Genomic DNA, 72,089 nt, shown 5'->3' with positions numbered 1-72,089 from the left:
CCATTTGTGAAAGTGTTCAAAATGGAGACATAGATATTTGTAAAGTACATACGGACCTGAATGTAGCAGATCCGTTGACTAAACCTCTCCCTAGAGCAAAACATGATCAACACCAGGACGCAATGGGTGTTCGATTCATCACAATGTAACTAGATTATTGACTCTAGTGCAAGTGGGAGACTGTTGGAAATATGCCCTAGAGGCAATAATAAATGGTTATTATTATATTTCTTTGTTCATGATAATTGTCTATTATTCATGCTATAATTGTGTTATCCGGAAATCGTAATACATGTGTGAATATATAGACCACAAAGTGTCCCTAGTAAGCCTCTAGTTGACTAGCTCGTTGATCAACCGATAGTCATGGTTTCCTGACTATGGACATTGGATGTCATTGATAACGGGATCACATCATTAGGAGAATGATGTGATGGACAAGACCCAATCCTAAGCATAGCTAAAAGATCGTGTAGTTTCGTTTGCTAGAGCTTTTCCAATGTCAAGTATCTTTTCCTTAGACCATGAGATCGTGCAACCCCCGGATACCGTAGGAGTACTTTGGGTGTGCCAAACGTCACAACGTAACTGGGTGACTATAAAGGTGCACTACGGGTATCTCCGAAAGTGTCTGTTGGGTTGGCACGGATCGAGACTGGGATTTGTCACTCCGTGTGACGGAGAGGTATCTCTGGGCCCACTCGGTAATGCATCATCATAATGAGCTCTATGTGACTAAGGCGTTAGTCACGGGATCATGCATTGCGGTACGAGTAAAGAGACTTGACGGTAACGAGATTGAACAAGGTATTGGGATACCGACGATCGAATCTCGGGCAAGTAACATACCGATTGACAAAGGGAATTGTATACGGGATTGACTGAATCCTCGACATCGTGGTTCATCCGATGAGATCATCGTGGAACATGTGGGAGCCAACATGGGTATCCAGATCCCGCTGTTTGTTATTGACCGGAGAGGCGTCTCGGTCATGTCTACATGTCTCCCGAACCCGTAGGGTCTACACTCTTAAGGTTCGGTGACGCTAGGGTTGTAGAGATATGAGTATGCGGAAACCCGAAAGTTGTTCGGAGTCCCGGATGAGATCCCGGACGTCACAAGGAGTTCCGGAATGGTCCGGAGGTGAATAATTATATATAGGAAGTCCAGTTTCGGCCACCGGGAAAGTTTCGGGTGTTATCGGTATTGTACCGGGACCACCGGAATGTCCCGGGGGTCCACCGGGTGGGGCCACCTGTCCCGGAGGGCCCCATGGGCTGAAGTGGGAAGGGAACCAGCCCATAGTGGGGGGGCGCCCCACTTGCCTTGGGGGGCAAGGCACCCCCTTGGCCGGCGCCCCCCCATCAGATGGATCTTGGCCGACGCCCCCCCCCCTCCCAGGGGGCCTATATAATGGGGGGAGGGAGGGCAGCAACATTACAGCCTTGGGCGCCTCCCTCCTCCCCTGCTACACCTCTCTCTCTCGTAGAAGCTCGGCGAAGCCCTGCCGACATCCCGCTGCATCCACCATCACGCCGTCGTGCTGCTGGATCTCCATCAACCTCTCCTTCCCCCTTGCTGGATCAAGAAGGAGGAGACGTCGCTGCACCGTACGTGTGTTGAACGCGGAGGTGCCGTCCGTTCGGCACTCGGTCATCGGTGATTTGAATCACGGCGAGTACGACTCCGTCATCCACGTTCATTGGAACGCTTCCGCTCGCGATCTACAAGGGTATGTAAATGCACTCCCTTCCCCTCGTTGCTAGTATACTCCATAGATGCATCTTGGTGAGCGTAGGAAAATTTTAAAATTATGCTACGATTTCCAACATAAGAGGCAATGGATATCGTTTCGTCCCGAAAGGTTGGACGGTCCCTACCGAAAACCATCATGCTTGTTGTGAGAAGCTCCGGTTTGAGAGAAGCATATACCCAAACCTGCCCCAAATGGGACAAAATTTGTACCACGGCATGTTGATTCCGCTCCATGATAGCATGCCAAGTTTCATGAATTTCATACGAGTTTTGGATTTACTAGAATTAAAAAACCAGACATATCAATCTTTTGCCGGCAATCAACGGTGCCCTGGTGTTTGAAATTCATTCTCATTTCTTGCATGGGACCTAAGTATGCACCCAAGGACATAGATTTGATTTTTCAACCAATTTATATGCACTGGAGCATGTGCATGTAGTTCAAATTTGAATTATTCACATAAATGCATTGAAAACTCAGTTAATGCATAAAAATGTCCAAACAAACCCAGAAAAATCACAAAAATTCACACAACACTCCTGTTGTTCTATGTTGACATGGGAAAAAATTTGAAAGCAATAAGAGGCAATGGATATCGTTTCGTCCCCAAAGGTGGGACGGTCCCTACCAAAAACCATCATGCTTGTTGTGAGAAGCTCCGGTTTGAGAGAAGCATATACCCAAAGCTGCCCCAAATGGGACAAAATTTCTACCACGGCATGTTGATGCCGCTCCATGATAGCATGCCAAGTTTCATAAATTTCAGACGAGTTTTGGATTTACTAGAATTTAAAAACCAGGCATCTCAATGTTTTGCCGGCAATCAACGGTGCCCTGGTGTTTGAAATTCATTCCCATTTCTTGCATGGGACCTAAGCATGCACCCACGGACACAGATTTGATTTTTCAACCAATTTATATGCACTGGAGCATGTGCATGTTGTTCAAATTTGAATTATGCACATAAATGCCTTGAAAACTCAGTTAATGCATAAAAATGTCCAAACGAACCCCGAAAAATCACAAAAAATCACACAACACTCCTGTTGTTCTATGTTGACACGAGAACAAATTTGAAAGCAATAAGAGGCACTGGATATCATTTCGTCCCCAAAGGTGGGACGGTCCCTACCGAAAACCATCATGCTTGTTGCGAGAAGCTCCGGTTTGAGAGAAGCATATACCCAAACCTGCCCCAAATGGGACAAAATTTGTACCACGGCATGTTGATGCCGCTCCATGATAGCATGCCAAGTTTCATGAATTTCAGATGAGTTTTGGATTTACTAGAATTTAAAAACCAGGCATCTCAATGTTTTGCCGGCAATCAACCGTGCCCTGGTGTTTGAAATTCATTCCCATTTCTTGCATGGGACCTAAGCATGCACCCAAGGACACAGATTTGATTTTTCAACCAATTTATATGCACTGGAGCATGTGCATGTAGTTCAAATTGGAATTATGCACATAAATGCATTGAAAACTCAGTTAATGCATAAAAATGTCCAAACGAACCGAGAAAAATCAAAACAATTCACACAACACTCCTGTTGTTCTATGTTGACATGAGAAAAAAATTGAAAGCAATAAGAGGCAATGGATATCGTTTCGTCCCCAAAGTTGGGACGGTCCCTACCGAAAACCATCATGCTTCTTGTGAGAAGCTCCGGTTTGAGAGAAGCATATACCCAAACCTGCCCCAAATGGGACAAAATTTGTACCACGGCATGTTGATGCCGCTCCATGATAGCATGCCAAGTTTCATGAATTTCAGATGAGTTTTGGATTTACTAGAATTTAAAAACCAGGCATCTCAATGTTTTGCCGGCAATCTACCGTGCCCTGGTGTTTGAAATTAATTCCCATTTCTTGCATGGGACCTAAGCATGCACCCAAGGACACAGATTTGGTTTTTCAACCAATTTATATGCACTGGAGCATGTGCATGTAGTTCAAATTGGAATTATGCACATAAATGCATTGAAAACTCAGTTAATGCATAAAAATGTCCAAACAAACCTAGAAAAAGCACAAAAATTCACACAACACTCCTGTTGTTCTATGTTGACATGAGAAAAAATTTGAAAGCAATAAGAGGCAATGGATATTGTTTCGTCCCCAAAGGTGGGACGTTCCCTACCGAAAACCATCCTGCTTGTTTTGAGAAGCTCCAGTTTGTGAGAGGCATATACCCAAACCTGCCCCAAATGGGGCAAAATTTGTACCACGGCATGTTGATTCCGCTCCATGATAGCATGCCAAGTTTCATGAATTTCAGACGAGTTTTGGATTTACTAGAATTTAAAAACCAGGCATCTCAATGTTTTGCCGGCAATCAATGGTGCCCTGGTGTTTGAAATTCATTCCCATTTCTTGCATGGGACCTAAGCATGCACCCAAGGACATAGATTTGATTTTTCAACCAATTTATATGCACTGGAGCATGTGCATGTAGTTCAAATTTGAATTATGCACATAAATGCATTGAAAACTCAATTAATGCATAAAAATGTCCAAACGAACCCCAAAAATCACAAAAATTCACACAACACTCCTGTTGTTCTATGTTGACACGAACAAATTTGAAAGCAATAAGAGGCAATGGATATCGTTTCGTCCCCAAAGGTGGGACGGTCCCTACCGAAAACCATCATGCTTGTTGTGAGAAGCTCCGGTTTGAGAGAAGCATATACCCAAACCTGCCCCAAATGGGACAAAATTTGTACCACGGCATGTTGATGCCGCTCCATGATAGCATGCCAAGTTTCATGAATTTCAGACGAGTTTTGGATTTACTAGAATTTAAAAACCAGGCATCTCAATGTTTTGCCGGCAATCAACCGTGCCCTGGTGTTTGAAATTCATTCCCATTTCTTGCATGGGACCTAAGCATGCACCCAAGGACACAGATTTGATTTTTCAACCAATTTATATGCACTGGAGCATGTGCATGTAGTTCAAATTGGAATTATGCACATAGATGCATTGAAAACTCAGTTAATGCATAAAAATGTCCAAACGAACCCAGAAAAATCACAAACATTCACACAAAACTCCTGTTGTTCTATGTTGATATGAGAAAAAATTTGAAAGCAATAAGAGGCAATGGATATCGTTTCGTCCCCAAAGGTGGGACGTTCCCTACCGAAAACCATCATGCTTGTTGTGAGAAGCTCCGGTTTGTGAGAAGCATATACGCAAACCTGCCCCAAATGGGACAAAATTTGTACCACGGCATGTTGATGCCGCTCCATGATAGCATGCCAAGTTTCATGAATTTCACACGAGTTTTGGATTTACTAGAATTTAGAAACCAGGCATCTCAATGTTTTGCCGGCAATCAACGGTGCCCTGGTGTTTGAAATTCATTCCCATTTCTTGCATGGGACCTAAGCATGCACCCAAGGACAGTGATTTGATTTTTCAACCAATTTATATGCACTGGAGCATGTGCATGTAGTTCAAATTGGAATTATGCACATAAATGCATTGAAAACTCAGTTAATGCATAAAAATGTCCAAACAAACCCAGAAAAATCACAAAAATTCACACAACACTCCTGTTGTTCTATGTTGACATGAGAAAAATTTTGAAAGCAATAAGAGGCAATGGATATCGTTTCGTCCCCAAAGGTGGGACGTTCCCTACCGAAAACCATCCTGCTTGTTTTGAGAAGCTCCGGTTTGTGAGAGGCATATACCCAAACCTGCCCCAAATGGGGCAAAATTTCTACCACGGCATGTTGATTCCGCTCCATGATAGCATGCCAAGTTTCATGAATTTCAGACGAGTTTTGGATTTACTAGAATTTAAAAACCAGGCATCTCAATGTTTTGCCGGCAATCAACGGTGCCCTGGTGTTTGAAATTCATTCCCATTTCTTGCATGGGACCTAAGCATGCACCCAAGGACAGTGATTTGATTTTTCAACCAATTTATATGCACTGGAGCATGTGCATGTAGTTCAAATTTGAATTATGCACATAAATGCATTGAAAACTCAATTACTGCATAAAAATGTCCAAACGAACCCCGAAAAATCACAAAAATTCACACAACACTCCCGTTGTTCTATGTTGACACGAGAACAAATTTGAAAGCAAAAAGAGGCAATGGATATCGTTTCGTCCCCAAAGGTGGGACGATCCCTATAGAAAACCATCATGCTTGTTGTGAGAAGCTCCGGTTTTAGAGAAGCATATACCCAAACCTGCCCCAAATGGGACAAAATTTGTACCACGGCATGTTGATGCCGCTCCATGATAGCATGCCAAGTTTCATGAATTTCAGACGAGTTTTGGATTTACTAGAATTTAAAAACCAGGCATCTCAATGTTTTGCCGGCAATCAACCGTGCGCTGGTGTTTGAAATTCATTCCCATTTCTTGCATGGGACCTAAGTATGCACCCAAGGACACAGATTTGATTTTTCAACCAATTTATATGCACTGGAGCATGTGCATGTAGTTCAAATTGGAATTATGCACATAAATGCATTGAAAACTCAGTTAATGCATAAAAATGTCCAAACGAACCCAGAAAAATCAAAAAAATTCACACAACACTCCTGTTGTTCTATGTTGACATGAGAAAAAATTTGAAGGCAATAAGAGGCAATGGATATCGTTTCGTCCCCAAAGGTGGGACGGTCCCTACTGAAAACCATCATGCTTGTTGTGAGAAGCTCCGGTTTCAGAGAAGCATATACCCAAATTTGCCCCAAATGGGACAAAATTTGTACCACGGCATGTTGATGGCGCTCCATGATAGCATGCCAAGTTTCATGAATTTCAGACGAGTTTTGGATTTACTAGAATTTAAAAACCAGGCATCTCAATGTTTTCCCGGAATCAACGGTGCCCTGGTGTTTGAAATTCATTCCCATTTCTTGCATGGGACCTAAGCATCCACCCAAGGACACTGATTTGATTTTTCAACCAATTTATATGCACTGGAGCATGTGCATATAGTTCAAATTTGAATTATGCACATAAATGCATTGAAAACTTAGTTAATGCATAAAAATGTCCAAACGAACCCCGAAAAATCACAAAAATTCACACAACACTCCCGTTGTTCTATGTTGACACGAGAACAAATTTGAAAGCAATAAGAGGCGATGGATATCGTTTCGTCCCCAAAGGTGGGACGGTCCCTACCGAAAACCATCATGCTTCTTGTGAGAAGCTCCGGTTTGAGAGAAGCATATACCCAAACCTGCCCCAAATGGGACAAAATTTGTACCACGGCATGTTGCTGCCGCTCCTTGATAGCATGCCAAGTTTCATGAATTTCAGACGAGTTTTGGATTACTAGAATTGAAAAACCAGGCATCTCAATGTTTTGCCGGCAATCAACGGTGCCCTGGTGTTTGAAATTCATTCCCATTTCTTGCATGGGACCTAAGCATGCACCCAAGGACACAGATTTGATTTTTCAACCAATTTATATGCACTGGAGCATGTGCATGTAGTTCAAATTGGAATTATGCACATAAATGCATTGAAAACTCAGTTAATGCATAAAAATGTCCAAACAAACCCAGAAAAATCACAAAAATTCACACAACACTCCTGTTGTTCTATGTTGACACGAGAACAAATTTGAAAGCAATAAGAGGCAATGGATATCGTTTCGTCCCCAAAGGTGGGACGTTCCCTACCGAAAACCATCTTGCTTGTTTTGAGAAGCTCCGGTTTGTGAGTGACATATACCCAAACCTGCCCCAAATGGGGCAAAATTTGTACCACGGCATGTTGATTCCGCTCCATGATAGCATGCCAAGTTTCATGAATTTCAGACGAGTTTTGGATTTACTATAATTTAAAAACCAGGCATCTCAATGTTTTGCCGGCAATCAACGGTGCCCTGGTGTTTGAAATTCATTCCCATTTCTTGCATGGGACCTAAGCATGCACCCAAGGACACTGATTTGATTTTTCAACCAATTTATATGCACTGGAGCATGTGAATGTAGTTCAAATTGGAATTATGCACATAAATGCATTGAAAACTCAGTTAATGCATAAAAATGTCCAAACGAACCCAGAAAAATCACAAACATTCACACAACACTCCTGTTGTTCTATGTTGACATGAGAAAAAATTAGAAAGCAATAAGAGGCAATGGTTATCGTTTCGTCCCCAAAGGTGGGACGTTCCCTACCGAAAACCATCATGCTTGTTGTGAGAAGCTCCGGTTTGTGAGAAGCATATACCCAAACCTGCCCCAAATGGGGCAAAATTCGTACCACGGCATGTTGATTCTGCTCCATGATAGCATGCCAAGTTTCATGAATTTCAGACGAGTTTTGGATTTACTAGAATTAAAAAACCAGGCATCTCAATGTTTTGCCGGCAATCAACGGTGCCCTGGTGTTTGAAATTCATTCTCATTTCTTGCATGGGACCTAAGTATGCACCCAAGGACACAGATTTGATTTTTCAACCAATTTATATGCACTGGAGCATGTGCATGTAGTTCAAATTTGAATTATGCACGTAAATGCATTGAAAACTCAGTTAATGCAGTCCAAACGAACCCAGAAAAATCACAAAAATTGACACAACACTCCTGTTGTTCTATGTTGACATGAGAAAAAATTTGAAAGCAATAAGAGGCAATGGATATCGTTTCGTCCCCAAAGGTGGACGTTCCCTACCGAAAACCATCCTGCTTGTTGTGAGAAGCTCCGGTTTGTGAGAGGCATATACCCAAACCCACCCCAAATGGGGCAAAATTTGTACCACGGCATGTTGATTCCGCTCCATGATAGCATGCCAAGTTTCATGAATTTCAGACGAGTTTTGGATTTACTAGAATTTAAAAACCAGGCATCTCAATGTTTTGCCGGCAATCAACGGTTCCCTGGTGTTTGAAATTCATTCCCATTTCTTGCATGGGACGTAAGCATGCACCCAAGGACACAGATTTGATTTTTCAACCAATTTATATGCACTGGAGCATGTGCATGTAGTTCAAATTTGAATTATGCACATAAATGCATTGAAAACTCAGTTAATGCATAAAAATGTCCAAAGGAACCCCGAAAAATCAAAAAAAATCACACAACACTCCTGTTGTTCTATGTTGACACGAGAACAAATTTGAAAGCAATAAGAGGCAATGGATATCGTTTCGTCCCAAAAGGTGGGACGGTCCCTACCGAAAACCATCATGCTTGTTGTGAGAAGCTCCGGTTTGAGAGAAGCATATACCCAAACCTGCCCCAAATGGGACAAAATTTGTACCACGGCATGTTGATGCCGCTCCATGATAGCATGCCAAGTTTCATGAATTTCAGACGAGTTTTGGATTTACTAGAATTTAAAAACCAGGCATCTCAATGTTTTGCTGGCAATCAACGGTGCCCTCGTGTTTGAAATTCATTCCCATTTCTTGCCTGGGACCTAAGCATGCACCCAAGGACACAGATTTGATTTTTCAACCAATTTATATGCACTGGAGCATGTGCATGTAGTTCAAATTGGAATTATGCACATAAATGCATTGAAAACTCAGTTAATGCATAAAAATGTCCAAACCAACCAAGAAAAATCACAAAAATTCACACAACACTCCTGTTGTTCTATGTTGACACGAGAACAAATTTGAAAGCAATAAGAGGCAATGGATATCGTTTCGTCCCCAAAGGTGGGACGTTCCCTACCGAAAACCATCTTGCTTGTTTTGAGAAGCTCCGGTTTGTGAGTGGCATATACCCAAACCTGCCCCAAATGGGGCAAAATTTGTACCACGGCATGTTAATTCCGCTCCATGATAGCATGCCAAGTTTCATGAATTTCAGACGAGTTTTGGATTTACTATAATTTAAAAACCAGGCATCTCAATGTTTTGCCGGCAATCAACGGTGCCCTGGTGTTTGAAATTCATTCCCATTTCTTGCATGGGACCTAAGCATGCACCCAAGGACACTGATTTGATTTTTCAACCAATTTAAATGCACTCGAGCATGTGCATGTAGTTCAAATTGGAATTAAGCACATAAATGCATTGAAAACTCAGTTAATGCATAAAAATGTCCAAACGAACCCAGAAAAATCACAAACATTCACACAACACTCCTGTTGTTCTATGTTGACATGAGAAAAAATTTGAAAGCAATAAGAGGCAATGGATATCGTTTCGTCCCCAAAGGTGGGACGTTCCCTACCGAAAACCATCATGCTTGTTGTGAGAAGCTCCGGTTTGTGAGAAGCATATACCCAAACCTGCCCCAAATGGGGCAAAATTCGTACCACGGCATGTTGATTCTGCTCCATGATAGCATGCCAAGTTTCATGAATTTCAGACGATTTTTGGATTTACTAGAATTAAAAAACCAGGCATCTCAATCTTTTGCCGGCAATCAACGGTGCCCTGGTGTTTGAAATTCATTCTCATTTCTTGGATGGGACCTAAGTATGCACCCAAGGACACAGATTTGATTTTTCAACCAATTTATATGCACTGGAGCATGTGCATGTAGTTCAAATTTGAATTATGCACATAAATGCATTGAAAACTCAGTTAATGCAGTCCAAACGAACCCAGAAAAATCACAAAAATTCACACAACACTCCTGTTGTTCTATGTTGACATGAGAAAAAATTTGAAAGCAATAAGAGGCAATGGATATCGTTTCGTCGCCAAAGGTGGACGTTCCCTACCGAAAACCATCCTGCTTGTTGTGAGAAGCTCCGGTTTGTGAGAGGCATATACCCAAACCCACCCCAAATGGGGCAAAATTTGTACCACGGCATGTTGATTCCGCTCCATGATAGCATGCCAAGTTTCATGAATTTCAGACGAGTTTTGGATTTACTAGAATTTAAAAACCAGGCATCTCAATGTTTTGCCGGCAATCAACGGTTCCCTGGTGTTTGAAATTCATTCCCATTTCTTGCATGGGACGTAAGCATGCACCCAAGGACACAGATTTGATTTTTCAACCAATTTATATGCACTGGAGCATGTGCATGTAGTTCAAATTTGAATTATGCACATAAATGCATTGAAAACTCAGTTAATGCATAAAAATGTCCAAAGGAACCCCGAAAAATCAAAAAAATTCACACAACACTCCTGTTGTTCTATGTTGACACGAGAACAAATTTGAAAGCAATAATAGGCAATGGATATCGTTTCGTCCCAAAAGGTGGGACGGTCCCCACCGAAAACCATCATGCTTGTTGTGAGAAGCTCCGGTTTGAGAGAAGCATATACCCAAACCTGCCCCAAATGGGACAAAATTTGTACCACGGCATGTTGATGCCGCTCCATGATAGCATGCCAAGTTTCATGAATTTCAGACGAGTTTTGGATTTACTAGAATTTAAAAACCAGGCATCTCAATGTTTTGCTGGCAATCAACGGTGCCCTCGTGTTTGAAATTCATTCCCATTTCTTGCCTGGGACCTAAGCATGCACCCAAGGACACAGATTTGATTTTTCAACCAATTTATATGCACTGGAGCATGTGCATGTAGTTCAAATTTGAATTATGCACATAAATGCATTGAAAACTCAGTTAATGCATAAAAATGTCCAAACGAACCCCGAAAAATCACAAAAATTCACACAACACTCCTGTTGTTCTATGTTGACACGAGAACAAATTTGAAAGCAATAAGAGGCAATGGATATCGTTTCGTCCCCAAAGGTGGGACGGTCCCTACCGAAAACCAGCATGCTTGTTGTGAGAAGCTCCGGTTTGAGAGAAGCATATACCCAAAGCTGCCCCAAATGGGACAAAATTTGTACCACGGCACGTTGATGCCGCTCCATGATAGCATGCCAAGTTTCATGAATTTCAGACGAGTTTTGGATTTACTAGAATTTAAAAACCAGGCATCTCAATGTTTTGCCGGCAGTCAACGGTGCCCTGGTGTTTGAAATTCATTCCAATTTCTTGCATGGGACCTAAGCATGCACCCAAGGACACAGATTTGATTTTTCAACCAATTTATATACATAGGAGCATGTGCATGTAGTTCAAATTGGAATTATGCACATAAATCCATTGAAAACTTAGTTAATGCATAAATATGTCCAAACGAACCCAGAAAAATCACAAAACTTCACACAACACTCATGTTGTTCTATGTTGACATGAGAAAATTTTTGAAAGCAATAAGAGGCAATGGATATCGTTTCGTCCCCAAAGGTGGGACGTTCCCTACCGAAAACCATCATGCTTGTTGTGAGAAGCTCCGGTTTGTGAGAAGCATAAACCCAAACCTGCCCCAAATGGGGCAAAAATTGTACCACGACATGTTGATTCCGCTACATGATAGCATGCCAAGTTTCATGAATTTCAGACGAGTTTTGGATTTGCTAGAATTTAAAAACCAGGCATCTCAATGTTTTGCCGGCAATCAACGGTGCCCTGGTGTTTGAAATTCATTCCCATTTCTTGCATGGGACCTAAGCATGCACCCAAGGACAGAGGTTTGATTTTTCAACAAATTTATATGCACTGGAGCATGTGCATGTAGTTCAAATTTGAATTATGCACATAAATGCATTGAAAACTCAGTTATTGCATAAAAATGTCCAAAGGAACCCCGAAAAAGCAAAAAAAATCACACAACACTCCTGTTGTTCTATGTTGACACGAGAACAAATTTGAAAGCAATAAGAGGCAATGGATATCGTTTCGTCCCCAAAGGTGGGACGTTCCCTACCGAAAACCATCTTGCTTGTTTTGAGAAGCTCCGGTTTGTGAGTGACATATACCCAAACCTGCCCCAAATGGGGCAAAATTTGTACCACGGCATGTTGATTCCGCTCCATGATAGCATGCCAAGTTTCATGAATTTCAGACGAGTTTTGGATTTACTATAATTTAAAAACCAGGCATCTCAATGTTTTGCCGGCAATCAACGGTGCCCTGGTGTTTGAAATTCATTCCCATTTCTTGCATGGGACCTAAGCATGCACCCAAGGACACTGATTTGATTTTTCAACCAATTTATATGCACTGGAGCATGTGAATGTAGTTCAAATTGGAATTATGCACATAAATGCATTGAAAACTCAGTTAATGCATAAAAATGTCCAAACGAACCCAGAAAAATCACAAACATTCACACAACACTCCTGTTGTTCTATGTTGACATGAGAAAAAATTTGAAAGCAATAAGAGGCAATGGATATCGTTTCGTCCCCAAAGGTGGGACGTTCCCTACCGAAAACCATCATGCTTGTTGTGAGAAGCTCCGGTTTGTGAGAAGCATATACCCAAACCTGCCCCAAATGGGGCAAAATTCGTACCACGGCATGTTGATTCTGCTCCATGATAGCATGCCAAGTTTCATGAATTTCAGACGAGTTTTGGATTTACTAGAATTAAAAAACCAGGCATCTCAATGTTTTGCCGGCAATCAACGGTGCCCTGGTGTTTGAAATTCATTCTCATTTCTTGCATGGGACCTAAGTATGCACCCAAGGACACAGATTTGATTTTTCAACCAATTTATATGCACTGGAGCATGTGCATGTAGTTCAAATTTGAATTATGCACGTAAATGCATTGAAAACTCAGTTAATGCAGTCCAAACGAACCCAGAAAAATCACAAAAATTGACACAACCCTCCTGTTGTTCTATGTTGACATGAGAAAAAATTTGAAAGCAATAAGAGGCAATGGATATCGTTTCGTCCCCAAAGGTGGACGTTCCCTACCGAAAACCATCCTGCTTGTTGTGAGAAGCTCCGGTTTGTGAGAGGCATATACCCAAACCCACCCCAAATGGGGCAAAATTTGTACCACGGCATGTTGATTCCGCTCCATGATAGCATGCCAAGTTTCATGAATTTCAGACGAGTTTTGGATTTACTAGAATTTAAAAACCAGGCATCTCAATGTTTTGCCGGCAATCAACGGTTCCCTGGTGTTTGAAATTCATTCCCATTTCTTGCATGGGACGTAAGCATGCACCCAAGGACACAGATTTGATTTTTCAACCAATTTATATGCACTGGAGCATGTGCATGTAGTTCAAATTTGAATTATGCACATAAATGCATTGAAAACTCAGTTAATGCATAAAAATGTCCAAAGGAACCCCGAAAAATCAAAAAAAATCACACAACACTCCTGTTGTTCTATGTTGACACGAGAACAAATTCGAAAGCAATAAGAGGCAATGGATATCGTTTCGTCCAAAAGGTGGGACGGTCCCCACCGAAAACCATCATGCTTGTTGTGAGAAGCTCCGGTTTGAGAGAAGCATATACCCAAACCTGCCCCAAATGGGACAAAATTTGTACCACGGCATGTTGATGCCGCTCCATGATAGCATGCCAAGTTTCATGAATTTCAGACGAGTTTTGGATTTACTAGAATTTAAAAACCAGGCATCTCAATGTTTTGCTGGCAATCAACGGTGCCCTCGTGTTTGAAATTCATTCCCATTTCTTGCCTGGGACCTAAGCATGCACCCAAGGACACAGATTTGATTTTTCAACCAATTTATATGCACTGGAGCATGTGCATGTAGTTCAAATTTGAATTTTGCACATAAATGCATTGAAAACTCAGTTAATGCATAAAAATGTCCAAACGAACCCCGAAAAATCACAAAAATTCACACAACACTCCTGTTGTTCTATGTTGACACGAGAACAAATTTGAAAGCAATAAGAGGCAATGGATATCGTTTCGTCCCCAAAGGTGGGACGGTCCCTACCGAAAACCAGCATGCTTGTTGTGAGAAGCTCCGGTTTGAGAGAAGCATATACCCAAAGCTGCCCCAAATGGGACAAAATTTGTACCACGGCACGTTGATGCCGCTCCATGATAGCATGCCAAGTTTCATGAATTTCAGACGAGTTTTGGATTTACTAGAATTTAAAAACCAGGCATCTCAATGTTTTGCCGGCAGTCAACGGTGCCCTGGTGTTTGAAATTCATTCCAATTTCTTGCATGGGACCTAAGCATGCACCCAAGGACACAGATTTGATTTTTCAACCAATTTATATACATAGGAGCATGTGCATGTAGTTCAAATTGGAATTATGCACATAAATCCATTGAAAACTTAGTTAATGCATAAATATGTCCAAACGAACCCAGAAAAATCACAAAACTTCACACAACACTCATGTTGTTCTATGTTGACATGAGAAAATTTTTGAAAGCAATAAGAGGCAATGGATATCGTTTCGTCCCCAAAGGTGGGACGTTCCCTACCGAAAACCATCATGCTTGTTGTGAGAAGCTCCGGTTTGTGAGAAGCATAAACCCAAACCTGCCCCAAATGGGGCAAAAATTGTACCACGACATGTTGATTCCGCTACATGATAGCATGCCAAGTTTCATGAATTTCAGACGAGTTTTGGATTTGCTAGAATTTAAAAACCAGGCATCTCAATGTTTTGCCGGCAATCAACGGTGCCCTGGTGTTTGAAATTCATTCCCATTTCTTGCATGGGACCTAAGCATGCACCCAAGGACAGAGGTTTGATTTTTCAACAAATTTATATGCACTGGAGCATGTGCATGTAGTTCAAATTTGAATTATGCACATAAATGCATTGAAAACTCAGTTATTGCATAAAAATGTCCAAAGGAACCCCGAAAAAGCAAAAAAAATCACACAACACTCCTGTTGTTCTATGTTGACACGAGAACAAATTTGAAAGCAATAAGAGGCAATGGATATCGTTTCGTCCCCAAAGGTGGGACGTTCCCTACCGAAAACCATCTTGCTTGTTTTGAGAAGCTCCGGTTTGTGAGTGACATATACCCAAACCTGCCCCAAATGGGGCAAAATTTGTACCACGGCATGTTGATTCCGCTCCATGATAGCATGCCAAGTTTCATGAATTTCAGACGAGTTTTGGATTTACTATAATTTAAAAACCAGGCATCTCAATGTTTTGCCGGCAATCAACGGTGCCCTGGTGTTTGAAATTCATTCCCATTTCTTGCATGGGACCTAAGCATGCACCCAAGGACACTGATTTGATTTTTCAACCAATTTATATGCACTGGAGCATGTGAATGTAGTTCAAATTGGAATTATGCACATAAATGCATTGAAAACTCAGTTAATGCATAAAAATGTCCAAACGAACCCAGAAAAATCACAAACATTCACACAACACTCCTGTTGTTCTATGTTGACATGAGAAAAAATTTGAAAGCAATAAGAGGCAATGGATATCGTTTCGTCCCCAAAGGTGGGACGTTCCCTACCGAAAACCATCATGCTTGTTGTGAGAAGCTCCGGTTTGTGAGAAGCATATACCCAAACCTGCCCCAAATGGGGCAAAATTCGTACCACGGCATGTTGATTCTGCTCCATGATAGCATGCCAAGTTTCATGAATTTCAGACGAGTTTTGGATTTACTAGAATTAAAAAACCAGGCATCTCAATGTTTTGCCGGCAATCAACGGTGCCCTGGTGTTTGAAATTCATTCTCATTTCTTGCATGGGACCTAAGTATGCACCCAAGGACACAGATTTGATTTTTCAACCAATTTATATGCACTGGAGCATGTGCATGTAGTTCAAATTTGAATTATGCACGTAAATGCATTGAAAACTCAGTTAATGCAGTCCAAACGAACCCAGAAAAATCACAAAAATTGACACAACCCTCCTGTTGTTCTATGTTGACATGAGAAAAAATTTGAAAGCAATAAGAGGCAATGGATATCGTTTCGTCCCCAAAGGTGGACGTTCCCTACCGAAAACCATCCTGCTTGTTGTGAGAAGCTCCGGTTTGTGAGAGGCATATACCCAAACCCACCCCAAATGGGGCAAAATTTGTACCACGGCATGTTGATTCCGCTCCATGATAGCATGCCAAGTTTCATGAATTTCAGACGAGTTTTGGATTTACTAGAATTTAAAAACCAGGCATCTCAATGTTTTGCCGGCAATCAACGGTTCCCTGGTGTTTGAAATTCATTCCCATTTCTTGCATGGGACGTAAGCATGCACCCAAGGACACAGATTTGATTTTTCAACCAATTTATATGCACTGGAGCATGTGCATGTAGTTCAAATTTGAATTATGCACATAAATGCATTGAAAACTCAGTTAATGCATAAAAATGTCCAAAGGAACCCCGAAAAATCAAAAAAAATCACACAACACTCCTGTTGTTCTATGTTGACACGAGAACAAATTTGAAAGCAATAAGAGGCAATGGATATCGTTTCGTCCCAAAAGGTGGGACGGTCCCTACCGAAAACCATCATGCTTGTTGTGAGAAGCTCCGGTTTGAGAGAAGCATATACCCAAACCTGCCCCAAATGGGACAAAATTTGTACCACGGCATGTTGATGCCGCTCCATGATAGCATGCCAAGTTTCATGAATTTCAGACGAGTTTTGGATTTACTAGAATTTAAAAACCAGGCATCTCAATGTTTTGCTGGCAATCAACGGTGCCCTCGTGTTTGAAATTCATTCCCATTTCTTGCCTGGGACCTAAGCATGCACCCAAGGACACAGATTTGATTTTTCAACCAATTTATATGCACTGGAGCATGTGCATGTAGTTCAAATTGGAATTATGCACATAAATGCATTGAAAACTCAGTTAATGCATAAAAATGTCCAAACCAACCAAGAAAAATCACAAAAATTCACACAACACTCCTGTTGTTCTATGTTGACACGAGAACAAATTTGAAAGCAATAAGAGGCAATGGATATCGTTTCGTCCCCAAAGGTGGGACGTTCCCTACCGAAAACCATCTTGCTTGTTTTGAGAAGCTCCGGTTTGTGAGTGGCATATACCCAAACCTGCCCCAAATGGGGCAAAATTTGTACCACGGCATGTTAATTCCGCTCCATGATAGCATGCCAAGTTTCATGAATTTCAGACGAGTTTTGGATTTACTATAATTTAAAAACCAGGCATCTCAATGTTTTGCCGGCAATCAACGGTGCCCTGGTGTTTGAAATTCATTCCCATTTCTTGCATGGGACCTAAGCATGCACCCAAGGACACTGATTTGATTTTTCAACCAATTTATATGCACTGGAGCATGTGCATGTAGTTCAAATTGGAATTATGCACATAAATGCATTGAAAACTCAGTTAATGCATAAAAATGTCCAAACGAACCCAGAAAAATCACAAACATTCACACAACACTCCTGTTGTTCTATGTTGACATGAGAAAAAATTTGAAAGCAATAAGAGGCAATGGATATCGTTTCGTCCCCAAAGGTGGGAAGTTCCCTACCGAAAACCATCATGCTTGTTGTGAGAAGCTCCGGTTTGTGAGAAGCATATACCCAAACCTGCCCCAAATGGGGCAAAATTCGTACCACGGCATGTTGATTCTGCTCCATGATAGCATGCCAAGTTTCATGAATTTTAGACGATTTTTGGATTTACTAGAATTAAAAAACCAGGCATCTCAATCTTTTGCCGGCAATCAACGGTGCCCTGGTGTTTGAAATTCATTCTCATTTCTTGGATGGGACCTAAGTATGCACCCAAGGACACAGATTTGATTTTTCAACCAATTTATATGCACTGGAGCATGTGCATGTAGTTCAAATTTGAATTATGCACATAAATGCATTGAAAACTCAGTTAATGCAGTCCAAACGAACCCAGAAAAATCACAAAAATTCACACAACACTCCTGTTGTTCTATGTTGACATGAGAAAAAATTTGAAAGCAATAAGAGGCAATGGATATCGTTTCGTCGCCAAAGGTGGACGTTCCCTACCGAAAACCATCCTGCTTGTTGTGAGAAGCTCCGGTTTGTGAGAGGCATATACCCAAACCCACCCCAAATGGGGCAAAATTTGTACCACGGCATGTTGATTCCGCTCCATGATAGCATGCCAAGTTTCATGAATTTCAGACGAGTTTTGGATTTACTAGAATTTAAAAACCAGGCATCTCAATGTTTTGCCGGCAATCAACGGTTCCCTGGTGTTTGAAATTCATTCCCATTTCTTGCATGGGACGTAAGCATGCACCCAAGGACACAGATTTGATTTTTCAACCAATTTATATGCACTGGAGCATGTGCATGTAGTTCAAATTTGAATTATGCACATAAATGCATTGAAAACTCAGTTAATGCATAAAAATGTCCAAAGGAACCCCGAAAAATCAAAAAAATTCACACAACACTCCTGTTGTTCTATGTTGACACGAGAACAAATTTGAAAGCAATAAGAGGCAATGGATATCGTTTCGTCCCAAAAGGTGGGACGGTCCCCACCGAAAACCATCATGCTTGTTGTGAGAAGCTCCGGTTTGAGAGAAGCATATACCCAAACCTGCCCCAAATGGGACAAAATTTGTACCACGGCATGTTGATGCCGCTCCATGATAGCATGCCAAGTTTCATGAATTTCAGACGAGTTTTGGATTTACTAGAATTTAAAAACCAGGCATCTCAATGTTTTGCTGGCAATCAACGGTGCCCTCGTGTTTGAAATTCATTCCCATTTCTTGCCTGGGACCTAAGCATGCACCCAAGGACACAGATTTGATTTTTCAACCAATTTATATGCACTGGAGCATGTGCATGTAGTTCAAATTTGAATTATGCACATAAATGCATTGAAAACTCAGTTAATGCATAAAAATGTCCAAACGAACCCCGAAAAATCACAAAAATTCACACAACACTCCTGTTGTTCTATGTTGACACGAGAACAAATTTGAAAGCAATAAGAGGCAATGGATATCGTTTCGTCCCCAAAGGTGGGACGGTCCCTACCGAAAACCATCATGCTTGTTGTGAGAAGCTCCGGTTTGAGAGAAGCATATACCCAAAGCTGCCCCAAATGGGACAAAATTTGTACCACGGCACGTTGATGCCGCTCCATGATAGCATGCCAAGTTTCATGAATTTCAGACGAGTTTTGGATTTACTAGAATTTAAAAACCAGGCATCTCAATGTTTTGCCGGCAGTCAACGGTGCCCTGGTGTTTGAAATTCATTCCAATTTCTTGCATGGGACCTAAGCATGCACCCAAGGACACAGATTTGATTTTTCAACCAATTTATATACATAGGAGCATGTGCATGTAGTTCAAATTGGAATTCTGCACATAAATCCATTGAAAACTTAGTTAATGCATAAATATGTCCAAACGAACCCATAAAAATCACAAAACTTCACACAACACTCATGTTGTTCTATGTTGACATGAGAAAAATTTTGAAAGCAATAAGAGGCAATGGATATCGTTTCGTCCCCAAAGGTGGGACGTTCCCTACCGAAAACCATCATGCTTGTTGTGAGAAGCTCCGGTTTGTGAGAAGCATAAACCCAAACCTGCCCCAAATGGGGCAAAAATTGTACCACGACATGTTGATTCCGCTACATGATAGCATGCCAAGTTTCATGAATTTCAGACGAGTTTTGGATTTGCTAGAATTTAAAAACCAGGCATCTCAATGTTTTGCCGGCAATCAACGGTGCCCTGGTGTTTGAAATTCATTCCCATTTCTTGCATGGGACCTAAGCATGCACCCAAGGACAGAGGTTTGATTTTTCAACAAATTTATATGCACTGGAGCATGTGCATGTAGTTCAAATTTGAATTATGCACATAAATGCATTGAAAACTCAGTTATTGCATAAAAATGTCCAAAGGAACCCCGAAAAAGCAAAAAAAATCACACAACACTCCTGTTGTTCTATGTTGACACGAGAACAAATTTGAAAGCAATAAGAGGCAATGGATATCGTTTCGTCCCAAAAGGTGGGACGGTCCCTACCGAAAACCATCATGCTTGTTGTGAGAAGCTCCGGTTTGAGAGAAGCATATACCCAAACCTGCCCCAAATGGGACAAAATTTCTACCACGGCATGTTGATGCCGCTCCATGATAGCATGCCAAGTTTCATGAATTTCAGACGAGTTTTGGATTTACTAGAATTTAAAAACCAGGCATCTCAATGTTTTGCCGGCAATCAACCGTGCCCTGGTGTTTGAAATTCATTCCCATTTCTTGCATGGGACCTAAGCATGCACCCAAGGACACTGATTTGATTTTTCAACCAATTTATATGCACTGGAGCATGTGCATGTAGTTCAAATTGGAATTATGCACATAAATGCATTGAAAACTCAGTTAATGCATAAAAATGTCCAAACGAACCCAGAAAAATCACAAACATTCACACAACACTCCTGTTGTTCTATGTTGACATGAGAAAAAATTTGAAAGCAATAAGAGGCAATGGATATCGTTTCGTCCCCAAAGGTGGGACGTTCCCTACCGAAAACCATCATGCTTGTTGTGAGAAGCTCCGGTTTGTGAGAAGCATATACCCAAACCTGCCCCAAATGGGACAAAATTTCTACCACGGCATGTTGATGCCGCTCCATGATAGCATGCCAAGTTTCATGAATTTCAGACGAGTTTTGGATTTACTAGAATTTAAAAACCAGGCATCTCAATGTTTTGCCGGCAATCAACCGTGCCCTGGTGTTTGAAATTCATTCCCATTTCTTGCATGGGACCTAAGCATGCACCCAAGGACACAGATTTGATTTTTCAACCAATTTATATGCACTGGAGCATGTGCATGTAGTTCAAATTTGAATTATGCACATAAATGCATTGAAAACTCAGTTAATGCAGTCCAAACGAACCCAGAAAAATCACAAAAATTCACACAACACTCCTGTTGTTCTATGTTGACATCAGAAAAAATTTGAAAGCAATAAGAGGCAATGGATATCGTTTCGTCGCCAAAGGTGGACGTTCCCTACCGAAAACCATCCTGCTTGTTGTGAGAAGCTCCGGTTTGTGAGAGGCATATACCCAAACCCACCCCAAATGGGGCAAAATTTGTACCACGGCATGTTGATTCCGCTCCATGATAGCATGCCAAGTTTCATGAATTTCAGACGAGTTTTGGATTTACTAGAATTTAAAAACCAGGCATCTCAATGTTTTGCCGGCAATCAACGGTTCCCTGGTGTTTGAAATTCATTCCCATTTCTTGCATGGGACGTAAGCATGCACCCAAGGACACATATTTGATTTTTCAACCAATTTATATGCACTGGAGCATGTGCATGTAGTTCAAATTTGAATTATGCACATAAATGCATTGAAAACTCAGTTAATGCATAAAAATGTCCAAAGGAACCCCGAAAAATCAAAAAAATTCACACAACACTCCTGTTGTTCTATGTTGACACGAGAACAAATTTGAAAGCAATAAGAGGCAATGGATATCGTTTCGTCCCAAAAGGTGGGACGGTCCCCACCGAAAACCATCATGCTTGTTGTGAGAAGCTCCGGTTTGAGAGAAGCATATACCCAAACCTGCCCCAAATGGGACAAAATTTGTACCACGGCATGTTGATGCCGCTCCATGATAGCATGCCAAGTTTCATGAATTTCAGACGAGTTTTGGATTTACTAGAATTTAAAAACCAGGCATCTCAATGTTTTGCTGGCAATCAACGGTGCCCTCGTGTTTGAAATTCATTCCCATTTCTTGCCTGGGACCTAAGCATGCACCCAAGGACACAGATTTGATTTTTCAACCAATTTATATGCACTGGAGCATGTGCATGTAGTTCAAATTTGAATTATGCACATAAATGCATTGAAAACTCAGTTAATGCATAAAAATGTCCAAACGAACCCCGAAAAATCACAAAAATTCACACAACACTCCTGTTGTTCTATGTTGACACGAGAACAAATTTGAAAGCAATAAGAGGCAATGGATATCGTTTCGTCCCCAAAGGTGGGACGGTCCCTACCGAAAACCATCATGCTTGTTGTGAGAAGCTCCGGTTTGAGAGAAGCATATACCCAAAGCTGCCCCAAATGGGACAAAATTTGTACCACGGCACGTTGATGCCGCTCCATGATAGCATGCCAAGTTTCATGAATTTCAGACGAGTTTTGGATTTACTAGAATTTAAAAACCAGGCATCTCAATGTTTTGCCGGCAGTCAACGGTGCCCTGGTGTTTGAAATTCATTCCCATTTCTTGCATGGGACCTAAGCATGCACCCAAGGACACAGATTTGATTTTTCAACCAATTTATATACATAGGAGCATGTGCATGTAGTTCAAATTGGAATTATGCACATAAATCCATTGAAAACTTAGTTAATGCATAAATATGTCCAAACGAACCCAGAAAAATCACAAAACTTCACACAACACTCATGTTGTTCTATGTTGACATGAGAAAAATTTTGAAAGCAATAAGAGGCAATGGATATCGTTTCGTCCCCAAAGGTGGGACGTTCCCTACCGAAAACCATCATGCTTGTTGTGAGAAGCTCCGGTTTGTGAGAAGCATAAACCCAAACCTGCCCCAAATGGGGCAAAAATTGTACCACGACATGTTGATTCCGCTACATGATAGCATGCCAAGTTTCATGAATTTCAGACGAGTTTTGGATTTGCTAGAATTTAAAAACCAGGCATCTCAATGTTTTGCCGGCAATCAACGGTGCCCTGGTGTTTGAAATTCATTCCCATTTCTTGCATGGGACCTAAGCATGCACCCAAGGACAGAGGTTTGAGTTTTCAACAAATTTATATGCACTGGAGCATGTGCATGTAGTTCAAATTTGAATTATGCACATAAATGCATTGAAAACTCAGTTATTGCATAAAAATGTCCAAAGGAACCCCGAAAAAGCAAAAAAAATCACACAACACTCCTGTTGTTCTATGTTGACACGAGAACAAATTTGAAAGCAATAAGAGGCAATGGATATCGTTTCGTCCCAAAAGGTGGGACGGTCCCTACCGAAAACCATCATGCTTGTTGTGAGAAGCTCCGGTTTGAGAGAAGCATATACCCAAACCTGCCCCAAATGGGACAAAATTTCTACCACGGCATGTTGATGCCGCTCCATGATAGCATGCCAAGTTTCATGAATTTCAGACGAGTTTTGGATTTACTAGAATTTAAAAACCAGGCATCTCAATGTTTTGGCGTCAATCAACGGTGCCCTGGTGTTTGAAATTCATTCCCATTTCGTGCATGGGACCTAAGCATGCACCCAAGGAAACAGATTTCATTTTTCAACCAATTTATATGCACTGGAGCATGTGCATGTAGTTCAAATTTGAATTATGCACATAAATGCATTGAAGACTCAGTTAATGCATAAAAATGTCCAAACGAACCCCGAAAAATCACAATAATTCACACAACACTCCTGTTGTTCTATGTTGACACGAGAACAAATTTGAAAGGAATAAGAGGCAATGGATATCGTTTAGCCCCCAAAGGTGGGACGGTCCCTACCGAAAACCATCATGCTTGTTGTGAGAAGCTCCGGTTTGAGAGAAGCATATACCCAAACCTGCCCCAAATGGGACAAAATTTGTACCACGGCACGTTGATGCCGCTCCATGATAGCATGCCAAGTTTCATGAATTTCAGACGAGTTTTGGATTTACTAGATTTAAAAACCAGGCATCTCAATGTTTTGCCGGCAATCAACAGTGCCCTGGTGTTTGAATATCATTCCCATTTCTTGCATGGGACCTAAGCATGCACCCAAGGACACAGATTTGATCTTTCAACCAATTTATTTGCACTGGAGCATGTGCATGTAGTTCAAATTTGAATTATGCACATAAATGCATTGAAAACTCAGTTAATGCATAAAAATGTCCAAACGAACCCCGAAAAATCACAAAAATTCACACAACACTCCTGTTGTTCTATGTTGACACAAGAACAAATTTGAAAGCAATAAGAGGCAATGGATATCGTTTCGTCCCCAAAGGTGGGACGGTCCCTATCGAAAACCATCATGCTTGTTGTGAGAAGCTCCGGTTTGAGAGAAGCATATACCCAAACCTGCCCCAAATGGGACAAAATTTGTACCACGGCACGTTGATGCCGCTCCATGATAGCATGCCAAGTTTCATGAATTTCAGACGAGTTTTGGATTTACTAGAATTTAAAAACCAGGCATCTCAATGTTTTGCTGGCAATCAACGGTGCCCTCGTGTTTGAAATTCATTCCCATTTCTTGCCTGGGACCTAAGTATGCACCCAAGGACAGAGGTTTGATTTTTCAACAAATTTATATGCACTGGAGCATGTGCATGTAGTTCAAATTTGAATTATGCACATAAATGCATTGAAAACTCAGTTAATGCAGTCCAAACGAACCCAGAAAAATCACAAAAATTCACACAACACTCGTGTTGTTCTATGTTGACATGAGAAAAAATTTGAAAGCAATAAGAGGCAATGGATATCGTTTCGTCCCCAAAGGTGGACGTTCCCTACCGAAAACCATCCTGCTTGTTGTGAGAAGCTCCGGTTTGTGAGAGGCATATACCCAAACCCACCCCAAATGGGGCAACATTTGTACCACAACATGTTGATTCCGCTCCATGATAGCATGCCAAGTTTCATGAATTTCAGACGAGTTTTGGATTTACTAGAATTTAAAAACCAGGCATCTCAATGTTTTGCCGGCAATCAACGGTTCCCTGGTGTTTGAAATTCATTCCCATTTCTTGCATGGGACGTAAGCATGCACCCAAGGACACAGATTTGCTTTTTCAACCAATTTATATGCACTGGAGCATGTGCATGTAGTTCAAATTTGAATTATGCACATAAATGCATTGAAAACTCAGTTAATGCATAAAAATGTCCAAAGGAACCCCGAAAAATCAAAAAAATTCACACAACACTCCTGTTGTTCTATGTTGACACGAGAACAAATTTGAAAGCAATAAGAGGCAATGGATATCGTTTCGTCCCAAAAGGTGGGACGGTCCCTACCGAAAACCATCATGCTTGTTGTGAGAAGCTCCGGTTTGAGAGAAGCATATACCCAAACCTGCCCCAAATGGGACAAAATTTGTACCACGGCATGTTGATGCCGCTCCATGATAGCATGCCAAGTTTCATGAATTTCAGACGAGTTTTGGATTTACTAGAATTTAAAAACCAGGCATCTCAATGTTTTGCTGGCAATCAACGGTGCCCTCGTGTTTGAAATTCATTCCCATTTCTTGCATGGGACCTAAGCATGCACCCAAGGACAGAGGTTTGATTTTTCAACAAATTTATATGCACTGGAGCATGTGCATGTAGTTCAAATTTGAATTATGCACATAAATGCATTGAAAACTCAGTTATTGCATAAAAATGTCCAAAGGAACCCCGAAAAATCAAAAAAAATCACACAACACTCCTGTTGTTCTATGTTGACACGAGAACAAATTTGAAAGCAATAAGAGGCAATGGATATCGTTTCGTCCCAAAAGGTGGGACGGTCCCTACCGAAAACCATCATGCTTGTTGTGAGAAGCTCCGGTTTGAGAGAAGCATATACCCAAACCTGCCCCAAATGGGACAAAATTTCTACCACGGCATGTTGATGCCGCTCCATGATAGCATGCCAAGTTTCATGAATTTCAGACGAGTTTTGGATTTACTAGAATTTAAAAACCAGGCATCTCAATGTTTTGGCGTCAATCAACGGTGCCCTGGTGTTTGAAATTCATTCCCATTTCGTGCATGGGACCTAAGCATGCACCGAAGGAAACAGATTTCATTTTTCAACCAATTTATATGCACTGGAGCATGTGCATGTAGTTCAAATTTGAATTATGCACATAAATGCATTGAAGACTCAGTTAATGCATAAAAATATCCAAACGAACCCCGAAAAATCACAATAATTCACACAACACTCCTGTTGTTCTATGTTGACACGAGAACAAATTTGAAAGGAATAAGAGGCAATGGATATCGTTTCGCCCGCAAAGGTGGGACGGTCCCTACCGAAAACCATCATGCTTGTTGTGAGAAGCTCCGGTTTGAGAGAAGCATATACCCAAACCTGCCCCAAATGGGACAAAATTTGTACCATGACACGTTGATGCCGCTCCATGATAGCATGCCAAGTTTCATGAATTTCAGACGAGTTTTGGATTTACTAGAATTTAAAAACCTGGCATCTCAATGTTTTGCCGGCAATCAACGGTGCCCTGGTGTTTGAAATTCATTCCCATTTCTTGCATGGGACCTAAGCATGCACCCAAGGACAGAGGTTTGATTTTTCAACCAATTTATATGCACTGGAGCATGTGCATGTAGTTCAAATTTGAATTATGCACATAAATGCATTGAAAACTCAGTTAATGCATAAAAATGTCCAAACGAACCCCGAAAAATCACAAAAATTCACACAACACTCCTGTTGTTCTATGTTGACACGAGAACAAATTTGAAAGCAATAAGAGGCAATGGATATCGTTTCGTCCCCAAAGGTGGGACGGTCCCTATCGAAAACCATCATGCTTGTTGTGAGAAGCTCCGGTTTGAGAGAAGCATATACCCAAACCTGCCCCAAATGGGACAAAATTTGTACCACGGCACGTTGATGCCGCTCCATGATAGCATGCCAAGTTTCATGAATTTCAGACGAGTTTTGGATTTACTAGAATTAAAAACCAAGCATCTCAATCTTTTGCCGGCAATCAACGGTGCCCTGGTGTTTGAAATTCATTCTCATTTCTTGCATGGGACCTAAGTATGCACCCAAGGACACAGATTTGTTTTTTCAACCAATTTATATGCACTGGAGCATGTGCATGTAGTTCAAATTTGAATTATGCACATAAATGCATTGAAAACTCAGTTAATGCAGTCCAAACGAACCCAGAAAAATCACAAAAATTCACACAACACTCCTGTTGTTCTATGTTGACATCAGAAAAAATTTGAAAGCAATAAGAGGCAATGGATATCGTTTCGTCCCCAAAGGTGGACGTTCCCTACCGAAAACCATCCTGCTTGTTGTGAGAAGCTCCGGTTTGTGAGAGGCATATACCCAAACCCACCCCAAATGGGGCAACATTTGTACCACAGCATGTTGATTCCGCTCCATGATAGCATGCCAAGTTTCATGAATTTCAGACGAGTTTTGGATTTACTAGAATTTAAAACCAGGCATCTCAATGTTTTGCCGGCAATCAACGGTTCTCTGGTGTTTGAAATTCATTCCCATTTCTTGCATGGGACGTAAGCATGCACCCAAGGACACAGATTTGCTTTTTCAACCAATTTATATGCACTGGAGCATGTGCATGTAGTTCAAATTTGAATTATGCACATAAATGCATTGAAAACTCAGTTAATGCATAAAAATGTCCAAAGGAACCCCGAAAAATCAAAAAAATTCACACAACACTCCTGTTGTTCTATGTTGACACGAGAACAAATTTGAAAGCAATAAGAGGCAATGGATATCGTTTCGTCCCAAAAGGTGGGACGGTCCCTACCGAAAACCATCATGCTTGTTGTGAGAAGCTCCGGTTTGAGAGAAGCATATACCCAAACCTGCCCCAAATGGGACAAAATTTGTACCACGGCATGTTGATGTCGCTCCATGATAGCATGCCAAGTTTCATGAATTTCAGACGAGTTTTGGATTTACTAGAATTTAAAAACCAGGCATCTTAATGTTTTGCTGGCAATCAACGGTGCCCTCGTGTTTGAAATTCATTCCCATTTCTTGCATGGGACCTAAGCATGCACCAAGGACACAGATTTGATTTTTCAACCAATTTATATGCACTGGAGCATGTGCATGTAGTTCAAATTTGAATTATGCACATAAATGCATTGAAAACTCAGTTAATGCATAAAAATGTCCAAACGAACCCCGAAAAATCACAAAAATTCACACAACACTCCTGTTGTTCTATGTTGACACGAGAACAAATTCGAAAGCAATAAGAGGCAATGGATATCCTTTCGTCCCCAAAGGTGGGACGGTCCCTATCGAAAACCATCATGCTTGTTGTGAGAAGCTCCGGTTTGAGAGAAGCATATACCCAAACCTGCCCCAAATGGGACAAAATTTGTACCACGGCATGTTGATGTCGCTCCATGATAGCATGCCAAGTTTCATGAATTTCAGACGAGTTTTGGATTTACTAGAATTTAAAAACCAGGCATCTTAATGTTTTGCTGGCAATCAACGGTGCCCTCGTGTTTGAAATTCATTCCCATTTCTTGCATGGGACCTAAGCATGCACCCAAGGACACAGATTTGATTTTTCAACCAATTTATATGCACTGGAGCATGTGCATGTAGTTCAAATTTGAATTATGCACATAAATGCATTGAAAACTCAGTTAATGCATAAAAATCTCCAAACGAACCCCGAAAAATCACAAAAATTCACACAACACTCCTGTTGTTCTATGTTGACACGAGAACAAATTCGAAAGCAATAAGAGGCAATGGATATCCTTTCGTCCCCAAAGGTGGGACGGTCCCTATCGAAAACCATCATGCTTGTTGTGAGAAGCTCCGGTTTGAGAGAAGCATATACCCAAACCTGCCCCAAATGGGACAAAATTTGTACCATGACACGTTGATGCCGCTCCATGATAGCATGCCAAGTTTCATGAATTTCAGACGAGTTTTGGATTTACTAGAATTTAAAAACCTGGCATCTCAATGTTTTGCCGGCAATCAACGGTGCCCTGGTGTTTGAAATTCATTCCCATTTCTTGCATGGGACCTAAGCATGCACCCAAGGACACAAATTTGATTTTTCAACCAATTTATGGAGCATGTGCATGTAGTTCAAATTTGAATTAGCACATAAATGCATTGAAAACTCAGTTAATGCATAAAAATGTCCAAAGGAACCCCGAAAAATCAAAAAAATTCACACAACACTCCTGTTGTTCTATGTTGACACGAGAACAAATTTGAAAGCAATAAGAGGCAATGGATATCGTTTCGTCCCAAAAGGTGGGACGGTCCCTACCGAAAACCATCATGCTTGTTGTGAGAAGCTCCGGTTTGAGAGAAGCATATACCCAAACCTGCCCCAAATGGACAAAAATTTGTACCACGGCATGTTGATGTCGCTCCATGATAGCATGCCAAGTTTCATGAATTTCAGACGAGTTTTGGATTTACTAGATTTAAAAACCAGGCATCTTAATGTTTTGCTGGCAATCAACGGTGCCCTCGTGTTTTGAAATTCATTCCATTTCTTGCATGGGACCTAAGCATGCACCCAAGGACACAGATTTGATTTTTCAACCAATTTATATGCACTGGAGCATGTGCATGTAGTTCAAATTTGAATTATGCACATAAATGCATTGAAAACTCAGTTAATGCATAAAAATCTCCAAACGAACCCCGAAAAATCACAAAAATTCACACAACACTCCTGTTGTTCTATGTTGACACGAGAACAAATTCGAAAGCAATAAGAGGCAATGGATATCCTTTCGTCCCCAAAGGTGGGACGGTCCCTATCGAAAACCATCATGCTTGTTGTGAGAAGCTCCGGTTGAGAGAAGCATATACCCAAACCTGCCCCAAATGGGACAAAATTTGTACCATGACACGTTGATGCCGCTCCATGATAGCAGGCCAAGTTCATGAATTTTCAGACGAGTTTTGGATTTACTAGAATTTAAAAACCTGGCATCTCAATGTTTTGCCGGCAATCAACGGTGCCCTGGTGTTTGAAATTCATTCCCATTTCTTGCATGGGACCTAAGCATGCACCCAAGGACACAGATTTGATTTTTCAACCAATTTATATGCACTGGAGCATGTGCATGTAGTTCAAATTTGAATTATGCACATAAATGCATTGAAAACTCAGTTAATGCATAAAAATGTCCAAAACGAACCCCGAAAAATCACAAAAATTCACACAACACTCCTGTTGTTCTATGTTGACACGAGAACAAATTTTGAAAGCAATAAGAGGCAATGGATATCGTTTCGTCCCCAAAGGTGGGACGGTCCCTATCGAAAACCATCATGCTTGTTGTGAGAACGCTCCGGTTTGAGAGAAGCATATAACCCAAACCTGCCCCCAAATGGGACAAAATTTGTACCACGGCACGTTGATGCCGCTCCATGATAGCATGCCAAGTTTCATGAATATCAGACGAGTTTTGGATTTACTAGAATTAAAAACCAAGCATCTCAATCTTTTGCCGGCAATCAACGGTGCCCTGGTGTTTGAAATTCATTCTCATTTCTTGCATGGGACCTAAGTATGCACCCAAGGACACAGATTTGTTTTTTCAACCAATTTATATGCACTGGAGCATGTGCATGTAGTTCAAATTTGAATTATGCACATAAATGCATTGAAAACTCAGTTAATGCAGTCCAAACGAACCCAGAAAAATCACAATAAATTCACGACAATCACTCGTGTTGTTCTATGTTGACATGAGAAAAAATTTGAAAGCAATAAGAGGCAATGGATATCGTTTCGTCCCAAAGGTGGACGTTCCCTACCGAAAACCATCCTGCTTGTTGTGAGAAGCTCCGGTTTGTGAGAGGCATATACCCAAACCCACCCCAAAATGGGGCAACATTTGTACCACAGCATGTTGATTCCGCTCCATGATAGCATGCCAAGTTTCATGAATTTCAGACGAGTTTTGGATTTACTAGAATTTAAAACCAGGCATCTCAATGTTTTGCCGGCAATCAACGGTTCTCTGGTGTTTGAAATTCATTCCCATTTCTTGCATGGGACGTAAGCATGCACCCAAGGACACAGATTTGCTTTTTCAACCAATTTATATGCACTGGAGCATGTGCAATGTAGTTCAAATTTGAATTATGCACATAAATGCATTGAAAACTCAGTTAATGCATAAAAATGTCCAAAGGAACCCCGAAAAATCAAAAAAATTCACACAACACTCCTGTTGTTCTATGTTGACACGAGAACAAATTTGAAAGCAATAAGAGGCAATGGATATCGTTTTCGTCCCAAAAGGTGGGACGGTCCCTACCGAAAACCATCATGCTTGTTGTGAGAAGCTCCGGTTTGAGACAAGCATATACCCAAACCTGCCCCAAATGGGACAAAATTTGTACCACGGCATGTTGATGTCGCTCCATGATAGCATGCAAGTTTCATGAATTTCAGACGAGTTTTGGATTTACTAGAATTTAAAAACCAGGCATCTTAATGTTTTGCTGGCAATCAACGGTGCCCTCGTGTTTGAAATTCATTCCCATTTCTTGCATGGGACCTAAGCATGCACCCAAGGACACAGATTTGATTTTTCAACCAATTTATATGCACTGGAGCATGTGCATGTAGTTCAAATTTGAATTATGCACATAAATGCATTGAAAACTCAGTTAATGCATAAAAATGTCCAAACGAACCCCGAAAAATCACAAAAATTCACACAACACTCCTGTTGTTCTATGTTGACACCGAGAACAAATTTGAAAGCAATAAGAGGCAATGGATATCGTTTCGTCCCAAAGGTGGGACGGTCCCTACCAAAAACCATCATGCTTGTTGTGAGAAGCTCCGGTTTGAGAGAAGCATATACCCAAAGCTGCCCCAAATGGGACAAAATTGTACCACGGCACGTTGATGCCGCTCCATGATAGCATGCCAAGTTTCATGAATTTCAGACGAGTTTTGGATTTACTAGAATTTAAAAACCAGCGCATCTCAATGTTTTGCCGGAAGTCAACGGTGCCCTGGTGTTTGAAATTCATTCCAATTTCTTGCATGGGACCTAAGCATGCACCCAAGGACACAGATTTGATTTTTCAACCAATTTATATACATTGGAGCATGTGCATGTAGTTCAAATTGGAATTATGCATAGAAATCCATTGAAAACTTAGTTAATGCATAAATATGTCCAAACGAACCCAGAAAAATCACAAAACTTCACACAACACTCATGTTGTTCTATGTTGACATGAGAAAAAATTTGAAAGCAATAAGAGGCAATGGATATCGTTTCCTCCCCAAAGGTGGGGACGTTCCCTACCGAAAACCATCATGCTTGTTGTGAGAAGCTCCGGTTTGTGAGAAGCATAAACCAAACCTGCCCCAAATGGGGCAAAAATTGTACCACGACATGTTGATTCCGCTACATGATAGCTGCCAAGTTTCATGAATTTCAGACGAGTTTTGGATTTACTAGAATTTAAAACCAGGCATCTCAATGTTTTGCCGGCAATCAACGGTGCCCTGGTGTTTGAAATTCATTCCCATTTCTTGCATGGGAACCTAAGCATGCACCCAAGGACAGAGGTTTGATTTTTCAACAAATTTATATGCACTGGAGGCATGTGCATGTAGTTCAAATTTGAATTATGCACATAAATGCATTGAAAACTCAGTTAATGCATAAAAATGTCCAAAGGACCCCGAAAAATCAAAAAAATTCACACAACACTCCTGTTGTTCTATGTTGACACGAGAACAAATTTGAAAGCAATAAGAGGCAATGGATATCGTTTCGTCCCAAAAGGTGGGACGGTCCCTACCGAAAACCATCATGCTTGTTGTGAGAAGCTCCGGTTTGAGAGAAGCATTACCCAAACCTGCCCCAAATGGGACAAAAATTTGTACCACGGCATGTTGATGCCGCTCCATGATAGCATGCCAAGTTTCATGAATTTCAGACGAGTTTTGGATTTACTAGAATTTAAAAACCAGGCATCTCAATGTTTTGCCGTCAATCAACGGTCCCCTGGTGTTTGAAATTCATTGCCATTTCGTGCATGGGACCTAAGCATGCACCCAAGGAAACAGATTTCATTTTTTCAACCAATTTATATGCACTGGAGCATGTGCATGTAGTTCAAATTTGAATTATGCACATAAATGCATTGAAGACTCAGTTAATGCATAAAAATGTCCAAACGAACCCCGAAAAATCACAAAATTCACACAACACTCTGTTGTTCTTTGTTGACCACGAGAACAAATTTGAAAGGAATAAGAGGCAATGGATATCGTTTCGCCCCCAAAGGTGGGACGGGTCCCTACCGAAACCATCATGCTTGTTGTGAGAAGCTCCGGTTTGAGAGAAGCATATACCCAAACCTGCCCCAAATGGGACAAAATTTGTACCACGGCACGTTGATGCCGCTCCATGATAGCATGCCAAGTTTCATGAATTTCAGACGAGTTTTGGATTTACTAGAATTTAAAAACCAGGCATCTCAATGTTTTGCCGGCAATCAACGGTGCCCTGGTGTTTGAAATTCATTCCCATTTCTTGCATGGGACCTAAGCATGCACCCAAGGACACAGATTTGATTTTTCAACCAATTTATATGCACTGGAGCATGTGCATGTAGTTCAAATTTGAATTATGCACATAAATGCATTGAAAACTCAGTTAATGCATAAAAATGTCCAAACGAACCCCGAAAAATCACAAAAATTCACACAACACTCCTGTTGTTCTATGTTGACACGAGAACAAATTTGAAAGCAATAAGAGGCAACGGATATCGTTTCGTCCCCAAAGGTGGGACGGTCCCTATCGAAAACCATCATGCTTGTTGTGAGAAGCTCCGGTTTGAGAGAAGCATATACCCAAACCTGCCCCAAATGGGACAAAATTTGTACCACGGCACGTTGATGCCGCTCCATGATAGCATGCCATGTTTCATGAATTTCAGACGAGTTTTGGATTTACTAGAATTTAAAAACCAGGCATCTCAATGTTTTGCCGGCAATCAACGGTGCCCTGGTGTTTGAAATTCATTCCCATTTCTTGCATGGGACCTAAGCATGCACCCGAGGACACAGATTTGATTTTTCAACCAATTTATATGCACTGGAGCATGTGCATGTAGTTCAAATTTGAATTATGCACATAAATGCATTGAAAACTCAGTTAATGCATAAAAATGTCCAAACGAACCCTGAAAAATCACAAAAATTCACACAACACTCCTGTTGTTCTATGTTGACACGAGAACAAATTTGAAAGCAATAAGAGGCAATGGATATCGTTTCGTCCCCAAAGGTGGGACGTTCCCTACCGAAAACCATCCTGCTTGTTGTGAGAAGCATAAACCCAAACCTGCCCCAAATGGGACAAAATTTGTACCACGGCACGTTGATACCGCTCCATGATAGCATGCCAAGTTTCATGAATTTCAGACGAGTTTTGGATTTACTAGAATTTAAAAACCAGGCATCTCAATGTTTTGCCGGCAATCAACGGTGCCCTGGTGTTTGAAATTCATTCCCATTTCTTGCATGGGACCTAAGCATGCACCCAAGGACACAGATTTGATTTTTCAACCAATTTATATGCACTGGAGCATGTGCATGTAGTTCAAATTTGAATTATGCACATAAATGCATTGAAAACTCAGTTAATGCATAAAAATGTCCAAACGAACCCCGAAAAATCACAAAAATTCACACAACACTCCTATAGTTCTATGTTGACACGAGAACAAATTTGAAAGCAATAAGAGGCAATGGATATCGTTTCGTCCCAAAAGGTGGGACGGTCCCTACCGAAAACCATCATGCTTGTTGTGAGAAGCTCCGGTTTGAGAGAAGCATATACCCAAACCTGCCCCAAATGGGACAAAATTTGTACCACGGCATGTTGATGCCGCTCCATGATAGGATGCCAAGTTTCATGAATTTCAGACGAGTTTTGGATTTACTAGAATTTAAAAACCAGGCATCTCAATGTTTTGCCGTCAATCAACGGTCCCCTGGTGTTTGAAATTCATTGCCATTTCGTGCATGGGACCTAAGCATGCACCCAAGGAAACAGATTTCATTTTTCAACCAATTTATATGCACTGGAGCATGTGCATGTAGTTCAAATTTGAATTATGCACATAAATGCATTGAAGACTCAGTTAATGCATAAAAATGTCCAAACGAACCCCGAAAAATCACAAAAATTCACACAACACTCATGTTGTTCTTTGTTGACACGAGAACAAATTTGAAAGGAATAAGAGGCAATGGATATCGTTTCGCCCCCAAAGGTGGGACGGTCCCTACCGAAAACCATCATGCTTGTTGTGAGAAGCTCCGGTTTGAGAGAAGCATATACCCAAACCTGCCCCAAATGGGACAAAATTTGTACCACGGCACGTTGATGCCGCCCCATGATAGCATGCCAAGTTTCATGAATTTCAGACGAGTTTTGGATTTACTAGAATTTAAAAACCAGGCATCTCAATGTTTTGCCGGCAATCAACGGTGCCCTGGTGTTTGAAATTCATTCCCATTTCTTGCATGGGACCTAAGCATGCACCCAAGGACACAGATTTGATTTTTCAACCAATTTATATGCACTGGAGCATGTGCATGTAGTTCAAATTTGAATTATGCACATAAATGCATTGAAAACTCAGTTAATGCATAAAAATGTCCAAACGAACCCCGAAAAATCACAAAAATTCACACAACACTCCTGTTGTTCTATGTTGACACGAGAACAAATTTGAAAGCAATAAGAGGCAACGGATATCGTTTCGTCCCCAAAGGTGGGACGGTCCCTATCGAAAACCATCATGCTTGTTGTGAGAAGCTCCGGTTTGAGAGAAGCATATACCCAAACCTGCCCCAAATGGGACAAAATTTGTACCACGGCACGTTGATGCCGCTCCATGATAGCATGCCATGTTTCATGAATTTCAGACGAGTTTTGGATTTACTAGAATTTAAAAACCAGGCATCTCAATGTTTTGCCGGCAATCAACGGTGCCCTGGTGTTTGAAATTCATTCCCATTTCTTGCATGGGACCTAAGCATGCACCCGAGGACACAGATTTGATTTTTCAACCAATTTATATGCACTGGAGCATGTGCATGTAGTTCAAATTTGAATTATGCACATAAATGCATTGAAAACTCAGTTAATGCATAAAAATGTCCAAACGAACCCTGAAAAATCACAAAAATTCACACAACACTCCTGTTGTTCTATGTTGACACGAGAACAAATTTGAAAGCAATAAGAGGCAATGGATATCGTTTCGTCCCCAAAGGTGGGACGTTCCCTACCGAAAACCATCCTGCTTGTTGTGAGAAGCATAAACCCAAACCTGCCCCAAATGGGACAAAATTTGTACCACGGCACGTTGATACCGCTCCATGATAGCATGCCAAGTTTCATGAATTTCAGACGAGTTTTGGATTTACTAGAATTTAAAAACCAGGCATCTCAATGTTTTGCCGGCAATCAACGGTGCCCTGGTGTTTGAAATTCATTCCCATTTCTTGCATGGGACCTAAGCATGCACCCAAGGACACAGATTTGATTTTTCAACCAATTTATATGCACTGGAGCATGTGCATGTAGTTCAAATTTGAATTATGCACATAAATGCATTGAAAACTCAGTTAATGCATAAAAATGTCCAAACGAACCCCGAAAAATCACAAAAATTCACACAACACTCCTATAGTTCTATGTTGACACGAGAACAAATTTGAAAGCAATAAGAGGCAATGGATATCGTTTCGTCCCAAAAGGTGGGACGGTCCCTACCGAAAACCATCATGCTTGTTGTGAGAAGCTCCGGTTTGAGAGAAGCATATACCCAAACCTACCCCAAATGGGACAAAATTTGTACCACGGCATGTTGATGCCGCTCCATGATAGCATGCCAAGTTTCATGAATTTCAGACGAGTTTTGGATTTACTAGAATTTAAAAACCAGGCATCTCAATGTTTTGCCGGCAATCAACGGTTCCCTGGTGTTTGAAATTCATTCCCTTTTCTTGCATGGGACCTAAACATGCACCCAAGGACACAGATTTGATTTTTCAACCAATTTCTATGCACTGGAGCATGTGCATGTAGTTCAAATTTGAATTATGCACATAAATGCATTGAAAACTCAGTTAATGCATAAAAATGTCCAAAGGAACCCTGAAAAATCAAAAAAATTCACACAACACTCCTGTTGTTCTATGTTGACACGAGAACAAATTTGAAAGCAATAAGAGGCAATGGATATCGTTTCGTCCCAAAAGGTGGGACGGTCCCTACCGAAAACCATCATGCTTGTTGTGAGAAGCTCCGGTTTGAGAGAAGCATATACCCAAACCTACCCCAAATGGGACAAAATTTGTACCACGGCATGTTGATGCCGCTCCATGATAGCATGCCAAGTTTCATGAATTTCAGACGAGTTTTGGATTTACTATAATTTAAAAACCAGGCATCTCAATGTTTTGCCGGCAATCAACGGTGCCCTCGTGTTTGAAATTCATTCCCATTTCTTGCATGGGACCTAAGCATGCACCCAAGGACATAGATTTGATTTTTCAACCAATTTATATGCACTGGCGCATCTGCATGTAGTTCAAATTTGAATTATGCACATAAATGCATTGAAAACTCAGTTAATGCATAAAAATGTCCAAACGAACCCCGAAAAATCACAAAAATTCACACAACACTCCTATAGTTCTATGTTGACACGAGAACAAATTTGAAAGCAATAAGAGGCAATGGATATCGTTTCGTCCCCAAAGGTGGGACGGTCCCTATCGAAAACCATCATGCTTGTTGTGAGAAGCTCCGGTTTGAGAGAAGCATATACCCAAACCTGCCCCAAATGGGACAAAATTTGTACCACGGCACGTTGATGCCGCTCCATGATAGCATGCCAAGTTTCATGAATTTCAGACGAGTTTTGGATTTACTAGAATTTAAAAACCAGGCATCTCAATGTTTTGCCGGCAATCAACGGTGCCCTGGTGTTTGAAATTCATTCCCATTTCTTGCATGGGACCTAAGCATGCACCCAAGGACACAGATTTGATTTTTCAACCAATTTATATGCACTGGAGCATGTGCATGTAGTTCAAATTTGAATTATGCACATAAATGCATTGAAAACTCAGTTAATGCATAAAAATGTCCAAACGAACCCCGAAAAATCACAAAAATTCACACAACACTCCTGTTGTTCTATGTTGACACGAGAACAAATTTGAAAGCAATAAGAGGCAATGGATATCGTTTCGTCCACAAAGGTGGGACGGTCCCTATCGAAAACCATCATGCTTGTTGTGAGAAGCTCCGGTTTGAGAGAAGCATATACCCAAACCTGCCCCAAATGGGACAAAATTTGTACCACGGCACGTTGATGCCGCTCCATGATAGCATGCCAAGTTTCATGAATTTCAGACGAGTTTTGGATTTACTAGAATTAAAAAACCAGGCATCTCAATCTTTTGCCGGCAATCAACGGTTCCCTGGTGTTTGAAATTCATTCTCATTTCTTGCATGGGACCTAAGTATGCACCCAAGGACACAGATTTGATTTTTCAACCAATTTATATGCACTGGAGCATGTGCATGTAGTTCAAATTTGAATTATGCACATAAATGCATTGAAAACTCAGTTAATGCAGTCCAAACGAACCCAGAAAAATCACGAAAATTCACACAACACTCCTGTTGTTCTATGTTGACATGAGAAAAAATTTGAAAGCAATAAGAGGCAATGGATATCGTTTCGTCCCCAAAGGTGGACGTTCCCTACCGAAAACCATCCTGCTTGTTGTGAGAAGCTCCGGTTTGTGAGAGGCATATACCCAAACCCACCCCAAATGGGGCAACATTTGTACCACGGCATGTTGATTCCGCTCCATGATAGCATGCCAAGTTTCATGAATTTCAGACGAGTTTTGGATTTACTAGAATTTAAAAACCAGGCATCTCAATGTTTTGCCGGCAATCAACGGTTCCCTGGTGTTTGAAATTCATTCCCTTTTCTTGCATGGGACCTAAGCATGCACCCAAGGACACAGATTTGATTTTTCAACCAATTTCTATGCACTGGAGCATGTGCATGTAGTTCAAATTTGAATTATGCACATAAATGCATTGAAAACTCAGTTAATGCATAAAAATGTCCAAAGGAACCCTGAAAAATCAAAAAAATTCACACAACACTCCTGTTGTTCTATGTTGACACGAGAACAAATTTGAAAGCAATAAGAGGCAATGGATATCGTTTCGTCCCAAAAGGTGGGACGGTCCCTACCGAAAACCATCATGCTTGTTGTGAGAAGCTCCGGTTTGAGAGAAGCATATACCCAAACCTACCCCAAATGGGACAAAATTTGTACCACGGCATGTTGATGCCGCTCCATGATAGCATGCCAAGTTTCATGAATTTCAGACGAGTTTTGGATTTACTATAATTTAAAAACCAGGCATCTCAATGTTTTGCCGGCAATCAACGGTGCCCTCGTGTTTGAAATTCATTCCCATTTCTTGCATGGGACCTAAGCATGCACCCAAGGATACAGATTTGATTTTTCAACCAATTTATATGCACTGGCGCATCTGCATGTAGTTCAAATTTGAATTATGCACATAAATGCATTGAAAACTCAGTTAATGCATAAAAATGTCCAAACGAACCCCGAAAAATCACAAAAATTCACACAACACTCCTATAGTTCTATGTTGACACGAGAACAAATTTGAAAGCAATAAGAGGCAATGGATATCGTTTCGTCCCCAAAGGTGGGACGGTCCCTATCGAAAACCATCATGCTTGTTGTGAGAATCTCCGGTTTGAGAGAAGCATATACCCAAACCTGCCCCAAATGGGACAAAATTTGTACCACGGCACGTTGATGCCGCTCCATGATAGCATGCCAAGTTTCATGAATTTCAGACGAGTTTTGGATTTACTAGAATTAAAAAACCAGGCATCTCAATCTTTTGCCGGCAATCAACGGTGCCCTGGTGTTTGAAATTCATTCTCATTTCTTGCATGGGACCTAAGGATGCACCCAAGGACACAGATTTGATTTTTCAACCAACTTATATGCACTGGAGCATGTGCATGTAGTTCAAATTTGAATTATGCACATAAATGCATTGAAAACTCAGTTAATGCAGTCCAAACGAACCCAGAAAAATCACAAAAATTCACACAACACTCCTGTTGTTCTATGTTGACATGAGAAAAAATTTGAAAGCAATAAGAGGCAATGGATATCGTTTCGTCCCCAAAGGTGGACGTTCCCTACCGAAAACCATCCGGCTTGTTGTGAGAAGCTCCGGTTTGTGAGAGGCATATACCCAAACCCACCCCAAATGGGGCAACATTTGTACCACGGCATGTTGATTCCGCTCCATGATAGCATGCCAAGTTTCATTAATTTCAGACGAGTTTTGGATTTACTAGAATTTAAAAACCAGGCATCTCAATGTTTTGCCGGCAATCAACGGTTCCCTGGTGTTTGAAATTCATTCCCTTTTCTTGCATGGGACGTAAGCATGCACCCAAGGACACAGATTTGATTTTTCAACCAATTTCTATGCTCTGGAGCATGTGCATGTAGTTCAAATTTGAATTATGCACATAAATGCATTGAAAACTCAGTTAATGCATAAAAATGTCCAAAGGAACCCTGAAAAATCAAAAAAATTCACACAACACTCCTGTTGTTCTATGTTGACGCGAGAACAAATTTGAAAGCAATAAGAGGCAATGGATATCGTTTCGTCCCAAAAGGTGGGACGGTCCCTACCGAAAACCATCATGCTTGTTGTGAGAAGCTCCGGTTTGAGAGAAGCATATACCCAAACCTGCCCCAAATGGGACAAAATTTGTACCACGGCATGTTGATGCCGCTCCATGATAGCATGCCAAGTTTCATGAATTTCAGACGAGTTTTGGATTTACTATAATTTAAAAACCAGGCATCTCAATGTTTTCCCTGGCAATCAACGGTGCCCTCGTGTTTGAAATTCATTCCCATTTCTTGCATGGGACCTAAGCATGCACCCAAGGACACAGATTTGATTTTTCAACCAATTTATATGCACTGGCGCATCTGCATGTAGTTCAAATTTGAATTATGCACGTAAATGCATTGAAAACTCAGTTAATGCATAAAAATGTCCAAACGAACCCCGAAAAATCACAAAAATTCACACAACACTCCTGTTGTTCTATGTTGACACGAGAACAAATTTGAAAGCAATAAGAGGCAATGGATATCGTTTCGTCCCCAAAGGTGGGACGTTCCCTACCGAAAACCATCCTGCTTGTTGTGAGAAGCATAAACCCAAACCTGCCCCAAATGGGACAAAATTTGTACCACGGCACGTTGATACCGCTCCATGATAGCATGCCAAGTTTCATGAATTTCAGACGAGTTTTGGATTTACTAGAATTTAAAAACCAGGCATCTCAATGTTTTGCCAGCAATCAACGGTGCCCTGGTGTTTGAAATTCATTCCCATTTCTTGCATGGGACCTAAGCATGCACCCAAGGACACAGATTTGATTTTTCAACCAATTTATATGCACTGGAGCATGTGCATGTAGTTCAAATTTGAATTATGCACATAAATGCATTGAAAACTCAGTTAATGCATAAAAATGTCCAAACGAACCCCGAAAAATCACAAAAATTCACACAACACTCCTATAGTTCTATGTTGACACGAGAACAAATTTGAAAGCAATAAGAGGCAATGGATATCGTTTCGTCCCCAAAGGTGGGACGGTCCCTATCGAAAACCATCATGCTTGTTGTGAGAAGCTCCGGTTTGAGAGAAGCATATACCCAAACCTGCCCCAAATGGGACAAAATTTGTACCACGGCACGTTGATGCCGCTCCATGATAGCATGCCAAGTTTCATGAATTTCAGACGAGTTTTGGATTTACTAGAATTTAAAAACCAGGCATCTCAATGCTTTGCCGGCAATCAACGGTGCCCTGGTGTTTGAAATTCATTCCCATTTCTTGCATGGGACCTAAGCATGCACCCAAGGACACAGATTTGATTTTTCAACCAATTTATATGCACTGGAGCATGTGCATGTAGTTCAAATTTGAATTATGCACATAAATGCATTGAAAACTCAGTTAATGCATAAAAATGTCCAAACGAACCCCGAAAAATCACAAAAATTCACACAACACTCCTGTTGTTCTATGTTGACACGAGAACAAATTTGAAAGCAATAAGAGGCAATGGATATCGTTTCGTCCCCAAAGGTGGGACGGTCCCTATCGAAAACCATCCTGCTTGTTGTGAGAAGCTCCGGTTTGAGAGAAGCATATACCCAAACCTACCCCAAATGGGACAAAATTTGTACCACGGCACGTTGATGCCGCTCCATGATAGCATGCCAAGTTTCATGAATTTCAAACGAGTTTTGGATTTAGTAGAATTAAAAAACCAGGCATCTCAATCTTTTGCCGGCAATCAACGGTTCCCTGGTGTTTGAAATTCATTCTCATTTCTTGCATGGGACCTAAGTATGCACCCAAGGACACAGATTTGATTTCTCAACCAATTTATATGCACTGGAGCATGTGCATGTAGTTCAAATTTGAATTATGCACATAAATGCATTGAAAACTCAGTTAATGCAGTCCAAACGAACCCAGAAAAATCACGAAAATTCACACAACACTCCTGTTGTTCTATGTTGACATGAGAAAAAATTTGAAAGCAATAAGAGGCAATGGATATCGTTTCGTCCCCAAAGGTGGACGTTCCCTACCGAAAACCATCCTGCTTGTTGTGAGAAGCTCCGGTTTGTGAGAGGCATATACCCAAACCCACCCCAAATGGGGCAACATTTGTACCACGGCATGTTGATTCCGCTCCATGATAGCATGCCAAGTTTCATGAATTTCAGACGAGTTTTGGATTTACTAGAATTCAAAAACCAGGCATCTCAATGTTTTGCCGGCAATCAACGGTTCCCTGGTGTTTGAAATTCATTCCCTTTTCTTGCATGGGACCTAAGCATGCACCCAAGGACACAGATTTGATTTTTCAACCAATTTCTATGCACTGGAGCATGTGCATGTAGTTCAAATTTGAATTATGCACATAAATGCATTGAAAACTCAGTTAATGCATAAAAATGTCCAAAGGAACCCTGAAAAATCAAAAAAATTCACACAACACTCCTGTTGTTCTATGTTGACACGAGAACAAATTTGAAAGCAATAAGAGGCAATGGATATCGTTTCGTCCCAAAAGGTGGGACGGTCCCTACCGAAAACCATCATGCTTGTTGTGAGAAGCTCCGGTTTGAGAGAAGCATATACCCAAACCTACCCCAAATGGGACAAAATTTGTACCACGGCATGTTGATGCCGCTCCATGATAGCATGCCAAGTTTCATGAATTTCAGACGAGTTTTGGATTTACTATAATTTAAAAACCAGGCATCTCAATGTTTTGCCGGCAATCAACGGTGCCCTCGTGTTTGAAATTCATTCCCATTTCTTGCATGGGACCTAAGCATGCACCCAAGGACACAGATTTGATTTTTCAACCAATTTATATGCACTGGCGCATCTGCATGTAGTTCAAATTTGAATTATGCACATAAATGCATTGAAAACTCAGTTAATGCATAAAAATGTCCAAACGAACCCCGAAAAATTACGAAAATTCACACAACACTCCTATAGTTCTATGTTGACACGAGAACAAATTTGAAAGCAATAAGAGGCAATGGATATCGTTTCGTCCCCAAAGGTGGGACGGTCCCTATCGAAAACCATCATGCTTGTTGTGAGAAGCTCCGGTTTGAGAGAAGCATATACCCAAACCTGCCCCAAATGGGACAAAATTTGTACCACGGCACGTTGATGCCGCTCCATGATAGCATGCCAAGTTTCATGAATTTCAGACGAGTTTTGGATTTACTAGAATTTAAAAACCAGGCATCTCAATGTTTTGCCGGCAATCAACGGTGCCCTGGTGTTTGAAATTCATTCCCATTTCTTGCATGGGACCTAAGCATGCACCCAAGGACACAGATTTGATTTTTCAACCAATTTATATGCACTGGAGCATGTGCATGTAGTTCAAATTTGAATTATGCACATAAATGCATTGAAAACTCAGTTAATGCATAAAAATGTCCAAACGAACCCCGAAAAATCACAAAAATTCACACAACACTCCTGTTGTTCTATGTTGACACGAGAACAAATTTGAAAGCAATAAGAGGCAATGGATATCGTTTCGTCCCCAAAGGTGGGACGGTCCCTATCGAAAACCATCATGCTTGTTGTGAGAAGCTCCGGTTTGAGAGAAGCATATACCCAAACCTGCCCCAAATGGGACAAAATTTGTACCACGGCACGTTGATGCCGCTCCATGATAGCATGCCAAGTTTCATGAATTTCAGACGAGTTTTGGATTTACTAGAATTAAAAAACCAGGCATCTCAATCTTTTGCCGGCAATCAACGGTGCCCTGGTGTTTGAAATTCATTCTCATTTCTTGCATGGGACCTAAGGATGCACCCAAGGACACAGATTTGATTTTTCAACCAACTTATATGCACTGGAGCATGTGCATGTAGTTCAAATTTGAATTATGCACATAAATGCATTGAAAACTCAGTTAATGCAGTCCAAACGAACCCAGAAAAATCACAAAAATTCACACAACACTCCTGTTGTTCTATGTTGACATGAGAAAAAATTTGAAAGCAATAAGAGGCAATGGATATCGTTTCGTCCCCAAAGGTGGACGTTCCCTACCGAAAACCATCCGGCTTGTTGTGAGAAGCTCCGGTTTGTGAGAGGCATATACCCAAACCCACCCCAAATGGGGCAACATTTGTACCACGGCATGTTGATTCCGCTCCATGATAGCATGCCAAGTTTCATGAATTTCAGACGAGTTTTGGATTTACTAGACTTTAAAAACCAGGCATCTCAATGTTTTGCCGGCAATCAACGGTTCCCTGGTGTTTGAAATTCATTCCCTTTTCTTGCATGGGACGTAAGCATGCACCCAAGGACACAGATTTGATTTTTCAACCAATTTCTATGCTCTGGAGCATGTGCATGTAGTTCAAATTTGAATTATGCACATAAATGCATTGAAAACTCAGTTAATGCATAAAAATGTCCAAAGGAACCCTGAAAAATAAAAAAAAATCACACAACACTCCTGTTGTTCTATGTTGACGCGAGAACAAATTTGAAAGCAATAAGAGGCAATGGATATCGTTTCGTCCCAAAAGGTGGGACGGTCCCTACCGAAAACCATCATGCTTGTTGTGAGAAGCTCCGGTTTGAGAGAAGCATATACCCAAACCTGCCCCAAATGGGACAAAATTTGTACCACGGCATGTTGATGCCGCTCCATGATAGCATGCCAAGTTTCATGAATTTCAGACGAGTTTTGGATTTACTATAATTTAAAAACCAGGCATCTCAATGTTTTCCCTGGCAATCAACGGTGCCCTCGTGTTTGAAATTCATTCCCATTTCTTGCATGGGACCTAAGCATGCACCCAAGGACACAGATTTGATTTTTCAACCAATTTATATGCACTGGCGCATCTGCATGTAGTTCAAATTTGAATTATGCACGTAAATGCATTGAAAACTCAGTTAATGCATAAAAATGTCCAAACGAACCCCGAAAAATCACAAAAATTCACACAACACTCCTGTTGTTCTATGTTGACACGAGATCAAATTTGAAAGCAATAAGAGGCAATGGATATCGTTTCGTCCCCAAAGGTGGGACGGTCCCTACCGAAAACCATCATGCTTGTTGTGAGAAGCTCCGGTTTGAGAGAAGCATATACCCAAAGCTGCCCCAAATGGGACAAAATTTGTACCACGGCACGTTGATGCCGCTCCATGATAGCATGCCAAGTTTCATGAATTTCAGACAAGTTTTGGATTTACTAGAATTTAAAAACCAGGCATCTCAATGTTTTGCCGGCAGTCAACGGTGCCCTGGTGTTTGAAATTCATTCCAATTTCTTGCATGGGACCTAAGCATGCACCCAAGGACACAGATTTGATTTTTCAACCAATTTATATACATTGGAGCATGTGCATGTAGTTCAAATTGGAATTATGCACATAAATCCATTGAAAACTTAGTTAATGCATAAATATGTCCAAACGAACCCAGAAAAATCACAAAACATCACACAACACTCATGTTGTTCTATGTTGACATGAGAAAAAATTTGAAAGCAATAAGAGGCAATGGATATCGTTTCGTCCCCAAAGGTGGGACGTTCCCTACCGAAAACCATCATGCTTGTTGTGAGAAGCTCCGGTTTGTGAGAAGCATAAACCCAAACCTGCCCCAAATGGGGCAAAAATTGTACCACGACATGTTGATTCCGCTCCATGATAGCATGCCAAGTTTCATGAATTTCAGACGAGTTTTGGATTTACTAGAATTTAAAAACCAGGCATCTCAATGTTTTGCCGGCAATCAACGGTGCCCTGGTGTTTGAAATTCATTCCCATTTCTTGCATGGGACCTAAGCATGCACCCAAGGTTAGAGGTTTGATTTTTCAACAAATTTATATGCACTGGAGTATGTGCATGTAGTTCAAATTTGAATAATGCACATAAATGCATTGAAAACTCAGTTAATGCAGTCCAAACGAACCCAGAAAAATCACAAAAATTCACACAACACTCCTGTTGTTCTATGTTCACATGAGAAAAAATTTGAGAGCAATAAGAGGCAATGGATATCGTTTCGTCCCCAAAGGTGGACGTTCCCTACCGAAAACCATCCTGCTTGTTGTGAGAAGCTCCGGTTTGTGAGAGGCATAAACCCAAACCCACCCCAAATGGGGCAAAAATTGTAACACGGCACGTTGATGCCGCTCCATGATAGCATGCCAAGTTTCATGAATTTCAGACGAGTTTTGGATTTACTAGAATTTAAAAACCAGGCATCTCAATGTTTTGCCGGCAATCAACGTTTCCCTGGTGTTTGAAATTCATTCCCATTTCTTGCATGGGACGTAAGCATGCACCCAAGGACACAGATTTGATTTTTCAACCAATTTATATGCACTGGAGCATGTGCATGTAGTTCAAATTTGAATTATGCACATAAATGCATTGAAAACTCAGTTAATGCATAAAAATGTCCAAAGGAACCCCGAAAAATCACAAAAATTCACACAACACTCCTGTTGTTCTATGTTGACATGAGAACAAATTTGAAAGCAATAAGAGGCAATGGATATCGGTTCGTCCCAAAAGGTGGGACGGTCCCTACCGAAAACCATCATGCTTGTTGTGAGAAGCTCCGGTTTGAGAGAAGCATATACCCAAACCTGCCCCAAATGGGACAAAATTTGTACCACGGCATGTTGATGCCGCTCCATGATAGCATGCCAAGTTTCATGAATTTCAGACGAGTTTTGGATTTACTAGAATTTCAAACCAGGCATCTCAATGTTTTGCTGGTAATCAACGGTGCCCTCGTGTTTGAAATTCATTCCCATTTCTTGCATGGGACCTAAGCATGCACCCAAGGACACAGATTTGATTTTTCAACCAATTTATATGCACTGGAGCATGGGCATGTAGTTCAAATTTGAATTATGCACATAAATGCATTGAAAACTCAGTTAATGCATAAAAATGTCCAAACGAACCCCGAAAAATCACAAAAATTCACACAACACTCCTGTTGTTCTATGTTGACACGAGAACAAATTTGAAAGCAATAAGAGGCAATGGATATCGTTTTGTCCCCAAAGGTGGGACGGTCCCTACCGAAAACCATCATGCTTGTTGTGAGAAGCTCCGGTTTGAGAGAAGCATATACCCAAAGCTGCCCCAAATGGGACAAAATTTGTACCACGGCACGTTGATGCCGCTCCATGATAGCATGCCAAGTTTCATGAATTTCAGACGAGTTTTGGATTTACTAGAATTTAAAAACCAGGCATCTCAATGTTTTGCCGGCAATCAACGGTGCCCTGGTGTTTGAAATTCATTCCCATTTCTTGCATGGGACCTAAGCATGCACCCAAGGACACAGATTTGATTTTTCAACCAATTTATATGCACTGGAGCATGTGCATGTAGTTCAAATTTGAATTATGCACATAAATGCATTGAAAACTCAGTTAATGCATAAAAATGTCCAAACGAACCCCGAAAAATCACAAAAATTCACACAACACTCCTGTTGTTCTATGTTGACACGAGAACAAATTTGAAAGCAATAAGAGGCAATGGATATCGTTTCGTCCCCAAAGGTGGGACGTTCCCTACCGAAAACCATCATGCTTGTTGTGAGAAGCTCCGGTTTGAGAGAAGCATATACCCAAAGCTGCCCCAAATGGGACAAAATGTGTACCACGGCACGTTGATGCCGCTCCATGATAGCGTGCCAAGTTTCATGAATTTCAGACGAGTTTTGCATTTACTAGAATTTAAAAACCAGGCATCTCAATGTTTTGCCGGCAGTCAACGGTGCCCTGGTGTTTGAAATTCATTCCCATTTCTTGCATGGGACCTAAGCATGCACCCAAGGACAGAGGTTTGATTTTTCAACAAATTTATATGCACTGGAGCATGTGCATGTAGTTCAAATTTGAATTATGCACATAAATGCATTGAAAACTCAGTTAATGCAGTCCAAACGAACCCAGAAAAATCACAAAAATTCACACAACACTCCTGTAGTTCTATGTTGACATGAGAAAAAATTTGAAAGCAATAAGAGGCAATGGATATCGTTTCGTCCCCAAAGGTGGACGTTCCCTACCGAAAACCATCCTGCTTGTTGTGAGAAGCTCCGGTTTGTGAGAGGCATATACCCAAACCCACCCCAAATGGGGCAAAATTTGTACCACGGCAAGTTGATTCCGCTCCATGATAGCATGCCAAGTTTCACGAATTTCAGACGAGTTTTGGATTTACTAGAGTTTAAAAACCAGGCATCTCAATGTTTTGCTGGCAATCAACGGTGCCCTCGTGTTTGAAATTCATTCCCATTTCTTGCATGGGACCTAAGCATGCACCCAAGGAAACAGATTTGATTTTTCAACCAATTTATATGCACTGGAGCATGGGCATGTAGTTCAAATTTGAATTATGCACATAAATGCATTGAAAAATCAGTTAATGCATAAAAATGTCCAAACGAACCCCGAAAAATCACAAAAATTCACACAACACTCCTGTTGTTCTATGTTGACACGAGAACAAATTTGAAAGCAATAAGAGGCAATGGATATCGTTTCGTCCCCAAAGGTGGGACGGTCCCTACCGAAAACCATCATGCTTGTTGTGAGAAGCTCCGGTTTGAGAGAAGCATATACCCAAAGCTGCCCCAAATGGGACAAAATTTGTACCACGGCACGTTGATGCCGCTCCATGATAGCATGCCAAGTTTCATGAATTTCAGACGAGTTTTGGATTTACTAGAATTTAAAAACCAGGCATCTCAATGTTTTGCCGGCAGTCAACGGTGCCCTGGTGTTTGAAATTCATTCCAATTTCTTGCATGGGACCTAAGCATGCACCCAAGGACACAGATTTGATTTTTCAACCAATTTATATACATTGGAGCATGTGCATGTAGTTCAAATTGGAATTATGCACATAAATCCATTGAAAACTTAGTTAATGCATAAATATGTCCAAACGAACCCAGAAAAATCACAAAACTTCACACAACACTCATGTTGTTCTATGTTGACATGAGAAAAAATTTGAAAGCAATAAGAGGAAATGGATATCGTTTCGTCCCCAAAGGTGGGATGTTCCCTACCGAAAACCATCATGCTTGTTGTGAGAAGCTCCAGTTTGTGAGAAGCATAAACCCAAACCTGCCACAAATGGGGCAAAAATTGTACCACGACATGTTGATTCCGCTCCATGATAGCATGCCAAGTTTCATGAATTTCAGACGAGTTTTGGATTTACTAGAATTTAAAAACCAGGCATCTCAATGTTTTGCCGGCAATCAACGGTGCCCTGGTGTTTGAAATTCATTCCCATTTCTTGCATGGGACCTAAGCATGCACCCAAGGACAGAGGTTTGATTTTTCAACAAATTTATATGCACTGGAGCATGTGCATGTAGTTCAAATTTGAATTATGCACATAAATGCATTGAAAACTCAGTTAATGCAGTCCAAACGAACCCAGAAAAATCACAAAAATTCACACAACACTCCTGTAGTTCTATGTTGACATGAGAAAAAATTTGAAAGCAATAAGAGGCAATGGATATCGTTTCGTCCCCAAAGGTGGACGTTCCCTACCGAAAACCATCCTGCTTGTTGTGAGAAGCTCCGGTTTGTGAGAGGCATATACCCAAACCCACCCCAAATGGGGCAAAATTTGTACCACGGCAAGTTGATTCCGCTCCATGATAGCATGCCAAGTTTCATGAATTTCAGACGAGTTTTGGATTTACTAGAGTTTAAAAACCAGGCATCTCAATGTCTTGTTGGCAATCAACGGTTCCCTGGTGTTTGAAATTCATTCCCATTTCTTGCATGGGACGTAAGCATGCACCCAAGGACACAGATTTGATTTTTCAACCAATTTATATGCACTGGAGCATGTGCATGTAGTTCAAATTTGAATTATGCACATAAATGCATTGAAAACTCAGTTAATGCATAAAAATGTCCAAACGAACCCCGAAAAATCACAAAAATTCACACAACACTCCTGTTGTTCTATGTTGACACGAGAAAAAATTTGAAAGCAATAAGAGGCAATGGATATCGTTTCGTCCCGAAAGGTGGGACGGTCCCTACCGAAAACCATCATGCTTGTTGTGAGAAGCTCCTGTTTGAGAGAAGCATATACCCAAACCTGCCCCAAATGGGACAAAATTTGTACCACGGCACGTTGATGCCGCTCCATGATAGCATGCCAAGTTTCATGAATTTCAGACGAGTTTTGGATTTACTAGAATTTAAAAACCAGGCATCTCAATGTTTTGCCGGCAATCAACGGTGCCCTGGTGTTTGAAATTCATTCCCATTTCTTGCATGGGACCTAAGCATGCACCCAAGGACACAGATTTGATTTTTCAACCAATTTATATGCACTGGAGCATGTGCATGTAGTTCAAATTTGAATTATGCACATAAATGCATTGAAAACTCAGTTAATGCATAAAAATGTCCAAACGAACCCCGAAAAATCACAAAAATTCACACAACACTCCTGTTGTTCTATGTTGACACGAGAACAAATTTGAAAGCAATAAGAGGCAATGGATATCGTTTCGTCCCCAAAGGTGGGACGGTCCCTATCCAAAACCATCATGCTTGTTGTGAGATGCTCCGGTTTGTGAGAAGCATAAACCCAAACCTTCCCCAAATGGGGCAAAAATTGTACCACGACATGTTGATTCCGCTCCATGATAGCATGCCAAGTTTCATGAATTTCAGACGAGTTTTGGATTTACTAGAATTTAAAAACCAGGCATCTCAATGTTTTGCCGGCAATCAACGGTGCCCTGGTGTTTGAAATTCATTCCCATTTCTTGCATGGGACCTAAGCATGCACCCAAGGACAGAGGTTTGATTTTTCAACAAATTTATATGCACTGGAGCATGTGCATGTAGTTCAAATTTGAATTATGCACATAAATGCATTGAAAACTCAGTTAATGCATAAAAATGTCCAAAGGAACCCCGAAAAATCAAAAAAATTCACACAACACTCCTGTTGTTCTATGTTGACACGAGAACAAATTTGAAAGCAATAAGAGGCAATGGATATCGTTTCGTCCCAAAAGGAGGGACGGTCCCTACCGAAAACCATCATGCTTGTTGTGAGAAGCTCCGGTTTGAGAGAAGCATATACCCAAACCTGCCCCAAATGGGACAAAATTTCTACCACGGCATGTTGATGCCGCTCCATGATAGCATGCCAAGTTTCATGAATTTCAGACGAGTTTTGGATTTACTAGAATTTAAAAACCAGGCATCTCAATGTTTTGCCGTCAATCAACGGTGCCCTGGTGTTTGAAATTCATTCCCATTTCGTGCATGGGACCTAAGCATGCACCCAAGGACACAGATTTCATTTTTCAACCAATTTATATGCACTGGAGCATGTGCATGTAGTTCAAATTTGAATTATGCACATAAATGCATTGAAAACTCAGTTAATGCATAAAAATGTCCAAACGAACCCCGAAAAATCACAAAAATTCACACAACACTCCTGTTGTTCTATGTTGACACGAGAACAAATTTGAAAGCAATAAGAGGCAATGGATATCGTTTCGTCCCAAAAGGAGGGACGGTCCCTACCGAAAACCATCATCCTTGTTGTGAGAAGCTCCGGTTTGAGAGAAGCATATACCCAAACCTGCCCCAAATGGGACAAAATTTCTACCACGGCATGTTGATGCCGCTCCATGATAGCATGCCAAGTTTCATGAATTTCAGACGAGTTTTGGATTTACTAGAATTTAAAAACCAGGCATCTCAATGTTTTGCCGTCAATCAACGGTGCCCTGGTGTTTGAAATTCATTCCCATTTCGTGCATGGGACCTAAGCATGCACCCAAGGACACAGATTTCATTTTTCAACCAATTTATATGCACTGGAGCATGTGCATGTAGTTCAAATTTGAATTATGCACATAAATGCATTGAAAACTCAGTTAATGCATAAAAATGTCCAAAGGAACCCCGAAAAATCACAAAAATTCACACAACACTCCTGTTGTTCTATGTTGACACGAGAACAAATTTGAAAGCAATAAGAGGCAATGGATATCGTTTCGTCCCCAAAGGTGGGACGGTCCCTATCGAAAACCATCATGCTTGTTGTGAGAAGCTCCGGTTTGAGAGAAGCATATACCCAAAGCTGCCCCAAATGGGACAAAATTTGTACCACGGCACGTTGATGCCGCTCCATGATAGCATGCCAAGTTTCATGAATTTCAGACGAGTTTTGGATTTACTAGAATTTAAAAACCAGGCATCTCAATGTTTTGCCGTCAATCAACGGTGCCCAGGTGTTTGAAATTCATTCCCATTTCGTGCATGGGACCTAAGCATGCACCCAAGGACACAGATTTCATTTTTCAACCAATTTATATGCACTGGAGCATGTGCATGTAGTTCAAATCTGAATTATGCACATAAATGCATTGAAAACTCAGTTAATGCATAAAAATGTCCAAACGAACCCCGAAAAATCACAAAAATTCACACAACACTCCTGTTGTTCTATGTTGACACGAGAACAAATTTGAAAGCAATAAGAGGCAATGGATATCGTTTCGTCCCCAAAGGTGGGACGGTCCCTATCGAAAACCATCATGCTTGTTGTGAGAAGCTCCGGTTTGAGAGAAGCATATACCCAAACCTGCCCCAAATGGGACAAAATTTGTACCACGGCACGTTGATGCCGCTCCATGATAGCATGCCAAGTTTCATGAATTTCAGACGAGTTTTGGATTTACTAGAATTTAAAAACCAGGCATCTCAATGTTTTGCCGTCAATCAACGGTGCCCAGGTGTTTGAAATTCATTCCCATTTCGTGCATGGGACCTAAGCATGCACCCAAGGACACAGATTTCATTTTTCAACCAATTTATATGCACTGGAGCATGTGCATGTAGTTCAAATTTGAATTATGCACATAAATGCATTGAAGACTCAGTTAATGCATAAAAATGTCCAAACGAACCCCGAAAAATCACAAAAATTCACACAACACTCCTGTTGTTCTATGTTGACACGAGAACAAATTTGAAAGCAATAAGAGGCAATGGATATCGTTTCGTCCCCAAAGGTGGGACGGTCCCTACCGAAAACCGTCACGCTTGTTGTGAGAAGCTACGGTTTGAGAGAAGCATATACCCAAACCTGCCCCAAATGGGACAAAATTTGTACCACGGCACGTTGATGCCGCTCCATGATAACATGCCAAGTTTCATGAATTTCAGACGAGTTTTGGATTTACTAGAATTTAAAAACCAGGCATCTCAATGTTTTGCCGGCAATCAACGGTGCCCTCGTGTTTGAAATTCATTCCCATTTCTTGCATGGGACCTAAGCATGCACCCAAGGACACAGATTTGATTTTTCAACCAATTTATATGCACGGGAGCATGTGCATGTAGTTCAAATTTGAATTATGCACATAAATGCACTGAAAACTCAGTTAATGCATAAAAATGTCCAAACGAACCCCGAAAAATCACAAAAATTCACACAACACTCCTGTTGTTCTATGTTGACACGAGAACAAATTTGAAAGCAATAAGAGGCAATGGATATCGTTTCGTCCCCAAAGGTGGGACGGTCCCTACCGAAAACCATCACGCTTGTTGTGAGAAGCTCCGGTTTGAGAGAAGCATATACCCAAACCTGCCCCAAATGGGACAAAATTTGTACCACGGCACGTTGATGCCGCTCCATGATAGCATGCCAAGTTTCATGAATTTCAGACGAGTTTTGGAGTTACTAGAATTTAAAAACCAGGCATCTCAATGTTTTGCCGGCAATCAACGGTGCCCTCGTGTTTGAAATTCATTCCCATTTCTTGCATGGGACCTAAGCATGCACCCAAGGACACAGATTTGATTTTTCAACCAATTTATATGCACTGGAGCATGTGCATGTAGTTCAAATTTGAATTATGCACATAAATGCACTGAAAACTCAGTTAATGCATAAAAATGTCCAAACGAACCCCGAAAAATCACAAAAATTCACACAACACTCCTGTTGTTCTATGTTGACAGGAGAACAAATTTGAAAGCAATAAGAGGCAATGGATATCGTTTCGTCCCCAAAGGTGGGACGGTCCCTACCGAAAACCATCATGCTTGTTGTGAGAAGCTCCGGTTTGAGAGAAGCATATACCCAAAGCTGCCCCAAATGGAACAAAATTTGTACCACGGCACGTTGATGCCGCTCCATGATAGCATGCCAAGTTTCATGAATTTCAGACGAGTTTTGGATTTACTAGAATTTAAAAACCAGGCATCTCAATGTTCTGCCGGGAATCAACGGTGCCCTGGTGTTTGAAATTAATTCCCATTTCTTGCATGGGACCTAAGCATGCACCCAAGGACACAGATTTGATTTTTCAACCAATTTATATGCACTGGAGCATGTGCATGTAGTTCAAATCTGAATTATGCACATAAATGCATTGAAAACTCAGTTAATGCATAAAAATGTCCAAACGAACCTAGAAAAATCACAAAACTTCACACAACACTCCTGTTGTTCTATGTTGACACGAGAACAAATTTGAAAGCAATAAGAGGCAATGGATATCGTTTCGTCCCCAAAGGTGGGACGGTCCCTACCGAAAACCATCATGCTTGTTGTGAGAAGCTCCGGTTTGAGAGAAGCATATACCCAAAGCTGCCCCAAATGGGACAAAATTTGTACCACGGCACGTTGATGCCGCTCCATGATAGCATGCCAAGTTTCATGAATTTCAGACGAGTTTTGGATTTACTAGAATTTAAAAACCAGGCATCTCAATGTTTTGCCGGCAGTAAACGGTGCCCTGGTGTTTGAAATTCATTCCAATTTCTTGCATGGGACCTAAGCATGCACCCAAGGACACAGATTTGATTTTTCAACCAATTTATATACATTGGAGCATGTGCATGTAGTTCAAATTGGAACTATGCACATAAATCCATTGAAAACTTAGTTAATGCATAAATATGTCCAAACGAACCCAGAAATATCACAAAACTTCACACAACACTCATGTTGTTCTATGTTGACATGAGAAAAAATTTGAAAGCAATAAGAGGCAATGGATATCGTTTCGTCCCCAAAGGTGGGACGTTCCCTACCGAAAACCATCATGCTTGTTGTGAGAAGCTCCGGTTTGTGAGAAGCATAAACCCAAACCTGCCCCAAATGGGGCAAAAATTGTAGCACGACATTTTGATTCCCCTCCATGATAGCATGCCAAGTTTCATGAATTTCAGACGAGTTTTGGATTTACTAGAATTTAAAAACCAGGCATCTCAATGTTTTGCCGGCAATCACCGGTGCCCTGGTGTTTGAAATTCATTCCCATTTCTTGCACGGGACCTAAGCATGCACCCATCGACAGAGGTTTGATTTTTCAACAAATTTGTATGCACTGGAGCATGTGCATGTAGTTCAAATTTGAATTATGCACATAAATGCATTGAAAACTCAGTTAATGCAGTCCAAACGAACCTAGAAAAATCACAAAAATTCACACAACACTCCTGTTGTTCTATGTTGACATGAGAAAAAATTTGAGAGCAATAAGAGGCAATGGATATCGGTTCGTCCCCAAAGGTGGACGTTCCCTACCAAAAACCATCCTGCTTCTTGTGAGAAGCTCCGGTTTGTGAGAGGCATATACCCAAACCCACCCCAAATGGGGCAAAATTTGTACCACGGCATGTTGATTCCGCTCCATGATAGCATGCCAAGTATCATGAATTTCAGACGAGTTTTGGATTTACTTGAATTTAAAAACCAGGCATCTCAATGTTTTGCCGGCAATCAACGGTTCCCTGGTGTTTGAAATTCATTCCCATTTCTTGCATGGGACGTAAGCATGCACCCAAGGACACAGATTTGATTTTTCAACCAATTTATATGCACTTGAGCATGTGCGTGTAGTTCAAATTTGAATTATGCACAAAGGTGGGACGGTCCCTACCGAAAACCATCATGCTTGTTGTGAGAAGCTCCGGTTTGAGAGAAGCATATACCCAAAGCTGCCCCAAATGGGACAAAATTTGTACCACGGCACGTTGATGCCGCTCCATGATAGCATGCCAAGTTTCATGAATTTCAGACGAGTTTTGGAATTACTAGAATTTAAAAACCAGGCATCTCAATGTTTTGCCGGCAGTAAACGGTGCCCTGGTGTTTGAAATTCATTCCAATTTCTTGCATGGGACCTAAGCATGCACCCAAGGACACAGATTTCATTTTTCAACCAATTTATATGCACTGGAGCATGTGCATGTAGTTCAAATTTGAATTATGCACATAAATGCATTGAAGACTCAGTTAATGCATAAAAATGTCCAAACGAACCCCGAAAAATCACAAAAATTCACACAACACTCCTGTTGTTCTATGTTGACACGAGAACAAATTTGAAAGCAATAAGAGGCAATGGATATCGTTTCGTCCCCAAAGGTGGGACGGTCCCTACCGAAAACCGTCACGCTTGTTGTGAGAAGCTACGGTTTGAGAGAAGCATATACCCAAACCTGCCCCAAATGGGACAAAATTTGTACAACGGCACGTTGATGCCGCTCCATGATAGCATGCCAAGTTTCATGAATTTCAGACGAGTTTTGGATTTACTAGAATTTAAAAACCAGGCATCTCAATGTTTTGCCGGCAATCAACGGTGCCCTCGTGTTTGAAATTCATTCCCATTTCTTGCATGGGACCTAAGCATGCACCCAAGGACACAGATTTGATTTTTCAACCAATTTATATGCACTGGAGCATGTGCATGTAGTTCAAATTTGAATTATGCACATAAATGCACTGAAAACTCAGTTAATGCATAAAAATGTCCAAACGAACCCCGAAAAATCACAAAAATTCACACAACACTCCTGTTGTTCTATGTTGACAGGAGAACAAATTTGAAAGCAATAAGAGGCAATGGATATCGTTTCGTCCCCAAAGGTGGGACGGTCCCTACCGAAAACCATCATGCTTGTTGTGAGAAGCTCCGGTTTGAGAGAAGCATATACCCAAAGCTGCCCCAAATGGAACAAAATTTGTACCACGGCACGTTGATGCCGCTCCATGATAGCATGCCAAGTTTCATGAATTTCAGACGAGTTTTGGATTTACTAGAATTTAAAAACCAGGCATCTCAATGTTCTGCCGGGAATCAACGGTGCCCTGGTGTTTGAAATTAATTCCCATTTCTTGCATGGGACCTAAGCATGCACCCAAGGACACAGATTTGATTTTTCAACCAATTTATATGCACTGGAGCATGTGCATGTAGTTCAAATCTGAATTATGCACATAAATGCATTGAAAACTCAGTTAATGCATAAAAATGTCCAAACGAACCTAGAAAAATCACAAAAATTCACACAACACTCCTGTTGTTCTATGTTGACACGAGAACAAATTTGAAAGCAATAAGAGGCAATGGATATCGTTTCGTCCCCAAAGGTGGGACGGTCCCTACCGAAAACCATCATGCTTGTTGTGAGAAGCTCCGGTTTGAGAGAAGCATATACCCAAAGCTGCCCCAAATGGGACAAAATTTGTACCACGGCACGTTGATGCCGCTCCATGATAGCATGCCAAGTTTCATGAATTTCAGACGAGTTTTGGATTTACTAGAATTTAAAAACCAGGCATCTCAATGTTTTGCCGGCAGTAAACGGTGCCCTGGTGTTTGAAATTCATTCCAATTTCTTGCATGGGACCTAAGCATGCACCCAAGGACACAGATTTGATTTTTCAACCAATTTATATACATTGGAGCATGTGCATGTAGTTCAAATTGGAACTATGCACATAAATCCATTGAAAACTTAGTTAATGCATAAATATGTCCAAACGAACCCAGAAATATCACAAAACTTCACACAACACTCATGTTGTTCTATGTTGACATGAGAAAAAATTTGAAAGCAATAAGAGGCAATGGATATCGTTTCGTCCCCAAAGGTGGGACGTTCCCTACCGAAAACCATCATGCTTGTTGTGAGAAGCTCTGGTTTGTGAGAAGCATAAACCCAAACCTGCCCCAAATGGGGCAAAAATTGTAGCACGACATGTTGATTCCGCTCCATGATAGCATGCCAAGTTTCATGAATTTCAGACGAGTTTTGGATTTACTAGAATTTAAAAACCAGGCATCTCAATGTTTTGCCGGCAATCACCGGTGCCCTGGTGTTTGAAATTCATTCCCATTTCTTGCACGGGACCTAAGCATGCACCCATCGACAGAGGTTTGATTTTTCAACAAATTTATATGCACTGGAGCATGTGCATGTAGTTCAAATTTGAATTATGCACATAAATGCATTGAAAACTCAGTTAATGCAGTCCAAACGAACCCAGAAAAATCACAAAAATTCACACAACACTCCTGTTGTTCTATGTTGACATGAGAAAAAATTTGAGAGCAATAAGAGGCAATGGATATCGGTTCGTCCCCAAAGGTGGACGTTCCCTACCGAAAACCATCCTGCTTCTTGTGAGAAGCTCCGGTTTGTGAGAGGCATATACCCAAACCCACCCCAAATGGGGCAAAATTTGTACCACGGCATGTTGATTCCGCTCCATGATAGCATGCCAAGTATCATGAATTTCAGACGAGTTTTGGATTTACTTGAATTTTAAAACCAGGCATCTCAATGTTTTGCCGGCAATCAACGGTTCCCTGGTGTTTGAAATTCATTCCCATTTCTTGCATGGGACGTAAGCATGCACCCAAGGACACAGATTTGATTTTTCAACCAATTTATATGCACTTGAGCATGTGCGTGTAGTTCAAATTTGAATTATGCACAAAGGTGGGACGGTCCCTACCGAAAACCATCATGCTTGTTGTGAGAAGCTCCGGTTTGAGAGAAGCATATACCCAAAGCTGCCCCAAATGGGACAAAATTTGTACCACGGCACGTTGATGCCGCTCCATGATAGCATGCCAAGTTTCATGAATTTCAGACGAGTTTTGGAATTACTAGAATTTAAAAACCAGGCATCTCAATGTTTTGCCGGCAGTAAACGGTGCCCTGGTGTTTGAAATTCATTCCAATTTCTTGCATGGGACCTAAGCATGCACCCAAGGACACAGATTTCATTTTTCAACCAATTTATATGCACTGGAGCATGTGCATGTAGTTCAAATTTGAATTATGCACATAAATGCATTGAAGACTCAGTTAATGCATAAAAATGTCCAAACGAACCCCGAAAAATCACAAAAATTCACACAACACTCCTGTTGTTCTATGTTGACACGAGAACAAATTTGAAAGCAATAAGAGGCAATGGATATCGTTTCGTCCCCAAAGGTGGGACGGTCCCTACCGAAGACCATCATGCTTGTTGTGAGAAGTTCCGGTTTGAGAGAAGCATATACCCAAACCTGCCCCAAATGGGACAAAATTTGTACCACGGCATGTTGATGCCGCTCCATGATAGCATGCCAAGTTTCATGAATTTCAGACGAGTTTTGGATTTACTAGAATTAAAAAACCAGGCATCTCAATGTTTTGCGGGCGATCAACGGTGCCCTGGTGTTTGAAATTCATTCCCATTTCGTGCATGGGACCTAAGCATGCACCCAAGGACACAGATTTCATTTTTCAACCAATTTATATGCACTGGAGCATGTGCATGTAGTTCAAATCTGAATTATGCACATAAATGCATTGAAAACTCAGTTAATGCATAAAAATGTCAAAACGAACCCGAAAAATCACAAAAATTCACACAACACTCCTGTTGTTCTATGTTGACACGAGAACAAATTTGAAAGCAATAAGAGGCAATGGATATCGTTTCGTCCCCAAAGGTGGGACGGTCCCTATCGAAAACCATCATGCTTGTTGTGAGAAGCTCCGGTTTGAGAGAACCATATACCCAAACCTGCCCCAAATGGGACAAAATTTGTACCACGGCACGTTGATGCTGCTCCATGATAGCATGCCAAGTTTCATGAATTTCAGACGAGTTTTGGATTTACTAGAATTTAAAAACCAGGCATCTCAATGTTTTGCCGTCAATCAACGGTGCCCAGGTGTTTGAAATTCATTCCCATTTCGTGCATGGGACCTAAGCATGCACCCAAGGACACAGATTTCATTTTTCAACCAATTTATATGCACTGGAGCATGTGCATGTAGTTCAAATCTGAATTATGCACATAAATGCATTGAAAACTCAGTTAATGCATAAAAATGTCAAAACGAACCCGAAAAATCACAAAAATTCACACAACACTCCTGTTGTTCTATGTTGACACAAGAACAAATTTGAAAGCAATAAGAGGCAATGGATATCGTTTCGTCCCCAAAGGTGGGACGGTCCCTACCGAAGACCATCATGCTTGTTGTGAGAAGTTCCGGTTTGAGAGAAGCATATACCCAAACCTGCCCCAAATGGGACAAAATTTGTACCACGGCACGTTGATGCCGCTCCATGATAGCATGCCAAGTTTCATGAATTTCAGACGAGTTTTGGATTTACTAGAATTTAAAAACCAGGCATCTCAATGTTTCGCCGGCAATCAACGGTGCCCAGGTGTTTGAAATTCATTCCCATTTCGTGCATGGGACCTAAGCATGCACCCAAGGACACAGATTTCATTTTTCAACCAATTTATATGCACTGGAGCATGTGCATGTAGTTCAAATTTGAATTATGCACATAAATGCATTGAAAACTCAGTTAATGCATAAAAATGTCCAAACGAACCCTGAAAAATCACACAAATTCACACAACACTCCTGTTGTTCTATGTTGACACGAGAACAAATTTGAAAGCAATAAGAGGCAATGGATATCGTTTCGTCCCCAAAGGTGGGACGTTCCCTACCGAAGACCATCATGCTTGTTGTGAGAAGTTCCGGTTTGAGAGAAGCATATACCCAAACCTGCCCCAAATGGGACAAAATTTGTACCACGGCACGTTGATGCCGCTCCATGATAGCATGCCAAGTTTCATGAATTTCAGACGAGTTTTGGATTTACTAGAATTTAAAAACCAGGCATCTCAATGTTTTGCCAGCAATCAACGGTGCCCTGGTGTTTGAAATTCATTCCCATTTCTTGTATGGGACCTAAGCATGCACCCAAGGACACAGATTCGATTTTTCAACCAATTTATATGCACTGGAGCATGTGCATGTAGTTCAAATCTGAATTATGCACATAAATGCATTGAAAACTCAGTTAATGCATAAAAATGTCAAAACGAACCCAAAAAATCACAGAAATTCACACAACACTCCTGTTGTTCTATGTTGACACGAGAACAAATTTGAAAGCAATAAGAGGCAATGGATATCGTTTCGTCCCCAAAGGTGGGATGGTCCCTATCGAAAACCATCATGCTTGTTGCGAGAAGCTCCGGTTTGAGAGAAGCATATACCCAAACCTGCCCCAAATGGGACAAAATTTGTCCCACGGCACGTTGATGCCGCTCCATGATAGCATGCCAAGTTTAATGAATTTCAGACGAGTTTTGGATTTACTAGAATTTAAAAACAAGGCATCTCAATGTTTTGCCGTCAATCAACAGTGCCCAGGTGTTTGAAATTCATTCCCATTTCGTGCATGGGACCTAAGCATGCACCCAAGGACACAGATTTCATTTTTCAACCAATTTATATGCACTGGAGCATGTGCATGTAGTTCAAATTTGAATTATGCACATAAATGCATTGAAAACTCAGTTAATGCATAAAAATGTCCAAACGAACCCGAAAAATCACAGAAATTCACACAACACTCCTGTTGTTCTATGTTGACACGAGAACAAATTAGAAAGCAATAAGAGGCAATGGATATCGTTTCGTCCCCAAAGGTGGGACGGTCCCTACCGAAGACCATCATGCTTGTTGTGAGAAGTTCCGGTTTGAGAGAAGCATATACCCAAACCTGCCCCAAATGGGACAAAATTTGTACCACGGCACGTTGATGCTGCTCCATGATAGCATGCCAAGTTTCATGAATTTCAGACGAGTTTTGGATTTACTAGAATTTAAAAACCAGGCATCTCAATGTTTTGCCGGCAATCAACGGTGCCCTGGTGTTTGAAATTCATTCCCATTTCTTGCATGGGACCTAAGCATGCACCCAAGGACACAGATTTGATTTTTCAACCAATTTATATGCACTGGAGCATGTGCATGTAGTTCAAATTTGAATTATGCACATAAATGCATTGAAAACTCAGTTAATGCATAAAAATGTCCAAACGAACCCCGAAAAATCACAAAAATTCACACAACACTCCTGTTGTTCTATGTTGACACGAGAACAAATTTGAAAGCAATAAGAGGCAATGGATATCGTTTCGTCCCCAAAGGTGGGACGGTCCCTATCCAAAACCATCATGCTTGTTGTGAGAAGCTCCGGTTTGAGAGAAGCATATACCCAAACCTGCCCCAAATGGGACAAAATTTGTACCACGGCACGTTGATGCCGCTCCATGATAGCATGCCAAGTTTCATGAATTTCAGACGAGTTTTAGATTTACTAGAATTTAAAAACCAGGCATCTCAATGTTTTCCGTCAATCAACGGTGCCCAGGTGTCTGAAATTCATTCCCATTTCTTGCATGGGATCTAAGCATGCACCCAAGGACACAGATTTGATTTTTCAACCAATTTATATGCACTGGAGCATGTGCATGTAGTTCAAATTTGAATTATGCACATAAATGCATTGAAAACTCAGTTAATGCATAAAAATGTCCAAACGAACCCCGAAAAATCACAAAAATTCACACAACACTCCTGTTGTTCTATGTTGACACGAGAACAAATTTGAAAGCAATAAGAGGCAATGGATATCGTTTCGTCCCCAAAGGTGGGACGGTCCCTATCGAAAACCATCATGCTTGTTGTGAGAAGCTCCGGTTTGAGAGAAGCATATACCCAAACCTGCCCCAAATGGGACAAAATTTGTACCACGGCACGTTCATGCCGCTCCATGATAGCATGCCAAGTTTCATGAATTTCAGACGAGTTTTGGATTTACTAGAATTAAAAACCAAGCATCTCAATCTTTTGCCGGCAATCAACGGTGCCCTGGTGTTTGAAATTCATTCTCATTTCTTGCATGGGACCTCAGTATGCACCCAAGGACACAGATTTGTTTTTTCAACCAATTTATATGCACTGGAGCATGTGCATGTAGTTCAAATTTGAATTATGCACATAAATGCATTGAAAACTCAGTTAATGCAGTCCAAACGAACCCAGAAAAATCACAAAAATTCACACAACACTCGTGTTGTTCTATGTTGACATGAGAAAAAATTTGAAAGCAATAAGAGGCAATGGATATCGTTTTGTCCCCAAAGGTGGACGTTCCCTACCGAAAACCATCCTGCTTGTTGTGAGAAGCTCCGGTTTGTGAGAGGCATATACCCAAACCCACCCCAAATGGGGCAACATTTGTACCACGGCATGTTGATTCTGCTCCATGATAGCATGCCAAGTTTCATGAATTTCAGACGAGTTTTGGATTTACTAGAATTTAAAACCAGGCATCTCAATGTTTTGCCGGCAATCAACGGTTCTCTGGTGTTTGAAATTCATTCCCATTTCTTGCATGGGACGTAAGCATGCACCCAAGGACACAGATTTGCTTTTTCAACCAATTTATATGCACTGGAGCATGTGCATGTAGTTCAAATTTGAATTATGCACATAAATGCATTGAAAACTCAGTTAATGCATAAAAATGTCCAAACGAACCCCGAAAAATCACAAAAATTCACACAACACTCCTGTTGTTCTATGTTGACACGAGAACAAATTTGAAAGCAATAAGAGGCAATGGATATCGTTTCGTCCCCAAAGGTGGGACGGTCCCTACCGAAAACCATCATGCTTGTTGTGAGAAGCTCCGGTTTGAGAGAAGCATATACCCAAACCTGCCCCAAATGGGACAAAATTTGTACCACGGCATGTTGATGTCGCTCCATGATAGCATGCCAAGTTTCATGAATTTCAAACGAGTTTTGGATTTACTAGAATTTAAAAACCAGGCATCTCAATGTTTTGCCGGCAATCAACGGTGCCCTGGTGTTTGAAATTCATTCCCATTTCCTGCATGGGACCTAAGCATGCACCCAAGGACACAGATTTCATTTTTCAACCAATTTATATGCACTGGAGCATGTGCATGTAGTTCAAATTTGAATTATGCACATAAATGCATTGAAGACTCAGTTAATGCATAAAAATGTCCAAACGAACCCCGAAAAATCACAAAATTCACACAACACTCCTGTTGTTCTATGTTGACACGAGAACAAATTTGAAAGCAATAAGAGGCAATGGATATCGTTTCGTCCCCAAAGGTGGGACGGTCCCTACCGAAGACCATCATGCTTGTTGTGAGAAGTTCCGGTTTGAGAGAAGCATATACCCAAACCTGCCCCAAATGGGACAAAATTTGTACCACGGCACGTTGATGCCGCTCCATGATAGCATGCCAAGTTTCATGAATTTCAGACGAGTTTTGGATTTACTAGAATTTAAAAACCAGGCATCTCAATGTTTTGCCGGCAATCAACGGTGCCCTGGTGTTTGAAATTCATTCCCATTTCTTGTATGGGACCTAAGCATGCACCCAAGGACACAGATTGATTTTTCAACCAATTTATATGCACTGGAGCATGTGCATGTAGTTCAAATCTGAATTATGCACATAAATGCATTGAAAACTCAGTTAATGCATAAAAATGTCAAAGCGAACCCGAAAAATCACAGAAATTCACACAACACTCCTGTTGTTCTATGTTGACACGAGAACAAATTTGAAAGCAATAAGAGGCAATGGATATCGTTTCGTCCCCAAAGGTGGGATGGTCCCTATCGAAAACCATCATGCTTGTTGTGAGAAGCTCCGGTTTGAGAGAAGCATATACCCAAACCTGCCCCAAATGGGACAAAATTTGTACCACGGCACGTTGATGCCACTCCATGATAGCATGCCAAGTTTCATGAATTTCAGACGAGTTTTGGATTTACTAGAATTTAAAAACCAGGCATCTCAATGTTTTGCCGTCAATCAACGGTGCCCAGGTGTTTGAAATTCATTCCCATTTCGTGCATGGGACCTAAGCATGCACCCAAGGACACAGATTTCATTTTTCAACCAATTTATATGCACTGGAGCATGTGCATGTAGTTCAAATTTGAATTATGCACATAAATGCATTGAAAACTCAGTTAATGCATAAAAATGTCCAAACGAACCCGAAAAATCACAGAAATTCACACAACACTCCTGTTGTTCTATGTTGACACGAGAACAAATTTGAAAGCAATAAGAGGCAATGGATATCGTTTCGTCCCCAAAGGTGGGACGGTCCCTATCGAAAACCATCATGCTTGTTGTGAGAAGCTCCGGTTTGAGAGAAGCATATACCCAAACCTGCCCCAAATGGGACAAAATTTGTACCACGGCACGTTGATGCCGCTCCATGACAGCATGCCAAGTTTCATGAATTTCAGACGAGTTTTGGATTTACTAGAATTTAAAAACCAGGCATCTCAATGTTTTTGCCGTCAATCAACGGTGCCCAGGTGTCTGAAATTCATTCCCATTTCTTGCATGGGACCTAAGCATGCACCCAAGGACACAGATTTGATTTTTCAACCAATTTATATGCACTGGAGCATGTGCATGCATTTCAAATTTGAATTATGCACATAAATGCACTGAAAACTCAGTTAATGCATAAAAATGTCCAAACGAACCCCGAAAAATCACAAAAATTCACACAACACTCCGGTTGTTCTATGTTGACACGAGAACAAATTTGAAAGCAATAAGAGGCAATGGATATCGTTTCGTCCCCCAAAGGTGGGACGGTCCCTACCGAAAACCATCGTGCTTCTTGTGAGAAGCTCCGGTTTGAGAGAAGCATATACCCAAACCTGCCCCAAATGGGGCAGAATTTGTACCACGGCATGTTGATGCCGCTCCATGATAGCATGCCAAGTTCATGAATTTCAGACGAGTTTTGGATTTACTAGAATTTAAAAACAAGGCATCTCAATGTTTTGCCGGCAATCAACGGTGCCCTGGTGTTTGAAATTCATTCCCATTTCTTGCATGGGACCTAAGCATGCACCCAAGGACACAGATTTGATTTTTCAACCAATTTATATGCACTGGAGCATGTGCATGTAGTTCAAATTGTAATTATGCAAATAAATGCATTGAAAACTCAGTTAATGCATAAAAATGTCCAAACGAACCCAGAAAAATCACAAAAATTCACACAACACTCCTGTTGTTCTATGTTGAAATCAGAAAAAATTTGAAAGCAATAAGAGGCAATGGATATCGTTTCGTCCCCAAAGGTGGGACGGTCCCTAACGAAAACCATCATGCTTGTTGTGAGAAGCTCCGGTTTGAGAGAAGCATATACCCAAACCTGCCCCAAATGTGGCAAAGTCTGTACACGGCATGTTGATTTCGCTCCATGATAGCATGCCAAGTTTCATGAATTTCAGACGAGTTTTGGATTTACTAGAATTTAAAAACCAGGCATCTCAATGTTTTGCCGGCAATCAACGGTGCCCTAGTGTTTGAAATTCATTCCCATTTCTTGCATGGGACCTAAGCATGCACCCAAGGACACACATTTGATTTTTCAACCAATTTATATGCACTGGAGCATGTGCATGTAGTTCAAATTTGAATTATGCACATAAATGCATTGAAAACTCAGTTAATGCATAAAATGTCCAAACGAACCCCAAAAAATCACAAAAATTCACACAACACTCCTGTTGTCCAATGTTGACACGAGAACAAATTTGAAAGCAATAATAGGCAATGCATATCGTTTCGTCCCCAAAGGTGGGACGGTCCCTACCGAAAACCATCATGCTTGTTATGAGAAGCTCCGGTTTGAGAGAAGCATATACCCAAACCTGCCCCAAATGGGACAAAATTTCTACCACGGCATGTTGATGCCCCTCCATGATAGCATGCCAAGTTTCATGAATTTCAGACGAGTTTTGGATTACTAGAATTTAAAACCCAGGCATCTCAATGTTTTGCCGGCAATCAACGGTGCCCTGGTGTTTGAAATTCATTCCCATTTCTTGCATGCGACCTAAGCATGCACCCAAGGACACAGATTTGATTTTTCAACCAATTTATATGCGCTGGAGCATGTGTATGCAGTTCAAATTTGAATTATGCACATAAATGCACTGAAAGCTCAGTTAATGCATAAAAATGTCCAAACGAACCCCGAAAAATCACAAAAATTCACACAACACTCCTGTTGTTCTATGTTGACACGAGAACAAATTTGAAAGCAATAAGGGGCAATGGATATCGTTTTGTCCCCAAAGTTCGGACGGTCCCTACCGAAAACCATCGTGCTTGTTGTGAGAAGCTCCGGTTTGAGAGAAGCATATACCCAAACCTGCCCCAAATGGGACAAAATTTGTACCACGGCATGTTGATGCCGCTCCATGATAGCATGCCAAGTTTCATTTATTTCAGACGAGTTTTGGATTTACTAGAATTTAAAAACCAGGCATCTCAATGTTTTGCCGGCAATCAACGGTGCCCTGATGTTTGAAATTCATTCCCATTTCTTGCATGGGACCTAAGCATGCACCCAAGGACACAGATTTGATTTTTCAACCAATTTATATGCACTGGAGCATGTGCATGTAGTTCAAATTGTAATTATGCACATAAATGCCTTGAAAACTCAGTTAATGCATAAAAATGTCCAAACGAACCCAGAAAAATCACAAAAATTGACACAACACTCCTGTTATTCTATGTTGTCATGAGAAAAAATTTGAAAGCAATAGGAGGCAACGGATATCGTTTTGTCCCCAAAGGTGGGACGTTCCCTACCGAAAACCATCCTGCTTGTTGTGAGAAGCTCCGGTTTGTGAGAAGCATATACCCAAACCTGCCCCAAATGGGGCAAAATTTGTACCACGGCATGTTGATTCTGCTCCATGATAGCATGCCAAGATTCATGAATTTCAGACGAATTTTGGATTTACTAGAATTTAAAAACCAGGCATCTCAATCTTTGCCGACAATCAACGGTGCCCTGGTGTTTGAAATTCATTCCCATTTCTTGCATGGCACCTAAGCATGCACCCAAGGACACAGATTTAATTTTTCAACCAATTTATATGCACTGGAGCATGTGCATGTAGTTCAAATTTGAATTATGCACATAAATGCATTGAAAACTCAGTTAATGCATAAAATGTCCAAACGAACCCAGAAAAATCACAAAAATTCACACAACACTCCTGTTGTTCTATGTTGACACGAGAACAAATTTGAAAGCAATAAGAGGCAATGGATATCGTTTCGTCCCCAAAGGTGGGACGGTCCCTACCGAAAACCATCATGCTTGTTGTGAGAAGCTCCGGTTTGAGAGAAGCATATACCCAAACCTGCCCCAGATGGGACAAAATTTGTACCACGGCATGTTGATGCCGCTCCATGATAGCATGCCAAGTTTCATGAATTTCAGACGAGTTTTGGATTTACTAGAATGTAAAAAACCAGGCATCTCAATGTTTTGCCGGCAATCAACGGTGCCCTGGTGTTTGAAATTCATTCCCATTTCTTGTATGGGACCTAAGCATGCACCCAAGGACACAGATTTAATTTTTCAACCAATTTATATGCACTGGAGCATCTGCATGTAGTTCAAATTTGAATTATGCACGTAAATGCATTGAAAACTCAGTTAATGCATAAAAATGTCCAAACGAACCCCGAAAAATCACAAAAATTCACACAACACTCCTGTTGTTCTATGTTGACACGAGAACAAATTTCAAAGCAATAAGAGGCAATGGATATCGTTTCGTCCCCAAAGGTGTGACGTTCCCTACCGAAAACCATCATGCTTGTTGTGAGAAGCTCCGTTTTGTGAGAAGCATATACCCAAACCTGCCCCAAATGGGGCAAAATTTGTACCACTGCATGTGATTCCGCTCCATGATAGCATGCCAAGTTTCATGAATTTCAGACGAGTTTTCGATTTACTAGAATTAAAAAACCAGGCATCTCAATCTTTTGCCGGCAATCAACGGTGCCCTGGTGTTTGAAATTTATTCTCATTCTTGCATGGGACCTAAGCATGCACCCAATTACATAAATTTGATTTTTCAACCAATTTATATGCACTGGAGCATGTGCATGTAGTTCAAATCTGAATTATGCACATAAATGCATTGAAAACTCAGTTAATGCATAAAAATGTCAAAGCGAACCCGAAAAATCACAGAAATTCACACAACACTCCTGTTGTTCTATGTTGACACGAGAACAAATTTGAAAGCAATAAGAGGCAATGGATATCGTTTCGTCCCCAAAGGTGGGACGGTCCCTATCGAAAACCATCATGCTTGTTGTGAGAAGCTCCGGTTTGAGAGAAGCATATACCCAAACCTGCCCCAAATGGGACAAAATTTGTACCACGGCACGTTGATGCCGCTCCATGACAGCATGCCAAGTTTCATGAATTTCAGACGAGTTTTGGATTTACTAGAATTTAAAAACCAGGCATCTCAATGTTTTGCCGTCAATCAACGGTGCCCAGGTGTCTGAAATTCATTCCCATTTCTTGCATGGGACCTAAGCATGCACCCAAGGACACAGATTTGATTTTTCAACCAATTTATATGCACTGGAGCATGTGCATGCAGTTCAAATTTGAATTATGCACATAAATGCACTGAAAACTCAGTTAATGCATAAAAATGTCCAAACGAACCCCGAAAAATCACAAAAATTCACACAACACTCCGGTTGTTATATGTTGACACGAGAACAAATTTGAAAGCAATAAGAGGCAATGGATATCGTTTCGTCCCCAAAGGTGGGACGGGTCCCTACCGAAAACCATCGTGCTTCTTGTGAGAAGCTCCGGTTTGAGAGAAGCATATACCCAAACCTGCCCCAGATGGGACAAAATTTGTACCACGGCATGTTGATGCCGCTCCATGATAGCATGCCAAGTTTCATGAATTTCAGACGAGTTTTGGATTTACTAGAATGTAAAAAACCAGGCATCTCAATGTTTTGCCAGCAATCAACGGTGCCCTGGTGTTTGAAATTCATTCCCATTTCTTGCATGGGACCTAAGCATGCACCCAAGGACACAGATTTGATTTTTCAACCAATTTATATGCACTGGAGCATGTGCATGTAGTTCAAATTTGAATTATGCACATAAATGCATTGAAAACTCAGTTAATGCATAAAAATGTCCAAACGAACCCCGAAAAATCACAAAAATTCACACAACACTCCTGTTGTTCTATGTTGACACGAGAACAAATTTCAAAGCAATAAGAGGCAATGGATATCGTTTCGTCCCCAAAGGTGTGACGTTCCCTACCGAAAACCATCATGCTTGTTGTGAGAAGCTCCGTTTTGTGAGAAGCATATACCCAAACCTGCCCCAAATGGGGCAAAATTTGTACCACTGCATGTGATTCCGCTCCATGATAGCATGCCAAGTTTCATGAATTTCAGACGAGTTTTCGATTTACTAGAATTAAAAAACCAGGCATCTCAATCTTTTGCCGGCAATCAACGGTGCCCTGGTGTTTGAAATTTATTCTCATTTCTTGCATGGGACCTAAGTATGCACCCAATTACATAAATTTGATTTTTCAACCAATTTATATGCACTGGAGCATGTGCATGTAGTTCAAATTTGAATTATGCACATAAATGCATTGAAAACTCAATTAATGCATAAAATGTCCAAACGAACCCAGAAAAATCACAAAAATTCACACAACACTCCTGTTGTTCTATGTTGTCATGAGAAAAAATTTGAAAGCAATAAGAGGCAATGGATATCGTTTCTTCCCATAGGTGGGACGTTCCCTACCGAAAACCATCCTGCTTGTTGTGAGAAGCTCCGGTTTGTGAGAAGCATATACCCAAACCTGCCCCAAATGGGGCAAAATTTGTACCACGGCATGTTGATGCCGCTCCATGATAGCATGCCAAGTTTCATGAATTCCAGACGAGTTTTGGATTTAGTAGAATTTAAAAACCAGGCATCTCA

This window comes from Aegilops tauschii, chromosome 4, assembly GCF_002575655.3.
Source record: "Aegilops tauschii subsp. strangulata cultivar AL8/78 chromosome 4, Aet v6.0, whole genome shotgun sequence".
Taxonomy (NCBI): domain Eukaryota; kingdom Viridiplantae; phylum Streptophyta; class Magnoliopsida; order Poales; family Poaceae; genus Aegilops; species Aegilops tauschii.
The sequence above is the reverse complement of the archived record's forward strand: the minus strand, read 5'-3'. Positions refer to the sequence as shown.